General features: G+C 47.5%; 1 protein-coding gene across 1 annotated transcript; it reads left to right on the top strand.

Moving 5' to 3' along the window:
- Nucleotides 1-33,131: 33,131 nt before the first annotated feature.
- On the top strand, nt 33,132-54,938 carry LOC125444882 (serine protease 27-like). The gene is made up of 6 exons (XM_048517632.1): nt 33,132-33,335; nt 49,215-49,241; nt 50,412-50,574; nt 51,575-51,846; nt 53,165-53,334; nt 54,315-54,938. The coding sequence occupies exons 1-6, from the start codon at nt 33,188-33,190 to the stop codon at nt 54,606-54,608; spliced, it is 1,074 nt and encodes a 357-aa protein (XP_048373589.1). The 5' UTR covers nt 33,132-33,187; the 3' UTR covers nt 54,609-54,938.
- Nucleotides 54,939-55,539: the final 601 nt, after the last annotated feature.

Genomic DNA, 55,539 nt, shown 5'->3' with positions numbered 1-55,539 from the left:
CCCCCACCCCCCCCCCCCCCCACCCCCCCCCCCCCCCACCCCCCCCCCCCCCCACCCCCCCCCCCCCCCACCCCCCCCCCCCCCCACCCCCCCCCCCCCCCACCCCCCCCCCCCCCCACCCCCCCCCCCCCCCACCCCCCCCCCCCCCCACCCCCCCCCCCCCCCACCCCCCCCCCCCCCCACCCCCCCCCCCCCCCACCCCCCCCCCCCCCCACCCCCCCCCCCCCCCACCCCCCCCCCCCCCCACCCCCCCCCCCCCCCACCCCCCCCCCCCCCCACCCCCCCCCCCCCCCACCCCCCCCCCCCCCCACCCCCCCCCCCCCCCACCCCCCCCCCCCCCCACCCCCCCCCCCCCCCACCCCCCCCCCCCCCCACCCCCCCCCCCCCCCACCCCCCCCCCCCCCCACCCCCCCCCCCCCCCACCCCCCCCCCCCCCCACCCCCCCCCCCCCCCACCCCCCCCCCCCCCCACCCCCCCCCCCCCCCACCCCCCCCCCCCCCCACCCCCCCCCCCCCCCACCCCCCCCCCCCCCCACCCCCCCCCCCCCCCACCCCCCCCCCCCCCCACCCCCCCCCCCCCCCACCCCCCCCCCCCCCCACCCCCCCCCCCCCCCACCCCCCCCCCCCCCCACCCCCCCCCCCCCCCACCCCCCCCCCCCCCCACCCCCCCCCCCCCCCACCCCCCCCCCCCCCCACCCCCCCCCCCCCCCACCCCCCCCCCCCCCCACCCCCCCCCCCCCCCACCCCCCCCCCCCCCCACCCCCCCCCCCCCCCACCCCCCCCCCCCCCCACCCCCCCCCCCCCCCACCCCCCCCCCCCCCCACCCCCCCCCCCCCCCACCCCCCCCCCCCCCCACCCCCCCCCCCCCCCACCCCCCCCCCCCCCCACCCCCCCCCCCCCCCACCCCCCCCCCCCCCCACCCCCCCCCCCCCCCACCCCCCCCCCCCCCCACCCCCCCCCCCCCCCACCCCCCCCCCCCCCCACCCCCCCCCCCCCCCACCCCCCCCCCCCCCCACCCCCCCCCCCCCCCACCCCCCCCCCCCCCCACCCCCCCCCCCCCCCACCCCCCCCCCCCCCCACCCCCCCCCCCCCCCACCCCCCCCCCCCCCCACCCCCCCCCCCCCCCACCCCCCCCCCCCCCCACCCCCCCCCCCCCCCACCCCCCCCCCCCCCCACCCCCCCCCCCCCCCACCCCCCCCCCCCCCCACCCCCCCCCCCCCCCACCCCCCCCCCCCCCCACCCCCCCCCCCCCCCACCCCCCCCCCCCCCCACCCCCCCCCCCCCCCACCCCCCCCCCCCCCCACCCCCCCCCCCCCCCACCCCCCCCCCCCCCCACCCCCCCCCCCCCCCACCCCCCCCCCCCCCCACCCCCCCCCCCCCCCACCCCCCCCCCCCCCCACCCCCCCCCCCCCCCACCCCCCCCCCCCCCCACCCCCCCCCCCCCCCACCCCCCCCCCCCCCCACCCCCCCCCCCCCCCACCCCCCCCCCCCCCCACCCCCCCCCCCCCCCACCCCCCCCCCCCCCCACCCCCCCCCCCCCCCACCCCCCCCCCCCCCCACCCCCCCCCCCCCCCACCCCCCCCCCCCCCCACCCCCCCCCCCCCCCACCCCCCCCCCCCCCCACCCCCCCCCCCCCCCACCCCCCCCCCCCCCCACCCCCCCCCCCCCCCACCCCCCCCCCCCCCCACCCCCCCCCCCCCCCACCCCCCCCCCCCCCCACCCCCCCCCCCCCCCACCCCCCCCCCCCCCCACCCCCCCCCCCCCCCACCCCCCCCCCCCCCCACCCCCCCCCCCCCCCACCCCCCCCCCCCCCCACCCCCCCCCCCCCCCACCCCCCCCCCCCCCCACCCCCCCCCCCCCCCACCCCCCCCCCCCCCCACCCCCCCCCCCCCCCACCCCCCCCCCCCCCCACCCCCCCCCCCCCCCACCCCCCCCCCCCCCCACCCCCCCCCCCCCCCACCCCCCCCCCCCCCCACCCCCCCCCCCCCCCACCCCCCCCCCCCCCCACCCCCCCCCCCCCCCACCCCCCCCCCCCCCCACCCCCCCCCCCCCCCACCCCCCCCCCCCCCCACCCCCCCCCCCCCCCACCCCCCCCCCCCCCCACCCCCCCCCCCCCCCACCCCCCCCCCCCCCCACCCCCCCCCCCCCCCACCCCCCCCCCCCCCCACCCCCCCCCCCCCCCACCCCCCCCCCCCCCCACCCCCCCCCCCCCCCACCCCCCCCCCCCCCCACCCCCCCCCCCCCCCACCCCCCCCCCCCCCCACCCCCCCCCCCCCCCACCCCCCCCCCCCCCCACCCCCCCCCCCCCCCACCCCCCCCCCCCCCCACCCCCCCCCCCCCCCACCCCCCCCCCCCCCCACCCCCCCCCCCCCCCACCCCCCCCCCCCCCCACCCCCCCCCCCCCCCACCCCCCCCCCCCCCCACCCCCCCCCCCCCCCACCCCCCCCCCCCCAGGGGCTCGAGGGAGAGGAGGAACCGGCCCCAACGGCTAAGTTGATTGCAGTTACATGATGGCACCCCAAATCTCCATGAATTTTTCTGACCCAGAGTTGGAAACCTTACATGTGGCAACGCCTCGCTCTGCCCCCCTTCCCCTCTCAGCTACTCCATGTTTTGCCTCTCAGGCTTTCTGTCTCCGGCTTCACCTCCCATTGGTACTCAGCCAGGCTGCTGGCGAATCGCTCACTGGCTGCCTAGGGAGGAAAGAACCCAGGAAGATAACTGATCCTGGGTTAGATGGAATGTTTCATTGGGAAAGTTCTGCTTTTTTTTTTTACAGGGGAAGGTATTCCACAGCCTCCCCAACAATATTTGGAGCCCACCCTGTACTTGACATACTTTGGTCACTGTTCTAAAAATAGACCATGACAGAAAGGCTGAAAGGTGAAATCAAACATTTTACAATCATTTGTGCATAGGAATTTGTTCATAGTTGTTTTTAGTCCGGCCCTCCAACAGTCTGAGGGACAGTGAACTGGCCCCCTGTTTAAAAAGTTTGGGGATCCCTGGGCTAGTGTAATAGAAGTAGATGTACCTGGAGCCAGGTGGTGGGTTTGTCTCTGTATTCCTGACCTTGAGTCGGTCTTGCATTCCTTTCTAAAGAGATCTGGGCAGTGTGGGATGGAGGTGTGGAATTGGGAGGGAGAAAGGCAAAGGGGTTTATATATATATATATACTTGGGTTGTTCCAGACAGTTCTTAGAACTGGGTTCTTTCCTCTGGCCAACCGATGTCTATCACTAAAGACTTCGATTCACTTTCTCATATCTTGCTCTATTGCCCAAAATATAACAACATCAGAGCTGATTTGGCTGTTGTATTACCGACAGTTCTCTCAGATAAAACAAAAGTGACCAAGTTATTGAACAATATCGAAATGTCTGAAGCTGTAGCCACATTTTTAATGCATTTTAATACATGATGTGCAATAGCGCTCTTTCTATTGTCATTTGATACATGTCGGTTTTTATGCCTAACAAAGGTTTTTGATTGATTGAATAGAGACTTCTAAACCCAGAGTTGCAGAGTCTGAATCGGTCCGTAGAACCGGGGCTTGACAATCGATTAAAGGTCACGTGTATTCACTAGGATTTAGTTAAATGAAAATTATCATGAAACAAAATGCACAGACGCAAAGATGGTTTGTAAGACGATCCTATTCAGGTGCCTTTTTTGTTATAATTAGCAGCTTGCAGGTTGGGCTGTTCCAATTTTCTAGCGATTGTCTTAACCTCCAAGAGGTGGCTGGAGATATCTCACTACTGCAACTGATCTCCAGATGATGAATAGCAGTTCACTTGAAGAAAATGGAAGGTGGATGTAGCATTATACCTCACTGAAGTCACTGGATTGGGCTGCCCATTACAGACGTCTCACTGGTATTCTCGGGGGTTCTTTCCACTAGTCCAGAGGTCTGCAACCTGCGGCTCTCCAGATGTCCAGACTACCATTCCCATCAGCCCCTGCCAGCATGGCCAATTGGCCATGGGCTGATGGGATTAAATTGTAGTCCATGAACATCGGAAGAGCTGCAAGTTGCAGACCCCTGCACTCAGGAATATATTTTTATGGGGGGGTTTGGGGATGGGGCCACACCCCCACCCACCCCTAGGGCATGGCCACGCCTCCCCAAGCCCTGCCCCTGGCCTAGCACTTACAAAAGCAGCTCTCCGAGGCTGGGAACGGCAGACTCCCCTGCCCTGCCCTGCCCTGCCCTGCCCTGCCCTGCCCTGCCCTGCCCTGCCCTGCCCTGCCCTGCCCTGCCCTGCCCCCCACCAGCTGGGCTCCCAGCCGGCAACCGGCAGCTCCTTCTGCCCTCCCCTCTGGGCAGGCTGCACTAGTCATAGAACTTAAGCCAAGCGTTAGCATTGGGAAGTGGTGGAAATTTTCCTTCTTCACACTGAAGCTAGGTGAGTATGGATTTGGCCTTCAGCTGGAATGTGAGGATTATTCATGCTGACACATCTCTTGTATACATGTGTCTTTTGACCACAAGTGATAACAGATACATGAAGTCCTGTCAGATCACAGCCCACATGAATGCAATGCAAACCTTCGCAACCCAGCCAAGGAAAATTGGCCTAGTAAATACCTCTCGGAAATCCTGTGGCAGAAAACAAGAGATTCAGCCTGTCAGTCACATTAGAAGCAAACACAGGTATGATATGAAAACAAGGAAATACACACGGTGGGGGAGATCTAACTTTTTTGTTAAATCAAACATAGAGATTCTGTTTTTGTGGCACATTCATCGTGTTAGATAAGGTTCCGAAATAGCATAATTGACATCTGATGGGAAGCTACCGTCATGTGATATGACTCCTCACAGACATTGACAAAGAGGAAAAACAACATTACAAAAGAGCCGGTAAAAAAACTCACCAAAAATTTGTAACATCATCCACAATTTCCTCCATACAATAACCGCTTGCCACACTCCGATCTCTTTCAGCTGGGCTGTTTACTCTATTTTGATGTCTGTTGGAGAACAGACACCCCCCCCCCCCAATTTCAGACAAGCAGGCTCTTTAAACCACTGCCATTTCTGATGGTGAATCATTTCTTTTTCATTCTGAAATCTTAAAGGATTTTTGTCATGTTTTACATGAAAGTTTGTTCCAGGAACACTTTCCTTGAGTTTTGGTTGCTCAAGTTTTGGTTGGTTTTGTCAGGTTTTACATGAAAGTTTGTTCCAGGAACACTTTTCTTGAGTTTTGGTTGCTCAAGTTTTGGTTGGTTTTGTCAGGTTTTACATGAAAGTTTGTTCCAGGAACACTTTTCTTGAGTTTTGGGCTCATTCCGCACATGCAGAATAATGCACTTTCAAACTGCTTTCAGTGCTCTTTGAAACTGTGCGGAATAGCAAAATCCACTTGCAAACAGTTGTGAAAGTGGTTTGAAAACGCATTATTTTGCGTTTGCGGAAGGGGCCTTGGTTGCCTTTCTGGAAAATGACAGTTAACAATTTGAACAGTTTGCAGTGCTTTGTAAAGAACCACTTTACCTTTTCCCACTCATTTCAACGCTTAACTTTTTTTTGTAATAAAAGGAAAGCTGTTTTTTTTCCTGAAATGTTCCAAAAAAATCACAGAGCCTGTCTGCTCTTACTGCTGTCAAATCCTTTTGTGAGGGTGGGGGACTGAAAACAATGTTGTTGGTGAGTGGAGGAGTTGACTCTTCTCCCTACGCTTTCCCCCCACATTGTGTAAGAAGTTAAGTTTTTCTCCTTTGTTTTGAAGACTGGAAATAACCCTGACTAGAAGAAAAATGGCTACAAAAAAGATTTAGGCTCATTCCGCACACGCAGAATAATGCACTTTCAAGCTGCTTTCTGTGCTCTTTGAAGCTGTGTGGAATAGCAAAATCCACTTGCAAACAGTTGTGAAAGTGGTTTGAAAACGCATTATTTTGCGTGTGCGGAAGGGGCCTTAGATAGCAAAGTGTGGGCAGAGGGAGGGAGAAAAATCAACTGTCTACCCATGATACCTTTTAAATATCTTTCTACTTTAAAAGAGATTAGGCAGGACTGAAAGGTAAATACAATCCTTGAGGCACAAGATTGTTTATTTATTTATTTGTTTAATTTATACTTTACATTTGTATCCCGCCAATCTCTCGAGGGACTCGAAGCGCCTTTACAGATCAATACATAATGAAACACAATAATATATAAACAATACAAAAATATAAACATTATAACCAGTTAAAACCAGTTCATTACAAGATGGTGTAAAATCTGCCTAACAACATAAGGTAGCAGGCGTGCGGGTCATACCTGTGCCAGGTTAGTCTGCTCCTTAACAAGGGATATGACAATTTTTAGTCCTTTTTAGTTGACTGAAACAAGCAGGTAAAGTTTGGTATCACTAACTTCCTCTTCAGGGTCTGAAGTTTCTGGCCAGCTCATACTATGGTCAGAGGTTTAATGACTGGGTATAGGGTGAGGAGTATCACCTGCTTCATCTGGCAAGCAGGTTCCCTCCACCCCCCCACCCCCCAACTGTGGCTTGTGCAAAGATCTGGTGCAACAGGAGAGAGAAGGGAAATCGTGGGTGTCTTCGGCTTGGTTGTGACAAAAAGCCCTTAGGACAGGGAAAATGGGCTTGAGTAATTAGAGGTATTCGTGATAGCAGAAGAATGAAGATTTGCAGGGAATAATCCTGCCCTCTACTGGGCAGCATGAGGATGACATGTACCATTGCATGTTTTTGCGCATGCCCTTTCCTTGTTTGTATTCAAGCTAACAGAGGAGAAAGGGACCACTGTTTAATTCACACATACCCCTTCTTCCGAGGAGTTGTAAGCATCTTTTCCATCCTCACAAAAACACTGTGAAGTGTGTTTTGCTGAGAGACAGTGACTGGCCCAAGGGGTCTGGGGCTGGATCTCTATCCTTGCCCTCTAATTTAATATTAACTCGGTGAAGAATTTTTGGGAGTTGAATACAAATTTTCACTGGTTGATTTTTTCATTGGGTCAGTCCAGACATCTGCATTGATGCTCTGCTAAGTGCCTGTTGTGGGTTTTCGGGCTGTGTGGCTGTGGTTTGGTAGTTTTGGCTCTGAATGTTTTGCCCGCATCTATGGCTGGCATCTTCAGCTGGCATGTCATAGTAACATGTGCCAGGGAGAGAAGCACATCTCTCCATACTGCGCCTCTGAAGATGCCAGCCTAGAAGCGGGCAAAATGTCAGGAGTAAAAACTACCAGACTGTGACCACACAGCCTGGAAAACCCACAACAGTTAGTTGATTCTGGCCATGAGAACCTTTGGTGATTCTACCAAGGTTGTGTATGTGATAGCTTGTCGAAAATGCCCCTCAGGTGTCTGTGCTGAGCAGACAGTCAGGCGTTTGTGAAAACAATTTAACAGAAATGTAACATAAAGAAAAAACGTTCCAAAAAGCCTGCGGGTGAACATTTTAACCTCCCCCCCCCTTGGCATCAGACTCGTCAGAGTCACGATCCACAGATTGATGAGTTTGGGTGGATATGTCAAATGTGACATGAAGGAACAATATTTGATTCAGAAATATGACTGGTTCATCCATAGCCTTAATAGGGATTAAGGGTTTCTCTTCAAACCATGACAACTGCAAGGAACATTGTTTTTCCACCCTTGACATCTGCACATAATCCTAATAGATGAATGTCTCTTTAAGAATTCTTGTATAAACATTCTGGCATATGACCTCCTTGGCTTGCAGCTCACCGTTCCACTACGGTCTGTATATAACATTATTTTTTTTTTGTCTTAAAGCTAGGGCTTTGTATTCAGTTTGCTTTGTAAGCCTCAAGACATTACCCGCACGATGTTGAAGGATGTGACCTCTCCAAAGGGAAGCTATAGAAGGGTATCCAGCTCACAGCCTGCAATGAGCTCAGATACACCTTGCTTCTTTGATCTTAAACCTTGCTTTTTAATCTGATCCTTTATTCACTTTCACTGACGTTATGTTATCCTCCAAAGAATCCTGGGAATTTTAGTCAGAGTTCTGAAACTTCTACCTATTCCCTTTGTCAAGCTACAGTCTTGCCTGGAGGAAATCAGGAGACGTGCCAGGAGGAGATCAAAAGATATGCCCGCCATCTTGTAGCAGAGCTTTAGTGTGGGAAGTCTGGCAGTTCCTCATTGGGTTGTCCATTGATCGCTGGCCCATGTGAGATGGAACTTACCCTTCCTGCTTCTCGTTTGCAAGTGTTCTTAGGGTCTACATCTCAAAATTGATCTCTACCATTGCAAGTTCGGCACCCACCTCAACAGCAGAGTCAGGGCTCTCCTCCAAGCAGATCAAAACAGCTAGGTGCTGGAGATCAGCAGCATATAAGGCCGTGGTGGCGAACCTTTGGCACTCCAGATGTTATGGACTACAATTCCCATCAGCCCCTGCCAGCATGGCCAATTGGCCATGCTGGGAAGGGCTGATGGGAATTGTAGTCCATAACATCTGGAGTGCCAAAGGTTCGCCACCACTGATATAAGGCATACTTCTGGCCTGATCTTGCATACTATCGTGTTTCTCCTGTTAGTTTTTCCAGGTCATAGAATTATAGAATCATAGTGTTGAAAGAGACCCCAGGGGCCATCAAGTCCAACCCCTTGCAATGCAGGAACACACAATCCAAGCACTCCTGACAGATGGTCATCCAGCCTCTATTTAAAAACCTCCAAAGAAGGAGACTCCACCACACTCCGAGGTAGTGCATTCCACTGTCGAACAGCCCTTACCAGAGGTGGGATCCAGCAGGTTCTCACAGGTTCCCGAGAATAGGTTACTAATTATTTGTGTGTGCCGAGAGGGGGTTACTCATTGGTGATTTTGCCACGTGATTTTTGCCTTAGTTACGCCCCTGCTCTCAGCAGTAGCGTGCAGAACTTGAAGCAGTCTAGCAGGAGGTGAATCGGTGTGCGTGGCAGCCTGCGTCTGCATGCATTCATTTCTTGCCCAAGGACTGGCGCAGCAGCTGCGTCCTTGCCACAGCCCCGCCCAGGAATGCCCCACCCCCAGAATGCCCGGCCACACCCCATCGTGCCCAGCCCCGCCCCATTGGTGCTATGCCACAGTTTGAATCCCACCACCATGGGAACCTGTTACTAAATTTTTTGGATCCCACTACTGGCCCTTACTGTCATGAAATTTTTCCTGATGTTTAGGTGGAATCTCTTTTCCTTCCCCTTGAACCCATGACTCCTGGTCCTAGTCTCTGGAGCAGCAGGAAACAAGTTTGCTCCCTCACCAACATGACAACCCATCAAATGTCTAAACATGGCTAAAATATAAAATGTTTATCTAAACATGGCTATCATGTCACCTCTTAACCTCTTAACCCCAACCTTCTCCTCCATGAAGGAGGATACTGATCACTTGGAATAGAGTCGCCTTCTGAGCCAGCTTGTATGCAGCATCTTCCACGCCACTTAGGGGACATGGGACTTCAACTCCAGGCTTTAGTGCCCTTAACCTCAGTAGCCAAACTTCTTGTTATGTCTGCACTCATTTCTGCTATCCCTCCAACTAATGCGGCAGCTGTTTTTCATTAATGCCCTTCTTATCTGCCGGCACTATGAGCCAGAACAGTGTAGCGGCTGAAGTATCCAGCTAGAATACGTGAGGTCCAGGATAATTTTAAGGTATTTATTTACATGCTACCTTTCTCACTGAGATTCAAGGTGGATCACGCAGTGTTTATTTAGATGTCTCATCCCATTGCTTGCAATGTAATAAGACCAGAAATACAGAAATCTAAAACAAAGCATAAAGTATTAGACATGATATGTTACACAATGCTGCTAATGGTGTTACATAAGCAGCGAACAATACATTGAGAGCAGGATAGTACATGCAGAAAACAGGTAATACGTACTATACACAATGGTATAGTCTACAATTCCATTTTATTTACAAAAGGCCTTCCGGAACTATCCTTTTACAATTCAGCCCTGTTACCTTTCTAGAAATACCCTCCTGAAGAATTCTACTTTGTACAGTGGCAGGAGCTCTATGCTAATGTCTGTGCCCACTGTGCTGCACAAAAGGACATGGATTCTGGCACTGGGCCAACATCTTGATGTTGGGCGCCAAGTGGATGTATGGCAGCCAAACCCGGAAGCTGGTCCTTGTGATAGTGGACCTCCATCGCAACTACCAGTACTGGCATTGTGGGGCAGGCCCAGAGGTGGGATCCAGCAGGTTCTCACAGGTTCCCGAGAGTAGGTTACTAATTATTTGTGTGTGCCGAGAGGGGGTTACTCATTGGTGATTTTGCCACGTGACTTTTGCCTTAGTTACACCCCTCCTCTCAGCAGTAGTGCGCAGAACTTGAAGCAGTCTAGCAGGAGGTGCACCGGCGTGCCTGGCAGCCTGCGTGCATTTCCCGCCCAAGAACTGGCGCAGTGGCTGCGTCCTTGCCACAGCCCTGCCCAGGAATGCCCTGCCCCTGGAATGCCTGGCCACACCCCCGTCGTGCCCCGGTGAGCCCCATTGGCGCTACGCCACAGTTTGAATCCCACCACCATGGGAACCTGTTACTAAAATTTTTGGATCCCACCACTGGGCAGGCCTTTCCAGGGGCTTTCTAGTATTCTTTCATGCCAGAACTGCCCCCTCCCAGAGGTGCAGACTTGCACCACAGAAAAGTGTGGCGTTAAGTCACTCTGTGCAATGGGTTTTGAGTTCCTTTGAGTCTCTTTACGGGAGAGAAAGGCATGTATGTGTATTAATCCAAACCCCCCCCCCCCCCGCCCCCAAGCGGCAGTTACAGCATAACATGCCACTGCTTTGGATCCCATTAGAGTATAGTGGGGTATGGATATCTAAAATAAATAAATAAATGGATCCCATGAAAAATATGGGGCTTTCACAGGAATTCCTGAATGGCGAACAAGGTATCACTTGGAATACAGACCCTGAGAAGCAAGGATAGAGCTTCCATTTCTTTAATTCAGTTGTGCAAGGAATGGAACCCTCTTCTTGTACATATGGCCCCTAAACCCTGCCCCAGATAACCAGACCGTGAAAACATTTCACACTAATGGACTATTGTCACATAATCAATGCTCAGTGCATAACAGCAAATCAGAAACTGATAGGTGCCGCACCCCCAAATCATTCTGTAATTTGAATTGATGTTATGCAGCTAGAACCCAGAAATTATGCAACTGCTATCTAGGCTCTTGGCCATAGCAAAGTCGCATAAGGTCAAAAATGGGAATGCAATGTTACTTACTGCTGCCATCTGGTGGAGAGGAGGAGGATGAGCAGGGGAAAATAAAAAGCCTACCTGTGGTTATATGTAGTAATTGCACTGTTGTTCTGATGAATGGAAGAAGAAGAGGAGGAGGAGGGGTTTGGATTTATGCCCCACCTTTCTCTCCTGTAAGGAGACTCAAGGTGACTTATAAGCGCCTTTCCCTTCCTGTCCCCTCAACAGTCACCTTGTGAGGTAGGTGGGGCTGAGAGAGTTCTGAGGGAACTGTGACTAGCCCAAGGTCACCCATCAGGAATGTAGCAGTGTGGAAACACATCTGGTTCTCCGGATAAGCCTCTGCCACTCAGGTGGAGGAGTGGGGAATCAAACCCGGTTCTCCAGATTAGAATCCGCCTGCTCTTAACCACTTCACCACGCAGCACAGCCAGAAGAAAGGAAGTAGGAGAGGCGAGCATCTTTTGTGCTGGATTTCTATTAGCAATGACTAAAAAAGAATAAAGAAATGTGAAACAGCATCTTTCACAGCATCTGGTTTACACATTGCAGGCAAATGAGGTGGGAATGAGATGGCAGAACCATTGGTGTGCTAATACAGACCTTGCCTCCAGATGCCCTTTTTACTCAATGTCAGAAGCCTTCCCCCAGGATCCAAACAAAGGAGCCCTGGGATTGGATCTGATGAGCATTTCTGCTGGTGGAAAAGGAAGCAGTCCTCCTTAACCCGCTGCCACCCCTGATCAAAAAGGTATGCTGAGACTCATGGGACTTGCATGGACAAAAGTCAAGGGGGAGTGAAGGCTGAACAAGGAAAGGGATTGCAAAGTTGAGTGAAAAATTGGTCTCGCTTCCAGCACTGCCCCCCCTCCCCGCGCCCATATATCACATTTATATCTTGGTGGTGGAGGATTTGCGGCTTCATCCTTCCCATATAGCATAGGTGTCAAACTTGCGGCCCTCCAGATGTTAAGGACTACAGTTCCCGTCATCCCCTGCCAGCATCATGCTGGCAGGGGATGATGGGAACTGTATTCCGTAACTTCTGGAGGGCCGCAAGTTTGACACCTGTGCCATATAGCCTCCCAAATGACCCCTCTAAATGACTTGACACCTGGAACTCTTGCCAATCCCAAAGCAGGAGCGAGAGCGACTGAACTTATGCCTTTTCTTTTAGTCTTTTGACACACCATTTGTCTTGCTTATCTTTTCTCGATGGGTGATAGTTCATTGCTGCGCCGTGGGGGCTTGGCCATGTTTCAAAGTTCACATCTGCATATTGTGATAAATTCATCTTCGGGGGCAATTTGAGGCAAAGGGTGTGAACTCAAGAATCTTGGTCCGATTCCCAACTGGTGAAAGGGTACAAAACTTGAAGCTCTTCTCCTGTATGCTGCCTGCCGTTCAAGCCGTTGTTTGGTGTCTTCAGCTTCAAAATGGACAGACATGTAACTCTGTCCATCTTCAGAGTTGGTTTCAGTTTAAAGAGGGGAAAGGGAGTCATTTCCACATGGCACAATCACACCGGGGTACAACCAGGATCATACAATATCCAGGCTATTTTATCCCAGTTTCTGCCTCCGCACGGCTCCCCGCTTCTTCCCAGGAGCTAAGGTAGGACCGGGAAGTAATACTCCAGTTTGTTCTGTGCAGCCCGGGTCTTTTGTATTTACCCCACAAGCATATCCACGCATTCATGTACATCCCTGAGGTTTTTATGGTGGGAGGAAGTAGCGAGGCGGGAAAAAGAACCTAAAAGCAGCACATATATTTTGCAGCGCAAGTCATAAAATATTGCACAGTGGAGCTCCATGTATGCATCCTGTTCCATGCAAATGCTTCCTTCTTGCTGGTGCAGTTGGAGCTCAGTCCAACAGCTGTGAGTTTACTTGCAATGGAGAAACAGCCCCGTCTTGTTTTAGGTGGTTTGAATATGAAAAAGACGGAGGGAGTGGGAGGAAGTGGCGAGGTGGGAAAATATACCAATCTTCTCCAGTGGTGTTTGCATGGCAGCAGGGTCACCCTGGAATCTCTGAAAAGAATTGCCAGTTTGGCAATTTTTGAATATCCCAGGGTAAGGGAAATATTGCGGGGCAGCACTGGAGCAGGCCTGTGTCAGTACCAGGAGCTGTGCGGAATTCATGGCTGCACTGGGATATTTTTCTCGCTCACCCCGGAATATTTTGACTGTGCAGAAACGGCCAGGAAGACATTTTTTAACGTGTTCAAAAAAGGTGTAGTATGGATGATCATCTGGAGGGGTACAATACAGGTAAACCAGGAACAAATTGTAGAATTCATAATTAAAAGGTGATAGTGATGGTGTGGAGAGAACTATGTGATTCAAGTGCCTGGATTTCCCAGGTCAAGTGTACCTTGACAATGATTTTATTATCAACTTGGGATAGATACTGTTAGCTTACATTTTAACTTCTGTCTGGGAGTGTCAACATTTTGGTATTCTTCTGTGCTTGACGCTTACAGAAAATCGTCCATGCCCAGTGAAAGAAATCACATGGGACTATTCCGCACAAGTTCTTGAAAATGTTTGCAGAATGTTTGCAAAATGTTTTCAATCTCCCCTTTGGCCGCACTCAACCCCTCGAAATAATTCATGGCTGCCATTTGCTGTTTTTTTCTGTGTTTTAAAAAATTCTCCATGGAATTAATGCTTCGATTCTTCACTGCCTTTTGGTGCAATTCCCCATAGCTCATGTAATTGTAGCTTTGAAAATTTAACCTCCCAAATAATAAAAATAAAAATAAAAAGAAATGATGCAAATAATCAGGTGAGAAGGAACAGAAAGAGCTCAGAGATGCAGGGAGGAAGTTTGTGGATGGCAGAGAGGAGTGGAAAACATATTTAATAGATCGCACAGCCATGAAAACTTTTCAAAAACGTTTTAGGCTAAAATATCGTTATAAAAGAGGATGCACATAAAACATTTCCTGGCTGGAAATAAAAAGTTTTCAGACTGCTTTGGGAAAAAATGCAGAATTCCACGGAGGAAACATTTTATTTCCCACCTGAAAGCAATTTATTTTGATTGTGTGAAAAGGCCCACCTTTTTTCCCCTAGTGCTTTTGACTCTTTTTGGCCACGTGGGGGCAGTGATTCTAACAGGAATTCATGAGTATATTTGATGTCTTGTCTCCACATGTCCCTCAGGTGGAAAGTCTCTTCTCATTTCACTGTCCATTTGTTGAAAACTATCACTGCAACATCTGGATCTGATTTCTACTGACAGCTAAGGAAACAACAGTGGGTAAGTAAAATGGACCATGATGCCCCTGGCATGCACAGACATTTTTTTGCAGAATAGATTTATCACATTTTTACTCACCTCTTCCACCGAGGAGTTCAGGACAGTACCTGATCCTGCTGGTGCATTCTCACAACAATCCCGTAAGGTAGCTAGGAGAGTGGCTGTTGTGGGTTTTCTGGGTTGTGTAGTCCTGGGCCCCTTCTGCAAATTCAGGATAATGCACTTTCAGTCCACTTTCATAATTGTTTGCAAGTGGATTTTGCTATTTTGCACAGTAAAACCGAGCTGCAAAGTGCAATGAAAGGGGATTAAAAGTGCATTATTTTGCATGTGCAGAAATGGCCCTGATCTGGTAAGTTTGGCTCCTAACATTTTGCCTTCATCTATGAATGGCACCTTCAAGGACATGTTACGTTAAGATGCATTTCAAGAAACAGGCCTCCGTATTTCTTTAGGCACAATCATAGCTGTAAAGAAGATTGAGTTTTAGAAAGTGCTTAAGAAAGAGCAGAAATTACTCGTGAGGGTCTGGAATTCTGAAACGCCTCCCTGTTTTCAACACCCCCTATCAAAATGTCAACAAACATAGGATGGCTTGAGTGCTGATTTCTATATCATTCCTCAAAATGAAATCTGGCTGCAGGGGACTACAAGATTTTATTAATTCACTGTCAGAGAGGCTGTGAACTCCTGTCAATATGGAGCATCTCATTTTTTTAGAAGTTTTTTAGAAGTTTTTTAGAAGTTTTTAATAAGTTTTTAGAAGTTTTAGAAGTTTTAGAAGTCAACAAAGGATACTCTTGAAATTCTCAACTGCAGAATTCCTCTGCCAAATGTGACCTGTCCAGTTGTTGGAATGGCGCAATAGAACGGACCCAACGATGCTTTTCATTGGTCCACTCAATTCCACCACTCACAAAATGAGTAGAAATGCAGCGGAAGTGGAGGCACGTGCGAACAAAACGCTCCGTTGTGGCTGCTCTGCCGCAAATGTAAGCTAGTATTTGCTCATGTATTCCAGCTTATTTTCATAATCATAAGCTCTAGAAACGTGTTCCTTTTCTGCCCCTCCAAAAGCTGAGGCTGTCAGGATTGCCAAATTCTGCACCAAGCACCCATTTCCTCAGTGGTGTACATATGGGAGCTTCACTGCCTCTGCCGTCCTCCTGAATCTACTTCATGTTAACCCAAGTCACGGCATGTACGGGGGTTGAGCAAGATGCCAATTAGGATGGGCGGCCATCGCCTACCTTGCAGACGCTTAGCATAGAATTCTTTGAAATACACTGTGGTTTGCCCATTGGGTGGAACGACACATGACGAGTTCTATGACTGGTTCTTCCCCTGAGGCCTTTAAAAGAAAAACTATGTACAAAAATCTTTAATGGGACTGAATTTGGGAAGGGAGAGAAAAAACAAGACCATTTAAGCCTTTCTTTCCTTGTCAGTTTCTGGAATTTTTTTTTCCTCATGGAAATTGGTTTGGCTTCCTCTCTCCTCATCTGCAAGTCAGAATTCTAATCTCGCCCAAGTGATATTTGACTTTTCCTCAATATGGCCATTGCTACCGGCTGCCATTTTATTTGGTTGGTGTCCTTTGGTTGTGTGGAATCTTTAAACAAATCTTCTGTTTTTTTTCCTGATGTGCTATCATTTCTAGCTTTTATACCTCATATTATTAAAAGAGTGCCCATGGAGGATTACAACACAGAAGTACCACCTAATGAAAATGCCATGATTAAAAGCAAGATAACGAAAGGAAAGAAAACAGAGCAAAGTGAAACAGCAACAGTTGAAGACAGTCTGAAGACCATCCTGATCCAAAACGTCAAAATAAATAACGTTGGTGAAACTCCTCCTTGTGGTTTGGATTGTGATGTAGTTGTAAGAAGTTTGTGGGATTTTGGGATTTAAGATTAAGTCATTTAGGCCCCAATCCAGTTGACTGGGGAGCAAAACAGCTTGTGGGAGTGGGGGAGCAACATGCTGGTGTAACCTCAGCTTGTGGGTTCTGTGGGGCAGAACTTGGAATGAGTTTGCAACAACAAATTTTTAAAAACAAAATGGTTTACTTTCTTAACATATAACATCAACATTTAACATCTCATTTCAAGGTCCTGTTCAGGTTGCAATTTCAAGTCCTTATATTTACAGTCTACTGATACTGCCAAGTCCAATTCTTCTTTGCAAGTGGGTTGGCTCCTGAAGACTCCAAGGGATTGATGAACAGGATTCAACATGATGAAGGTTTCCAGGAGAACTCTCACCCATTACAACCACAAAAAGAAACCCTGAAACAATAAACTCCAACATTTACAACATAGCAAAAATAAACAACTACCTTCCCAGTAGTTCCCAACAACATTGCAGTTACCTTAACAAGGTGTTAAGGGCTTATACAAATCAAGTTCCCAGTCTGGTAGCCTTGTCTCCTGCCGCAGCCTCTTGCTGCTTTGAGTCTCCACCCCTTACTGGGTCAACCCATTCTGAGCATGGGGGTTACACTGGCACGTTTGCCCACCCCACTGATGTTAGGGGCACCTATGTTGGCAGAGAGAGCAAAGACACTGGCATGGAATTCCCACACAGCTCCATGGTGCTCAAACCTGGAAGTGCCCATTGCCCAGGAGTTATGCCCAGAGCACACTAGTGCACAGGGGGTCAGGTTGGGGGCATTCCTGGGGTGCAGCCCACTTTAGCCCGCTTCCACTGGGGTTTTAGCCTGCGAATGCCCCCCTCAGCAGCTGCAGACCTACGTCAACAGAAAGTATGGTATAAGTCTTTTTCTGCAGTGGGGCTGTTTTGGGCTGCAGGGGGCGGGGTTCAGTTCCCCCCTTCCCATGCCGCCCAAAGCCCACATTGTCCTCAGCTGCCATGGAACTCCCCTCACATCTGGATTGGGTAGTCATCATCTATGTTTCAAATTGTTTTAGGCATGTTTTATTATTTTATGCCACACTGAGCACACAAGGACAGCATGTAAACCAAATATTATTATTATTATTATTATTATTATTATTATTATTATTATTATTGTTGTTGTTGTTGTTGTTGTTGTTGTTGTTGTTGTTGTTGTTGTTGTTGTTGTTGATGATGATGATGATGATGATGATGATGATGATGATGATGATGATGATGATGATGATGATGATGATGATGATATCCCAAAAACCCTAGGGCAGCACTTGAAACATCTTTGAATTGACAAAATTAACATTGGTCAAATTCAGAAGGCAGCCCTGCTGGGATCCACATGAATGTTTTCACTACATAACGTATTAAGACATTAACTTCCTGAGGTCCCTCTGGGTGAGGCTCCGGAATTAGAGCATGAAGGCCAATATAACCAGGCTTAAAGATCTGGAGCAGCCATGCTAAAATCTACAATAATAATAATAATAACAACAATAAAATACAATAAATAATAATAAAACCCTAACCCCCCATCTAAAAAACATTAGTAGTCTGCTATTCTTGGGAAAAGTTTATTTTGATGGTTAGTAGTTTTTATGATCCTGTAAGGACAGAAAAGTTGGCAAATCAATTGTATCAAAATTATATAACATCTTTTCTCGCTTTGGTTTTCTCCCTGACAGGTGGGAGATTGGAGGATCTGTAACTTGTTTAGTTACTGAGTGCCATTCCTAGTGCCGGAAGGTAGAACTAGACATCCCTTCATACCAAAGTCCAGACTTAGCAGGGAGCCGTCTTCCTCTCAGAGACAAAAGTGTCACTCCCGAGGCCAGAGATGGAAGAGGAAGCGTCTGGGCACTCTTCCAACGCGCCTGGACTCAAATCTGCGAGAAACTGCTTCTGTAAGCACCTTGTGCTGCATTTTATTACTCTGGATTTACGTCGGTATTTTAAACTCCCGCAAGCCGTTTTGCTGGCCAAGTTCTAGTCAAAAAAAACAGAATCAGATAGACACAAATCTTTTCAAGGTGGAAAGGTTGAGCAGACTAATATCTGGGAAGAACAGATTAGCGACACGGGATACTGAGGATTTTGAAAGCCACGAGTGGTAAGCTTTTCAGGAGATCTGGAAGACCAACTGTTTCCGCCTGCTCTCCGTCCGCACTGAGATTCCCACAACTTCTTGCGGTGTCGACAACTCACCTCTCCTACGTCTCGCAAGTGACAACTACCTTGCAAAACTTTGCAGCTTTGTATAAGCTCAATTAAGGGGTTAATTACTTGATGGCCAGCCCGCCTCACGGACTCCTCCTGGATTCTGAATCTAGATTGCCTCTGATGGCCTGTTCAAGCTACACTAGTGACTCTGGATTGTCAAGAAATCTGAAATTGGCCTTGACCTGGAACTGAGGGTAAAGCCCTTGGAGTTCCACAAATTATTTGGAACCATGTTGACAAGCCAGAGTCACACTAGTCTTGTTTAGCTTGTGAGCTGGATGAGAGGAGGGACTTCAGGATGGCTGCAGGCAACAGTGTCTATGGAGGTGCTCTACCCAGAAGAGCAGAAGAGTTTGGATTTATACCCCGCCTTTCTTTCCTGTAAGGAGACTCAAGGTGGCTTACAAGCTCCTTTCCCTTCCTCTCCCCACAACAGACACCTTGTGAGGTAGGTGGGGGTCAGAGAGTTCTGAGAGAACTGTGACTAGCCCAAGGTCACCCAGCAGGAATGTAGGAGTGCAGAAACACATCTGGTTCACCAGATAAGCCTCCGCCACTCAGGTGGAGGAGTGGGGAATCAAACCCGGTTCTCCAGATTAGAATCCACCTGCTCTTAACCTCTCTCAATGGTGGGGAAGGAGTTTAGCTCTGCCTTCAAAATGATAGTGCTAAGCAGTGGTGGGGTCCAAAAATTTTAGTAACAGGTTCCCATGGTGGTGGGATTCAAACTGTGGTGTAGCGCCAATGGGGCTGGGCGGGGCACGACGGGGGTGTGGCCGGGCATTCTGGGGGTGGGGCGTTCCTGGGCAGGGCTGTGGCAAGGACGCAGCCGCTGCGCCGGTCCTTGGGCGGGAAACGAATGCACGCAGGTGCAGGCTGCCACGCACGCCGGTGCACCTCCTGCTAGACTGCTTCAAGTTCTGTGCGCTACTGCTGAGAGGAGGGGCGTAACTAAGGCAAAAATCACGTGGCAAAATCACCCATTAGTAACCCCCTCTCGGCATACACAAATAATTAGTAACCTACTCTCGGGAACCTGTGAGAACCTGCTGGATCCCACCTCTGGTGCTAAGTGACACATCACAGGGGCGATGCACCTATTTACAGTGCACACAGAGTTTTAGTACACCCGAACAGACCACTGGGATTTTTAAGGGTTCTCATTCATTCACACTGCAGCTGGAGATACATCGTAAATATGTGTGTTGCTCCTGTTTACACAACATGGGTACTATATGTTTTGGAAGGATCATGGGCAGCATGTGCCCTCACACTACACTTGGTTGGTAGGTTCCAGATATGCAGGATTATAATGTCTGGAAAAAAGTTATAATGTCTGAAAAAAAGCAGTAATTAATTCTTCAATTCATTTCTTGAAAGTCCCTCCTCGAAATGGTAAGAATCCCACCCTGCAACAAAGACTGACTATGGTTCTTGGTTCATTTCCACATGGGTGGAACAGATGTGACCAAAGAATCTCATGTACTACTCAACTGAATGAAGACAATGGCATTTCTTTCTTTTGCGCTTCTATTGAAAGCAGATGTTTTTCTGACCAGTTGAGCACCTTCAGGGCTTCCTTGTAAAGGGTCTGGGATCTTGGAAACCCTCCCCTGGTTGCAATTTGTATACATCCTGTTTAAGTGTGGAAATGTTGTCTCGTTCTTATAATGAGGTGTTTGCTGTTCCCTATTTCTTTTTGGAAGTGCTTTCGTGGTGAGCCAACAAGGACCGAGCCTCGGGTTTCTAACAGGTTGATGGGAAGGGAGCTTTCTTGTTTGCTCCAAGTGCCCTGTACATATTCTTGTCTGAGAGTTGCTCCCCACCCCGCCAGACTCGAGTCCGTGAAGATCTGTAGTCTCTCTTGGTGAAGGTAGCATCTTCCCTTTTTGGTGTTTTAGGCTTGCTTTTGGCAAGTCCACCATTTTAGGCTGTCTCTGACCTGTGGGGTTACAGACCAGCTTTTCTGGTCTTTTTTTTAATATGATATCCAGCTGGAAGCGCCTACAGAAATAGCTGGAGGAGGCTTCGGCATGCAGGCGCGCCTACTGGATTGAGGTCTTATGACCGAAATGAATAGGCCTAGTAAACCTGTCAGGCTGTAGCAGTGCTTGGATGGGGAGGCTGTTAAGGATTTTGGCTGTCGCTGCCTTTCACCTCGGAATTTTGAGTGGGCTTCTTTTTTTTCCCCGTGGGACGAAGCCAAGGAGGTGTTTTTGGTGGTATCTATTGTCGCCCCTAAGTGTTCTAATCTTTGTTTTGGGAAGAGGGAACTTTTTTCTACATTTATCAGGAACCCGTATTCCTGTAGTGTCATTTGTACTCTGGTGATTTCTTGTAGACCTTTTTGTCTGTTTGGTGACCTTACCAAGAGGTCGTCTAGATAGGGGTGAATGTGAATCCCCTCCTCCCTGAGTTGAATGATGGGGCCCAGAAGGATCTTCGAGAATGTCCTGGGTGCTGTGGCCAAACCAAACGGCAACGCCCTGAATTGGAAGTGGGCGTCCCCTACCGTGAACCTGAGGAATTTTCTTCTGTTAATGCGCTGAAATTCGATGGGGACATAGCGCGTAGGTATGCTTCCCTCAGGTCCAATGATGTAAGGAATTCCCCGGGTCTCAGGGCTAGTGTTATGGAGCGGAGGGATTCCATTTTGAATTTTGGCAGTCGAATGAACTGGTTGACAAAACGGAGGTTTAGCACTGCCCTGCAGTCCCCGTTCTGTTTTGGAACTGTAAAAAAGTGAGAATAAGTCCCTGAGGACCTCTCTCCAGGGAGTGGACAGGCTCCACCGCTTTGGATTTCCAGTAGGTGTGTGATCATGCGTGTATGGCTTTTTTTGGCTTTTGTGACGTTCTTGGACAGTGGGGAGGGGACAAAAGAGCCGGTGCGGGAAACTTTAAGAATTCTATTACATAGCCCGTTTTTATCACACCTCTTTTTGTCCATTGGTCTATATGTGGACCTTTGCCATGCCGGTTGGAAGCTGCAAGTCGGCTCCCCCCAATTTGGAATTTCTCGATAGTCATTGTTTGGTTTTGTCTGTTTTGAAATTCTTCCCTTGCTTTTGGAAAGGCCGGAAGGAATCTTCTGCCCTGAAAAGGAATTTTGGTTCTTGCCATGAACTGGCGCATTGGTAAAACTCCCTGTGGAACCTGGGGATGCCGCCTCTTTTGCGATCTAAATGTGGTGCGTGCAAGACTCCCTGTGTGGTCATTGTAAAGCTGCTCTGGACGGACTGACTTGAGGCATAGCCTTCTTGGTCTCTTTAGTTTGAATAAGGGACTTGTTCCCAAATCTTTTCTGGAATACCTGTTCACCGCTCATAGTATGCAATATGCTGCTACTTCGCATTTCTTGGATTGTATATCTGCTTCGCCATGGGCATGTAGCGTGAAATTTCATGTGTTACGCCTTTGCCACTCATATTGGAGGCCATGGTCCTAGCCACTCATAGCTGCATGGCTACGTCGAGCGTGGCATCAGCTATAAAAAGCGCTTTGGCAATAAGTACCCTCTCTAGGCCTTCCCCTGATGGCCCGGGTATTCTCTGCACCTGGGATCATGTTCTAGGATCCTTTTGGTCCAGGCCATGAGAGGCTCTAGCAACCGTGGAGGCTGGTGTGAGGTGCTCTTTAATGGCTGCTGCCAGCCAATCATCATGAGATCTCCCAATGCCGCCTCCCGATCTCCCTATCGAGGGTCCTTGATGTTGCTTTCCCCTTCATGCTACCAGTGCTCCCCGAAAGTGTAAAGACAGCCACTGGGGCTTCCACCTGAGGGGAACCTTTCTGAGCATAGTATGGAACTGCTGTGGTAACAGGTAGACTTTTGTGGCTGGAGGGGAGCCCCTTCCTGCCTGGTGGGAGTTGAGCCACTCCCGCCAAGGAATGCGCTTAACAAAAGATATTCAGGGACTGGGAAAAACTTTTGTCCTTCTGAGTCTTGGGGAAACCACACCGTGTTTCCTTTGGGGAAGCCCTTAACAGGTTTTGTGGCACTTGAAGGTTTGTCAGGGTTGGGCGGTTCCTCTGCGTCTGCCTGGTCGTGGAGGTCCAAAGCAGAGACTGTTTTGTTGATTAGGAGTTGAATGTCCTCCTGTTTGAAGAACTATGGGGATTGATCCGTTTTTTCTATGATAGGTTCCTCAGAGTCTGAGAACCTAGCACATTCCTCCTCCCCCTCCCCCTCTAAGTCCTCCTCTTCTTCCTCTTGGAATGCAAGAGGATCTCTATATTGGGAAACAGCAGACGCCCCGGCAGAGCAAGTTAGGGCTCTGGTAGGTGGCGTTGGGGCTTTGGCTGCTGCAGCCCGCTGCTCCCTGGCATCTAGGATTTTTTCGATTTGGGCCGTTAGCATTTGCGCGAACGCGTCAGGGGGAGCCCTTTGCCATAAGGCCAGGTCGTCTGGGGCAGCCTGATTTTGCGCAGGAGCGCCCGGCGGCTCCGCGTCGCTCTCTTCCCCGCTGCTACTTTGGGGCCCCGGTACCTGCATTAACTGTGTCGTCTGTTCCTCGATGATTTCCGACGAAGGATTTGGCAGGGGGTCGACACAGCACTCCAAATCCCTACTGGGGTGGGAGGAACTGGTCTGGGAGCCGCCAAGCATGGCCGCGCCCTGGTAAGGCGTCGAGCTCCCCGGCAGCTTTTTCTTGGATTTTTTGGGTGCCGGGCTACCATGGTTGCCTATGGAATTGGAACACCACTTAGACCAGCGGTTCTCAACCTGTGGGTCAGTTATAAACCCTTTGGGGAGTCAAACGAATACCCTTTCTACCGGGGTCGCCTCCAAGGGCGCTCTCTCAAGAGGTGCACCCAGTCTTCCTCCTATCCATCGCGCAAAAGGGATAAAAGTTAGGGTTGGGGGTCACCACAACATGAGGAACTGTATTAAAGGGTCGCGGCATTAGGAAGGTTGAGAACCACGGACTTAGGCATACTGAGTTACCTCTCTTCCAATCCATTTGATTTGATTCTTTCCTCAACATCTGATGAGGGATCCCGCCCCCACTATCCCATCTTTGCTCCAACCTGCTGCAGTGTAACCTCCTACCCTTCATTTTCCTCTCAGAATGAGTGACAGAACTCAGGTCGTCCTGACTTGTACCCTGTCAGCACTAGACCCCACATCTCTTGGAAGAGATAAATATATTATCTCCCGCATTTCTAACAGCTGTGTAATAATCTTGAGGCTGTTAATTCTCGGAGCTGCGTAACAACAGTAACCATGTTTGCTGAGCACCTTCGAAGTGTTTTATGAAGATAAGCGAGGGTGTGGCGTGCCTCATTAACGAAAGAAGCGATTATTATCTTCATGTTGCAGATGGAAAAATGAGGCATTCAAAGGCACTGGGCTTGCCTGGAGTCAAATTATGTGTCAGAGACAGACTTCTGGTTCTTAAAGGAACTTTCCCAAGCTACTGCAAACGCATCAGCCCTATGCACACTTACTTGGGAGACAACTCCAGTGAACTCAGCAGGGAGTTGGTTGTGAATTAGGATTAATTTGTGCCCACATGAAATTTGTGAATGGGGTTATGGCAGGATAGCATGCCGGGTATCAGCTCTTTTTGTGAATGATAGCCCTGGAGTTATACTTGAATGGCATAAAGCTCTGAAATGTCTACACACCATGGAACCTGAAGGACAGCTTGCTCTTCTGTATGTTCCTGTACTGCTCTACTTCTTTCCTTTGAGGTGAGACAAACTGGAAGCAGTGAGTTTCTGGTTGTGGCACCCCAAACGTAGAGTACTTTCCCCAGAGCTCCTTGCTTGTTATTGACTTTGTTGACTTTTCAGTGCCAGGTGAAGATGTAGTTTTCCCAGGTCATTGATGGTCGATTTCCCACTGAGGATTAGATGCATGCTCGTCACACAAAATATCCAGGTTTCCAGCAGAACTCCCCACTGCACCAGCGCCAAACACGCATTCATCCCGTTTCTGGCTTGCCCCCCCCGCATGTTCCCCCCCCGCATGTGTTATTTTAGAACCTGGAAGAAAGTAGACCTTTTCAAAAAATGTGTGGGCAATCTGGAGCGGTGGGGAAGTTGTGGGGGTGAATCGGGAAGCTGCAGTGGGGATGCTGAAACCGTGGTCAAAAGGTCCTGTTTTTTTCCAAACTGGTTAGTATCTACATTCATTTTTCTGGTGGGGAATCAACCGATGACCCCCTACTCTTCCTTTGCCTTAATGTATTCCTGTTGGATTCCTGATATGTTTTATGGTGACCCCAATGGGGTGGTCAAGGTAAGAGACTAACGGAGGTAGATTGCCTGCTTCTGCATAGTGACCCTGGACTTCCTTGGCGGTCTCCCTTCCAAGTACTAACCAGAGTTGACCCTACTTAGCTTCTGAGATCTGACAAGGTTAGGCCAGCCTGGGAGTTATCCAGGCCAGGCTCTGATTTTATACAACTTGTCTATTTATCGGATTTTGCAGTACCTTCTGTTTTAGCATTAACTTATAATGCTGTTTTAATGCTGTCTGCTGTTTTGCTGCATTTTAAATAGTACTAGTTTGAAGCCCTCTTTAAAACAAAATGTAAGCACTTTGTACTGACTTGGATCTGAACTCTTGAAACATACTGTGGTTGGCATGTTTTCTTCCCTAGTTTTCAGGGCGGTGAACTGCTCCAATACTCTAAATCTTTAAGAGGCAGGGACACACCATTTCCAAGAAATAAAACCAACTAGACCAATGATGCTAGTTATCTTGCTCTGGACAGCTTTACATGTTCATACCTGGTCATTTGTCTGATTCTTTGATGTTGTGAACCGTGATTAGATTCAAGGAATGATGTAGGTGAGTCCAAACCCTATACACAGGAGAGCCTATATGCTGGCTAGATTTAACATCATGCCACTCCGCTACATAGAGGAAGACTTAAAGGTCTTCCAAGCGCCAAGAGGTTTTGTCCCTGTAGCATAGGACAGCTGGATTCCATCCCACACATTCTCCTGAACTGCTTATTATACCAAGAACTCCGATCCAGTTTGTTATCCCAAGTTATAGACTCCGTGATTGATTATACTGAATCAGATAAAGTAGTCATGCTTTTAAATTGTCAGGATTTTCATTGTTGCTTTATAGTGGCAAAGTTTTTGTCAGAAGTTTGTAAGCTGAATGTATGACAAATGCGAAGTCTTTTACTTTTCACCTTTTTAACTGGAATTGTATTTCATACTATCGTGTTATATGCCAATAAAAGCTTATTGAAATTGATGTAGGTGAGTCAAAGCCTGGTAGCAGGTTTGGTTAATTTCACTCCACTGTTTGGTTAATTTCACTCCACTGTTTGGTTAATTTCACTCAACTGTTCTCAAAAGCAGGGATGTGAAATTGACCAGGTTTTTGTTAAAAGTCCAGGTCCAGGAAGACTCCGCTATGCAAAAAAAAAAAAAAAAGGAAGGCACCGTCTTCAAGCTTTACAATAAAATGTATCTGGAAAAAAACGAAAAGCTCATAACATACTAGGGGCGACACTGCAGGGAGCCTCGCTTGCATTTGCCTCTGTGTAAATGGGTCTGCGTGTGCCAAACTGAGCAGACTCTTCCATCTGGTGAAGCAGAAACAGCACTAAAGCTGAATAAGACTTGGGAAAAACAATAAAATCAGTAGCATAGTTTTAAAAGTGTACACTGCGTGCCATGGGCATATGTGGGAGAAAAGTAATCATTTATCACGAGCGCTATCACAGGAAAAATCTAAACATTGCACATGATATATTATTGTGATGACATTTGCAGCTGACACTTGGCTAGCAATAAAACTGCTAGAATAAGGGGGAAAACAGCTTCAGTTTTCCCGGTAATGACATTTTGTACTTTGAATACTGAGGAAATGCATTAGAAGCCTTACTTTGCAGAAAAGAGCTGGATTGCAGTTAAATAATGGCTGGATTTTTTGTTTGCACTGATTTTTGTTGTTTGCACTTGGATCCTGTTGGGTGCTACTATTCCACTGAGCAAATTTGACTCATTAATTAAAATATTCATACCCCAACTTTCCTTTTGGCTGAAGTCTGAAGCCTTCCTCCATTTTAAGGAGCCTCCATCTATCTGAAGCACTTCTTCTTTTGAAAGAAGAGCCGCTTCTGAACTTGAAGGAGAACTCTCAAGGGATGGAAGATTAGTTCTTAAAGGAAAATGGTTAAATGGGATTCCTCCCTCCATCCTTCCATATATTACGTGGTATGGCTGTTCATCTGCTACGGGGTTCTGTGCATGTGAGCTGCTCTTTAGTGGCTCATTGAGCTGCAGCACACCAGAGCCAAATATGGCTCTTAAAAAAAGAAAACGAAAAATTTTAAGTAAAGTTCCAAGGTCAAATGCTATAAGTAATTTACCATAATGCGTTAGAAGGGAATGAAGTAAAGGAGCAGTTTTTCTTTTCATTTTAAATTTAATTTAAAATTTTTCTGTGTATTTATTTGTTTTTTTCAATTTCATTCTTTTTTCTTTCTAGTTTTTATTTGTTTATTTTATTTTCATCACTTCCAGTACCCTGCCCATTCCCATAGGGCTCAGGGCGGCCTACAAACACACACACACACAAAAATTAAAAATACATTTAAAACACAATAAATTTGATAAATACAATGTACTAAAAGAACAACCTGGTACAATGGTGCCAAATACTCTGACTCTTGCCCATGGGAGGCCAACTGTGATGGAAGCTAACCTGGCTGGCTTGGAAATGCCTGGAAGGATAGCTTTGTCTTGCAGGCCCTGTGGAATTGATTCAAATCCCACAGAACCCTGATCTCATTAGGCACAAGGTTGGGGCCAGGACAGTAAAAGCCCTGGCCCTTGTAGAAGCCAGTCAGATGTCCTTGGGGCCAGGGATCACCAGACGATTCGCCTTGGATGAACGGAGGGGCCTAAGAGCAGCAGTGGCGTAGGAGCAGCAGTGGCGTAGGAGGTTAAGAGCTCGTGTATCTAATCTGGAGGAACCGGGTTTGATTCCCAGCTCTGCTGCCTGAGCTGTGGAGACTTATCTGGGGAATTCAGATTAGCCTGTACACTCCCACACACGCCAGCTGGGTGACCTTGGGCTAGTCACAGCTTCTCGGAGCTCTCTCAGCCCCACCTACCTCACAGGGTGTTTGTTGTGAGGGGGGAAGGGCAAGGAGATTGTAAGTCCCCTTGAGTCTCCTGCAGGAGAGAAAAGGGGGGATATAAATCCAAAACTCTTCTCTCTCTCTTCTCTCTAAGAGGCCAATACGGGGAGATGTGGTCCCGAAGGTATGTGTGTAAATGGGACTGAATGCCCTTCAAGAGATGCTGTACAGGAAGACTAATAATAAAGATGAACAGTTATGAGGAATCTGAGTGTGAACTATGCAAAGATGTATGCTAGTGCACTAACGCAACGGTGCAGGGTGCTCCCATGTATATCTGTTATGTATTGCAAATTCTGTGTGTGCCACATCCTAATAAATTGCTTGCAACAGTAAGTGTCTGGGCTGTAGATACTTTATGGCTTATTAATTGACATGTCAATCGACATGACATGTCATTAATTGACATGTCAATAAGCAGTATATGTTCAGTTATGGGCTTTCTTATATTGGTCCCTTATGGATGTCTTGCACTACAATTTTGATGCAGCTTGGCTTTTTATTTATAGAAGACTCTCCTTTATTGGGATAATGCTTGTGGGCAAAATAGCCTGCATGCTTTCTTCTTCTGTTTTGAAAAATTATACAAACATTTATACCACCATAAGCCACAATATAAAAGAGAGCCCGCTAAACACTTCCAGAATACAAACCTAAGAAGTCAGCAATTAAAGAGAACATCTAGATCAGATTTCATTTTAAAAGACAGCATAATAATTAAGAACATTAAAAAATTGATTTCGGTTGGGTTAGCTGCCAAAATGCAGGAAAGGTTTCCAAGCTGTCAGATATGAAGGCTTTAAACAAACTCCTCTTCAGGTAGAAGCATTCAATTCAAAATTCCACACAAGCTTATGCTTAAAAACAAAGGCTCATTCCGCACACGCAGAATAATGCACTTTCAAGCTGCTTTCAGGGCTCTTTGAAGCTGTGCGGAATGGCAAAAACAGTTGTGAAAGCAGCTTGAAAGTGCATTATTTTGCGTGTGCGGAATGAGCCTAACAAATAAAAAAAATCCTCCCAAGATACCTTACCATCTCTAGCTGGTATCTCTATTCCTGTATCTTAGAATTTCACATCTACTATGACGGAATCAATAGCCTGCACCTTCTAAAAGTCTCAACTTTCCTAAATGAATAATGGTTTCCTTTGTGGAAGTGAAAGTTAGGAAAGACCAAACTGGCAAAATTTAGACAAGGACGCCTTGATGATCTAGACCAGTGGTGGCGAACCTATGGTACGGGTGCCAGAGGTGGCACTCAGAGCCTTCTCTGTGGGCACGCATGCACAGAGTTCGTTATGTGGGGGGGGGGCAGAAAATCGCCTACCCCCCACACATCTAGGCTGCCTGGGCTGCTGGGCACGACATGTAGGTAACCCTGTTAAGTGCTGTTGAACCCCGCTGATTTTCATGGGAAGAACTAAAGCACAATCCTTTACCTGGGAGTAAGCTCGGTTGCTAGCAATGGGCTTGCTTCTAAACCCTCCTAGGGTTGTGATTCACCCATTCGAAGTGTTGCATGATTGCTTCAAAGCAAAGCCATTGACTACCACCAAGCTTACTCCCAAGTAATGCACGCCTTGTTTTTTCTAAACTAAAACCTCAGTATTCAGGTTAAATTGCTGTGTTGGCACCTTGCGATAGATAAGTGGGTTTTGGGTTGCAGTTTGGGCACTCGGTCTCGAAAAGGTTCACCATCACTGATCTAGACTGAAATGGCTAATGTTTTGATATTTGACGCCTTCCTGAGGTTACAAATGCTACCCTGAGGACCCTGGAGGAAGGATAGGCTATAACTGTGAGACATTAATCTTACCAAATGTCTATAATATTACATCCATCTCTTTTCAGATTGATCATCCAGAAGCCTGGACTGGTGCTGACTCTTTAGCTCAACGATTTTTGTCCTTCTATTCTGGTTAGCACAACACTTTATTTAAAAGGCTTGAACTCAGAAGGATGGAATTGGAGGGAGGAAACCACTCCGATACTTCTTGAGGTGGTATGGGGAAGAGAATGCAATGTGATGTCCAAAATGGGAGGAGGCTGGTCCAGTCAGGACCGTGGGTGTGACATAGAAAGAGACTCTGAAATGTTGGGAAGGTTAACAGAAAGCAATATTTGGATGTACACCTTCTGGGTATCAATGGAACGTTCTTACTGTACTTAGGAGAAAGGTTCTTAGGACTGATGGACCTGTCCTCTGTTTGTGGGGGAAAAAACCCAAACCAAGGCCCCTTCTGCACACGCAAAATAATGCGTTTTCAAACCACTTTCACAACTGTTTGCATGTGGATTTTGCTATTCCACACAGCTTCAAAGAGCACTGAAAGCAGTTTGAAAGTGCATTATTCTGCATGTGCGGAATGAGCCAAAAAAAGGAGAAATGGGTGGAATACATGATTTACTTGCAGAAGAGCCCAAGATCAACCCCTGGATTTTCCAGTTAAATTATGTTGGACAGCAGGTTTGGGAAAAACCTGACTGAGACTGGGGGGTTACTAGAGTCCAAAATACAGGTATTCAGTATGGGGAAGGGGCTTCATACACCCAAGAAAACCTGCCAGGGAACACTCAAAGCTCAGCAGTGGGGTAGATACCTTGATGCAGATGATTGCAAGTGAAAATAAGGCGCTGCTAAAAGAGATCTGGGGTAATCGAAGAGGGAGAGATGCTTCTGTGTGTGAAACCCCAAAGAGAACTCCTGTTTTCCGAGTGAGTCTCTCAGATCATCTCAAGCGTTTTGTCAAGCTGGTAGGCCATACTTGGCAACTGAGGGTGGTTACCTAACAGGGGGACTGTCAGATTGTCTTCCTACCATGCCACAGAGAGCCTTTTGTTTCACTTGGCAGGAATGGGATTTGAGAAGACAAAGACTTGTCAGATAGTGCTCTCTTCAGTTGTTAATTCCATCAAGACTGATCCCTGCTATTCAATATCCAACCTCATTTCCTATGGGATCAACTCTTTGTTTAAGGGAGAAGAAAATCTCATGGTTCTTCCATTCATGTCCCAACTAGAGTTGCAAAAACCACAGATAGATAGACACACCTGCATGCACACTATAGACAGGCATATTAATTAGAATATTGCAATAACCAAACCGATACATGATAACAAAACCATAGCACCGAATGATCGTTGGCAGGCAGACTTGGGGAACAAAGGTTGCTCATAATAATGGTTCCCTCACATGCTTCAACGTTCTTAGTAGATCTCACAGGTGAAAATAAGGCACTGATCTATCTTAATAGAGGTAGGATGGTCAACTCTAATCCCATCAGAATGTAAAATGCCACAAAGAGAAGAGAAGAGTTTTGGGTTTATACCCCACTTTCCTCAATAGTAACGCATCTCAAAGCAGCTTCCTTCCTTCCTTCCTTCCTTCCTTCCTTCCTTCCTTCCTTCCTTCCTTCCTTCCTTCCTTCCTTCCTTCCTTCCTTCCTTCCTTCCTTCCTTCCTTCCTTCCTTCCTTCCCAACAGACACATTGTGAGGTCGGTGGAGCTGAGAGAGTTCTGAAGAACTATGATTTGTCCAAAGTCACTCAGCAGGTTTCATAAGGAAGAGTAGGGAAACAAAATCAGTTCACCAGGTAAGAGTCCACCACTCATGTGGAAAAGCGGGGAATCAAACTCGATTCTCCAGATTAGAGTCCACCACCATTGAATTCTAGAGCAAGGCAAATGGGCAGAACTACAGTATATGAACATGAATCATGATACAACTGTAAGGCTATCAAAGTGGGAAAAAAGAAACAAGGATAGCATGGAATCCCTTCAGCTTTTCTGCTGATGGTGAAGAGTTCATCCAGAAAAGCTATGATGTTGATCATAGAATTAGGGCTGTAGTAAGGAGGGAAAATGGGTGTGATTGAATGAAAAAGCTGGTTGGATCCCTCCCATAGTTTTTGCCTCATGTCAAATTAAATATGATGGGCAGTGCCCATATAAGAACATAAGAACATAAGAACTAGCCTGCTGGATCAGACCAGAGTCCATCTAGTCCAGCACTCTGCTACTCGCAGTGGCCCACCAGGTGCCTTTGGGAGCTCACGTGCAGGATGTGAAAGCAATGGCCTTCTGCTGCTGCTGCTCCTGAGCACCTGGTCTGCTAAGGCATTTGCAATCTCAGATCAAGGAGGATCAAGATATATTTATGTTGTGTCTTCCCATTTGTATTCACACAGGATGTATGAGGGACACACTAGAAAATAGAACAAACAGGTTAGGAGAACCAAGCACTGCCCCCTTGCTCAGTGCTGGTTGACAAGAATATTTCTCCATTCCATTTGTCCCTTTTTATATGGGGACAATGTAAGGAGTGGTCATCCCATTTCTTCCCTCATCAAAGAGGAATGGTCATCCCATTTCTTCCCTCACAACCACCTTGTGAGTTAGGTTAGGCTGGAAGAGAGAAATCACCCCAAAGCTACCATGGGCCATGCTGGGATTTAAACTCATGCAACTACACCATGCTAGTTCTCATCTAGGTCACTTCATTTCTGATTTTTTTGAGCTAGGAATGACAAAAATGTGATATATTGAGGAAAGTATGAAAATGAGATTTCTGCAACCTATTAGGTATCTCATACAACAGTAGACTTCTAACTAAACCAAAGGGACCATTTCCCCCCTTACTTTGTATGATCATATTTCTCCGTTTTAAGAGCTTGAAAGGGGTTGCTGAGTATCTTAATTATATAAAAGAGGTAAACTTTTATATGTTGACAAAATGGATCTGCTGCTGACCTTTCATCTTGACATTATTTGGGCTTTTCTATGTGTGTGTGTTGGAATTAGATCTCCTGAATCTCCTATATAGGGACCTTATTTGTTGGTTAATTTTAATACATTCCTTGTCAAACCAAGAATTATTTGAACTTCTTGTATCTCCTCTGGGATGTTCTTATGTGTGTGTGGTAGTTCTATTCGATTCTTTCCCCATGCTTTACTACAGTCTCATGGCAAGTTACAATAACAAACAACAGTAACATCCCACAACAGTAAAATCACAATAAAATCCCATCCAAAAATCTCAAAAACAATCTAAAATCCACCCACAAAAAAGGGAAGGGTGCATCAAAGCTGACACAAAGTGCCTACCTCTCCCAAGAGTCATGCTTTGGGTAAGTAGTCCTTTCTGCTTGATATCTGCCCATGCTTTGCATGGGTACCATTTCTTCATTAGGGACTAGCACATTCCCGGGATGCAGGAACACATCTGGAAAACTCCAACTGTCTTAGGCTGTAGCAACTGGTTTTCCACTTGGCTGTCAGACGCTATGCTCACAATCTAGAACATCTGCCAAACCGGTTGGGCGACATTTTGTCCGCCCTTCTCACGGTTGAGTATTAAAGCATCAGAGCCTCATAGAGAAGTGAGCCCTGTCACCCAGAGGGCATCCCTCTTGTCGCTGTTCCCTCTCTGGGAAGGATTAATTGATGGCAGAAGATCTCAGTGGGTTCCAAAAATGAGAATCATGGTACAGAAGCAAGGGGCAACCAAATGTGGACTAGCAGAAGTTCTGCTACTGTTGGCTGTCTTGTTGATAGGAAGAGGGACTTGTACTTATCATTATGGATATAATCCTTGTGAAGAGGAAGAAGCACTCAGCAGAGGTAAGGTTTTGGAGGGAAGCAATTACTCCACATTTGGAGGTGAGTGAGATCTCGTACGTTAGAAGGATCTGCTGTGGAAGCCAACATAGTATAGGAGTATAGGAGTATAGGAGTTGGGATACAGTCTATAAGACAGGGGATCAGTTTCCACCATATCATGACGCTCCTTGGATAATTTTTGGCCTACTGCTCCACTTAAACTATATCATGGGGTTGTTATGAAGATAATCAGTGAAAGAGGAGAAAGCCACAGATGCCACACAGAACTTCTTGGAGGATGGGTGACCAAAACCATGTGTGGGATTTCTGAATTATCGTAACCAGTGCTGAGCGAAGTGGACTATAGATCTAAGAACCAGGAATTCCTGAGGTTTCCAGGGACAAGATAGTCATGCTTACTGAAGGCAGGTTAATTATCTGTTTCCATGCTCCCGGTTTTTATGGGCAAGTCAGAGCAATTAAATTATTTTTTACCTTTCCAGTGAAGTAGGAGTAAAGTTTAATGTTTGTGACTTCTAGTACCTTGAATGATGACGACTCTAGATTAATGAGTATAGTATGACTTATTTTCCATGTGTGGCATAGAAAGGGTGGAAGTGGAACCACAGAAATAAACAACAGGAGAGAGGATTCTAGTTTCTTATCTCGTCTGTAGGCTTGTGATGCCTAACAAATGCAGAGTGGGAGGAGTAGGGCAGTCAGTCAGATCTGTGGTGCTTCTCTCTCTGCAGAAAGAAATTAATTGGGTTGAAGAGCCTAATCCAGATGATTTCTCAGGGGGAGCAGCTTAAATATTGGAACTCAAAGGAGGGAAACGATAGTCAGGGTTCCTGGGCTTGAGCATCCTTGAGATTCAAGGAAGGATTTGGAGTATTAGAAGCTTGAAGCAAGTTGGAAGCCAGAAATCTGGCATTATTTATTTACTTCAATTATACCTCATTTTTCTCCCTGGGTCTTTCCCCACTTACCTTAAGCCCCGCCAGGGGCGTATCTAGGCAAACTGGAGCCCTGGGCAAAACCTGAGTTTGATGCCCCCCCCGCCCCATGGGTGGCCAACCTCTCCCACGGTAACCAAACAATGATTTTTTCCACCAGGTTGTTTCAAAGTCACCATCACATTATAGAACATGCCCCAACTCACAAATCTGAGCACAGCAGAAATATTTTTTAAAACATTTTCAAAATGCTCTTGAAATGTTTTATTACTGCTATGAAAACATTTTATGGTGTTGTATCCAATCCTCCCAATTGGGGAAAACAGCATCACTTTCAATGTTATTTAAACAGGGGACCCCAGATTCTCCCTTTAAGGTGGATTTAAAAGGAGAATCTGGGGTCCCTAGTTTAAACAAGTGATGCTGGAATCCACCCCCAAACAGCATTATTTTCAATGGTGTTTAAACTAGGGAGCCCAGATTCTCATTTTAAATCCACCTTAAAGGGAGAATCTGGGGTACCCAGTTTAAACAACATTGAAAGTGATGCTCTTTTGTGGGTGGATTCTCCCCCACCCTGAAACAGCATCACTTTCAATGTTTAAACCAGGGACCTCAGATTCTCCCTTTAAATCTATGCCGAACGGGATGGATTTAATAATAATGATAATAACCTTTATTAGGCATTGAGAGAATAAAAGAAAGAAAGAAAACAAGCATTGGCAGGAAGGGAGTGGATTTAAAAAGAGAATCTGGGGAAATTTAGGGGATGCCTGCTGTCAGGGGTGAAATTATTAAGATAGCAGCACCAAAATTTCAGAGTATCTTCGTGAGACCCTACTGATGATACCACCCAGGTTTGGTGAAGTTTGGTTCAGGGGGTCCAAAGTTATGGACCCTCAAAGGTGTAGCCCTCATCTCCTATTAGCTCCCATTGGAAACAATGGAGGATGGGAGCACTCCCTTTGGGAGTCCATAACTTTGGACTCCCAGAACCAAACCTCACCAAACTTGTGGGGTAGCATAAGGACAGTCTCCTGATGATACGCTGAAATTTTGGTGCTGCTAACCTAAAAAATGCGCCCCCTGCAGGCCAAAAATGGAAAAAACACTGAAAATACAAAAAATCCCACAAACGAACCTACGCCCCCCCACAAGGCTGCGCCCAGGGCAACTGCCCACTTTGCCCAATGGGAGGAACGCCTCTGAGCCCCGCGCTACTCTCTTCAAGTAGTGTGGGGTCCTTGGGCACTCCCCATGACAGGGGCGGCCACAGCGAAGCCGCCCCGATGCTGCCGCGGTCACGCCCCCTCAGCGCGCGGCATCCCTGGCGCTGGAGAAAACGGCGCCTGTTGATGACTCTGCGCAGAGCGCGGGGTTGTGGGGACACCCAGGCGCGCATCAGGGATGCCGTGCGCTGAGAGCAGCGCTCGGCATAGGGGGGATCGCTTCGAGTGGGGAAAGGCCCCCTGATTGGGGACCAAAGTGGCTAAAGATATTCACTGCTTCTCCATTGAGGTAGGTCAGGCTGACTGGCCCGTGGGTCTCCAACAAAGCTTTCACGGTACAGCAGGGATTTAAACTTGGGATGCCTAGGTCCTGTTGCTATGACACCCTTACCACAAAACCACACTAGCTTCTGTACCAAGCTGGTTCTATATCACTGGGCTGGATAGATGCTTGCTATCTATTACATTTCATCCTGTTCTCCCTCCAAGGAGCTCATAGTTGTGCATGTGGTTCCTCACAACAATCCTGAGAGTTGGTTACAACACAAAATAATGACTTTTCATGATTTCCTAGTGTGTTCCATGATTAAGGAGGGGTTTAAACCCAAGCTTCGCTAGTCCACCTGGCATGCTAACCGCACTGTTGGCACAGACCTCTTACCTGAGAGATTTTATGTGAAGAGACTAAGGATTGAACCGGAAACATTTCCCATTTGAAGTATATGCTGCTCCACTGATGCATGACCCCAAAACTCAGGCACGCTGCCTATTTGAGAATTTAGTTAAAATTAGGGGCTTCTTCACACCCATAGGCCCATACTTGATTTGTCTGTTCTTTAATTATTGTTCGTTTGATGACTGACAGCTAAGTGGGAGGGGTCCAGCCGGCTGGTTTGCTCAATCTTGCCCAATTTTCCTTTCATCACATCCCCATTCCACCCAATTGCCGCCCCGCCGCCCCGTCCGTGTGAGGGTTTTGTTATTCCCAGCATGGCCTTTTTGGGTGGTCATAAAGGAGCTCTCCCCGCTTTCTCACCTGTGGAAAAGTTGGCTGGATCCTTGTCAGAGGGTGAACTAACTCCGTTTAACTGTGCTAGGTAGATCTGGCATTGGCATTTATTTCTTTATTTCATTTTTAATAGTTTCTGCCTAAATAGGAAACATCTTACCGTATTACCAATGGTTAGAATTCTTTCTCTCTCTCTTTTTTTCGTTTTTGCTGACAAGTCTCAGCTGACTTAATGGCAACTCCTATGCCTGGTTTCTTTTTAATATTTACACTTTTATCCCATCCCCTTTATGTTCCCATACTTTTTGGTGCTTCCCATTTTCTTCTTCCAGTAGAATCTTTTAGTTATATATATCTACAGTTGTAATATATTTCATCTGTGTCATGCCCCTGGTATTCTTTGGATATCTCCCATCCCAATACTTGCCAGGGTCAAGGCTGGCCCTTTCTCCACTTACCCTTTTCCGAGGGTTGCTGCGCGCAATCCCTCTGCGCCGGGTCATCCAAAGGCGCCCTTTGAAAGAGCGCCAGGAATGCCTCGCGCTGAGGGGCGTGACAGCAGCAGCGTCGGGGCGGCTGCGCTGTCGCCGCCCCTCTCAGTGGGGAGTGCCGAGGGACCCCGCGCTACTCTCCTCGAGTAGCGTGGGTCTTAAAGTAAGTGGGGAAAGGGCCGCTGAGAGCGTGTTACTAGCCCAAGGTCACCCATCCACGGCAGAGCGGGGGTTTGAACCCGGGCTTCCTAGATGCTAGCTTGACACCTTAACCACTACACCACAGTGGCTCTTTCGGCAAATCGAAAAGGCAAAACACAAATCTACCACAGAACTGCTGCTACTAGTAAGAAGGTCAATAAGAGATAATATGTACCATCCAGGCTCAAACAACCGCTTCAAAAGCAAATACCTCCCATTGGAGTGAAGTAGTTTGCGAGGAGCAGGACAAAAACTGGCAGAGCGCAGTCCGATTGATTACTGTTATTATTACATTGAGAGTCCTTATCTCTATTCTGCTTAACAGCCTTGAAGGTTTTTAATGAGCTCGGAACTTATCTAGATTCCGACTAGCTTTGCTTCATTGCTTGTTTTGTATAATTAATTGTACCATTGTGTATATATCATTGTTACTTACAAGTAAAAACTACTTCAATGGGAGGTATTTGCTTTTGAAGCAGTTGTTTCAGCTTGGATGGTACATATTGGGGCTTTCCGCACTACAGAAGGGAGCTAAGGTCGACTCAGTTCCCTTCAGTGGGGGGAGATTCCAGGCTGTCCGCACAGCAACTGAGTTGGCCCCCTGGAACCAAGCTAAGTGGGCGGGATCATCTTGGTGCCTGTTTCGCACCTTGATCTTGATTGGAGCTTGTGTTACCACGGGAAATGGGAGCATTCTTTTTTTTTACAGTTTTTACAGTTTACAGTTACATGCCCCCCACGACTCTCCCATTCTGCGCATGCCACAAAAGCGGCTCCTGATTGGTTGAACGGATGAGGTGTCGTTTCTATGCGTCCGCACTTCGAAGCTTCGAAGCGGTATCGACCTTGTTCCAGCAGAAAGGTGCAGTTCATAACTGCGACAGGGATGTCGCAGTTCTGAGGGGTGGGGGAACTGAGACAAAACAACGTTGAGCTCAGTTGCAGTGCGGATACACTGAGGTGAACCTAGATAGAAACCAGTACAACTCTGTCAGTGCGGAAAGCCCCATTATCTCTTATTGACCTTGTGGTTGTGTACCTTCCCTTTTTGCTCACTATGGTGCTATTAGTAAGGAGGTAATGGTGCAGTTCTGTGACTATTCAGTGACCTCTGCTCCACTTCCTCCTGACCTTTGCTCTGGTAAAGAGGTAGCTTGAATGCTGGTTGTCTCTTCCTGGCCACCCCACAACTCATGCTTCAGAAGCAAATGGGAAGCCATTATCAATGGAAGAATGCTTGAGTGATAATGGTATTGAGATTAATGCAAGGGCCAGCCAGTCTGAACTGCTAAGAACATTAGAAGTCAAGTGTACTGAAAAGATCTTAGCAAATTGTTTTGTGTGAAAAGGTTTCTCATCCTCAGAGGCCCTAAAGTTTAGTTAGCTCAGATAATGAACATATGGGTACACTTGGGCCCCTTCCAGACACACGAGACGACTCAGGTTCGACTCGTGTCGGCGGAGTCGTACCTCAACTCGAGTCCTCCCGTTCCTCCGCACAGCAGCCGACTCGTGTCTCCGGAGCTGAGCTCAGAGGGTGGGATCACCTCCCTGCGCTGCGTTCTGATTGGTTGCTGAGTCCCCCGTTCTGCGCATGCTTTTCGCGCCACCACGAGTCTCCCCTTCTGCGCATGGACGAAATACTTAGCTGTGATTGGCTACATGGCAGAGTCGAGTCGACGGAGATTCTGCACTCCGTCGGCTTCGGCTCGAGCGCAACCCGAGTCCGCCAGTCGACTCAACTCCCCAGTAGAGTCGAGAAATTCAATGGCGAGAGGGAGGTGAGTCGAGTCAGACACGAGTCCGACGCTACGTCTGTGCGGAGGACTCAGGTCTGACTCAAGTCAATCTAAGGTCGACTCCGACAATGCGGAAGGGCCCTTGGTCCACCCAGCCAGCCTGAGCATGCTGGATGTAGTCACTAGGCAGGGCAAGTTGCATCAATTGTCTCAGTTCCCCACCAGAAGTGTAGCCAGAAGTGACATCTACTGTGTTGCAGAATTCTCTAGAATTCACCCCAAACACAATAGTTTTAACAGTAGAGTTATGAGTGAATCCCAGAGAGTCTCACAACATGGTGACCTCACTTCCATTTACACATTTGGAAGTGGCATTGAGATGCTAATGTATGCTATTTGGGTAAGTCCCACGGTCCCCAGTTACCTGGCAAGTCTAACTGCCCTGGACATACTGCTGCCGCTACAAGCATCCAGGTAGCCCCAGTTGCCCAGGATACAGCTGCTGTAGCAAACCTGCTCATCCTGATTTTCCTCTTCCATGGCGGGGACAGGGTGAACAGGGTCCTTTTCTGGAGCATTTTTGTTTCCTAGTCTGTCCTGGGAAGCTCCTTCTAGCACACCTTTATACAGTGAGCTTCATTATCTGTACTAGGAATAGCATCTATATTGCCACAGGTGGTGTCATACAGGAAAAATTTCACATGTCAGACAAATTTCACCCAGCAGGTTTACAATCAAAAGAGACAAGCTTTTGGGCCACAGACAGGCCCCTTCTGCATATGCAGAATAATGCATTTTCCATCCACTTTCGATGAACTTTGCAGCTGGATTTTACTGTGCGGAATAGCAAAATCCACTCGCAAACAAGTGTGAAAGTGGATTGAAAGAGCATTATTTTGCATGTGTGGAAGGGGCCACAGAAAGAACAGCATTCAGATTAAATTTTCTGCTAGGAGAGAAAATGTGGCAATTTCTACTCACTCCGTCCTCCTGCAGCAAGCCCAGAGGTGGGATCCAGCAGGTTCTCACCAGTTCCCGAGAGTGGGTTACTAATTATTTGTGTGTGCCGAGAGGGGGTTACTAATTGGGTCCGCTTTTCCATCTCCACGCCCTCGCCTCCCCAAGGGGCATACTGCCTTTGAACGTGAAGGTTCCATATAGCAATTGCGACTAATAATGTAACTCCCTGAACCGGGTTAATCCCTTTCAGGTACTGCAATTCATTGATTCTCAGCCTTTTGTACCTTTTATCTCACCAGTCTCTATCAAAGAACCTGTGTGTTTCACCATTGCTGTGTTCAGATTTGTGAGTTGGGGCATTTTCTATAATGGGATGATGATTTAGAAATGACCTGGTGCAAAAAAAATTTTTTGGGATCGTGGTGGGGTGGCTGCCCATGGGGGGGGGGCATCCAACTCAGGTTTTGCCCAGGGCTCAGGTTTGCCTAGGTACGTCTCTGCCCCCTTTGCTGAGGGGGGGGGGATGGCGAGGGAACCTGTTACTAAAATTTTTGGATCCCACCACTGAGCAAGCCCAAGATTTGCTGCTCATAAATTGCTGCGAGTCCCCTGTACCCCAGAAGCAGCACTTTGGGGACATATGGGGGCTGCAATGGGGAGGGGACACAATCTTCCACTACAGAAGGGCTTTCTATGAGTGGTCTGGATCCAACCTGACATCTTTTCAAAAGAACTTGGCATGTAAACGAAAGGAGGAAATCTTGAATCGAACAAAGTATCTATAACTGAAGTTCATTGTTCATGACTGCTCCCCTCCCAGTAATCACTGGTGGCCTTAACTGGTGACTTGCCACGGCTGAGGGGCGGTGATATTTTGTGGGAAGAAAGGCATGAGAGTATTCCGGGAATGTTATATGCCATCCAAATGATTATGGGATAAGAGTGTTCAGGGCTGCTTGATTTACGCTGAAATAGCAGTCTGGGCGGTGTGACAGATAGGATTAATAGTCTACGGAGCGCATTGTTTGGGGTGTGTGCAATCTAGGGTGGGGAGCACATCATGTGTGAATATTTGAGGGGGCGAGATATACAGAATGGAAATGACTTCCCAGCGAAATTTTGGAGAACTGAATGGTTACAGAAGAGATTCTGGGACTGAGTGGTGTGCCAACTTTTTGTGAGGTTAGATTTTTAAAATTTTTTTGCGGTAATAATTGCCCTTTTAGGAATGTGAAAACCTTTACAAAGCAACCCCACCTCCTGCTTTTTTTGCTGGTTTGCATTGGTTTGCAGCCGTTGTTCCTTGCTTGCGCTGAGGTAGCGGGAGGAAAGAAAAAACTCCATTATCAGAACAAAAACTCATTTGCTTTAAGTTCAAGTGAATCAGGTTTGGGTTGTCAGAGATCCCTTGGCCCACTACCTAAAACCAACTCCCAACATCACATAAAAGCTAATCACATGACTTGCTTGGTCCCTTGGACCTCTTTGTGGGGAGAAACCAGAGATCCAGTCAATGTATCCCTTTAATCAGTGGAGGGATCCAAAAATTTTAGTAACAGGTTCCCATGGTGGTGGGATTCAAACTGTGGCGTAGCGCCAATGGGGCTGGGCGGGGCACGACAGGGGCGTGGGCGAGCATTCCGGGGGGGCATTCCTGGGTGAGGCTGTGGCAAGGACGCAGCCGCTGCGCCGGTCCTTGGGCGGGAAACGAATGCACGCAGGTGCAGGCTGCCACGCACGCCGGTGCACCTCCTGCTAGACTCCTTCAAGTTCTGCGTGCTACTGCTGAGAGGAGGGGTGTAACTAAGGCAAAAATCACGTGGCAAAATCACCAATTAGTAACCCCCTCTCGGCACACACCAATAATTAGTAACCTACTCTCGGGAACCTGTGAGAACCTGCTGGATCCCACCTCTGCCTTTAATCCCTCCTTCATGGTCCAGATGTGGTAAAGTGGTGAGAGATTTTGGGTTCAAATTCCCATTCAACCATGAGGCTCCCTTGTAACCTTGGACTGGCCACTTTCTTTCAAGGTAGCCTGAGGATAAAATTGGGGAGAGAGTCATGTACGCCTTTGTGAACATTTTGGACAAAGAGTGGGAGAAAAATGGAATAGCCGAGCAAGCTGGTTGTTCAAAACTGTACGCCCATTCTGAGGGAGCATTGCCGTGTTTTCCTTGGCAACAGACTGTATTCCTTCTTTCCCTTGACGCTTGATAGACACACACACCTTTTCGTAAGCCGGTTGCAAATATTGCTAAAAAGGGAGAAGAGAACTTGCTTCACGGGAGGAGAATATGTTTACGAAACATGTTCCTCTCCCAGCTCAGCCCTATTTAAGAAGTGTTCCCCAGGAGCAGTTGTATGTTTGTACAATGGATGCCCCACACGATAAAGTTAACCTTCATGACTTCTCTCAATGAATTCTGGGAGTTGTAGTTAGGTGAGGCTGCTGTGAGAGATTCCCTAGCCTCCTTCACATAAGGACAACCTATGATAATTTTATCTTTAGGGAGAGGACAATTAGTTAGGCAGAAATAATCATTTGGCAGAAAAATCCTTTGACATATATTTATTAGGCTGATGTCTAAGTAGTTCGTTTGACGTAGGCATGCCTGTCACGAAACCAGCAAGCAATATCTGAGAGAGACACACTTTTCAGTTGACAAATGGATGTCGATTAAGTGGATTACCTTTTTGCAAATTGCATTTGCTACTTCCTCTGTGTTCATTACCTTGCTACTCTGTAGCAGGCGGTTCCACAACTCAGCGAGGCTTGATTGACAGGTTGCTTTTGTTATCATGTGATTTGGGCGAGTGGTTTTTAATGAATTCCAAAGGATGGGTATAATGAAGACAACGTCTTGACACTAATTGAACTAATGAATATGACATGCCAAGATGATTGCACTAGACAAATTAGCTGTTACGCTCAATCCCATCTGACATAACTGTACTGACATTTCGGAAGATTCTCCTTTGCTTGGAATTAGTCAAAACGCTTTTGCTCGTGGTCATTTGAGCCTTTTCAAACCTTTGCACCCTGTACCCTTTTCTTGATTTGATCTGCTCCCTCCCACGTTCCAGTCTGTTCTGCCAGGGAAAACATGCAGGTAACACTCCCCCCCCTTTCAAGTGCAGGTATATGTGCAGGTATAAGTAAAACACCACACAAAAAGAATCTTGGTATGAACCTACGTGCAAGATTGCTTTTTTGCAATGTTTGGTCAATGTTGGGAACAGGAGAAAGAGTTACAGATGAGCCAAAGTAACTGAAAATTGCTTCACCTTGCAGTTTCAGAATTAATTTTTTGAAAATTTCTTAAACCTGATTCACACAGTGAATGAGATGAGTGAATAGACCATAGCACTTTAAACTGAAGGTGATGAATCCCAGCTTTGAATGTTCCTTCACATCAAAAAAAATCACAAACATGTCCTGTTTTCAACTGTCACAGGAGGGAAGATATGTAGAACAGTTATCTTGTCTTCCTCCTCCTGAGTTGCTACCATTTTCAAGACTACCCTGGCTGAATTTTACTTTGGCTGATGTCACAAGGGTGGCACTCTAGAGGTATATAACCTTTCAAACTTTCTGTCATCCAGGGTTTTTGCCAGTAGCTTGTGAATCACTGGCAGTAATCCTGGCTTTGGATGTGGCCACATGCCTCGCCCTTTCCAAGGACAGCCTTTACCCTGCGGTTTTGTTGCTGGTTGAGAAACAACTAATCTCTCCGAGGAATACACCTCCCTTCTTCCTACCGTCCCGTGCAGCAACAATTAAAAACACACGCAAATAGGGCTGAGTGTGTATGGAGAAAGCTGGCAACAGCTGGCAAATGGGAGAAAGAAAATCTATAGCCTTTTTCATCGCCTTTCCCCTTATAGCTCCACAGCAAAAGGGTATAGAGAATTGCTTTTTTTAAAAAAAGAAAGGGGTGAATTCAGAGAATCTGGTAGACTGATTGTTATATGTCATAGATTGAGCAAGATGTAACTGGGGGTGATAAGTTGAAATTGATTATATAACTTAAGCCAAATGTATTATTATTGTTCCAGAAATAAGGAAAGAAATATGGTACTATTTTACTGCAAGAGATAGGAGGAGAGAGATTATATTACAGTACTTTGACTGGGGTGGTGGTGTGTGCTCTGAGATGCCCTGCTCTTGAATGTACCAACCAAAACATTTAATACTAGGCTCTGGCATTATCTTTCTTTCACAATCTTAAAATAGGATGTGGTAACAAAATTGATGGGTAGCAAGAAGGGTGGTACCACATTTACCCAGAAGAAAGAAAAACAACCTTCAAAAGGTTATACAAAAGTTGATTGCTGTACATAGTCATAGCTTATATGTCCATTTAAAATGGTTGCCTTTCTTTCTCAATGGCACATATGGAGGAAAATCTAGTCATCCTTTCATGTAAATGGTCAGAATATGTATAAAATAAGAGAAATGGAAAGCGAGGATTATGGCCATTTTTTTGCATAAATCCCTCATTTGTCACCTCCTCGAAAATGCTTCCTTGCTGCCATTTTGTGGTCATTCCGGGTTTTTTTTAAAACAGATCTGTAGATCTGATGCTACGAAACTGCAAAGCCTCATGCTGCGATTCTCTAGGGGTTGTGTCTATGTGGATCCGACCCCCCAGAATTAAAAAAAAAACTGATGAAAATACAGCGTGAGATGCCTGGCATTAGCTCAGAAAATCGTACCAATGAGGAAGTCTGGGGACTGCAGAGCAGCGTGGGAAACGTTTTAAAGAGATCCACACAGCAAGTTAAAATGGTTCCACAAAAAGCAAAACACACAAACAAAAAACGTTTCCATGAAACCGTTTTCAAAAAACAATCACCTGGGAACAGCATGCAAATAAAATGTTTTCAGGCAGGAAATAAAACGTTCTGGGCAGAGGTGGGATCCAGCAGGTTCTCACAGGTTCCCGAGAGTAGGTTACTAATTATTTGTGTGTGCCGAGAGCGGGTTACTAATTGGTGGTTTTGCCACATGATTTTTGCCTTAGTTATGCCCCTCCTCTCAGCAGTAGCGTGCAGAACTTGAAGCAGTCTAGCAAGAGGTGCACCGGCGTGCGTGGCAGCCTGCGCCTTGCGTGCATTCGTTTCCCGCCCAAGGACTGGCGCAGCGGCTGCGTCCTTGCCACACCCCCGCCCCCCGAATGCTCGGCCACGCCCCTGTCGTGCCCCGCCGAGCCGTTCATTGGCTTTACATGCCATTAAAGCTTGAATCCCACCACCATGGGAACCTGTTACTAAAATTTTTGGATCCCACCACTGGTTCTGGGTTAAAACCCATGCGTAACTCCACAAAGGAAGTGTATTATTTCCTGCCTGAAAACATTTTGTTTTTATTTGTGCAGAAAGGGCCTATATTGCAGTATACCATTAAGCTGTTTCGACCACACGACCTTGAACATCTATCTGGATTTTTCAGGAGAAATTTGGGATTGAGATCATAATGTTTCTGTCAGTTCCTGGCCATGAACTTTTGCCAGGAAAAAAAACCCCTCGACTGGTTGCCTCAGGCATTCGCTCTGAAATGTATTTGTCAGGTTTCTTTGTACTTGGGGGAATCTTGTTGAAACTTGGTTTTATTTATGGATTTCACTCCATATCGAATTGCTTGTCAAATGTGATTCTTGCGAGCCTTTAGGGCAGCTAATGACATAATATAAAAACATCGGTGAAAAGTGTGTGCAAAAAATAACCCGTCATTACGGCTACAAAGAAAAACAGGTCAGCTACAAAATGTTATGAAAATATGCCCATCGTAAGTCAGCTCATCAATTACTCAAATAGCATTTTTACTAGCCTATTTTAAATGAAAACAGCTTTCCAGAAGTAATGCTTAGTGTGGAGGCCCTGACTGTCAGTTATCTGACATGTGAGATCTGTGAGATCAACTTTCCCGATGTCTTTGTATGTACTTTAAAGCAAATAGGCTGGATCGTGCTACTCAATTCTTCTCTCCTTACCTCAGTCCTTGTCATTCGTGGCTTTTGTCCAGGTGGGTCCCGTGATGCCTAATATCGTTTTTTGGCTGGTCCTTTCCACCCACAGAAAAGCTGGTTGGATACAACCCAATGCTTTGGTCTGAATAGTCCTTTTGGAATGTAAGTGCATTAAAAAAAACCCTTTCCCCTGTGCCAAACCCTGGCCCCTTCCGCACACGCAAAATAATGCGTTTTCAAACCACTTTCACAACTGTTTGCAAGTGGATCTTGCTATTCCGCACAGCTTCAAAGAGCACTGAAAACAGTTTGAAAGTGCATTATTCTGCATGTGTGGAATGAGCCCCTCATTTTACCATGTTAGTACTGGACTTAGATTTCATTTTTCCCCCTAAAAACAGGTATTTACTATAGGTATCTTATTAACAAATCAAATTACGTTTTCAACATTTGGTTTGCATTTGAAAAAACCTTCTCGATTTGTGTACACTGTGCTGGCCAATAAAGGAAGAGGCACACCTGGAATGGCCAGCAGTCTTCCATGAATTTCAAAAGCCAACCACATTTCCAGTGTGTTATAGTCAATATGATAATGGTTCATTACTAATTAAGGTTCTAACTCTGGCTTGGAAAATTCCTAGAGTGGTGTCTGGAGTGGGTGAAGTTTGGAGAGAGGAAGGTGCTCAGCAGGAATGAAGTACCATAGAGTCATCTCTCGGAAGCTGCTATTTCCTCCAGGGAAACTGATCTCTGTGGTCTGGAGTCCTGGTGTCATTCTAGGGGCCCTTCCGCATTGTCGGAGTCGACCTTAGATTGATTTGAGTCCTACCCGAGTCCTCCGCACAGACGTAGTGTCGGACTCGTGTCTGACTCGACTCACCTCCCTCTCGCCATTGAATTTCTCGACTCTACTGGGGAGTTGAGTCGACTGGCGGACTCGGGTTGCGCTCGAGCCGAAGCCGACGGAGTGTGGAATCTCTGTCACTCGACTCTGCCATGTAGCCAATCACAGCTAAGTATTTCGCCCATGCGCAGAAGGGGAGACTCGTGGCGGCGCAAAAAGCTTTGGGCATGCACAGAACGGGGGACTCAGCAACCAATCGGAACGCAGCACAGGGAGGTGGTCCCGGCCTCTGAGCTCCGCTCTGGAGACACAAGTTGGCTGCTGTGCGGAGGAATGGGAGGACTCAAGTTGAGGTACGACTCCGCTGACACGAGTCGAACCTGAGTGGCCTCGTGTGTCCGGAAGGGGCCTAGGAGAACTTCAGGCCTAGAGTGGCCAGTTGGTGGGTGGCATTGTGAGGTAGGGCACAGTTGAAGTAGTGGCATGACATCACTTCTGAAGTGATATCCCTGGAAGCCTTATCCAGGAGGGTTGGTAAGTCTGTTCCTAAAGCATACTTGATCTTGGAATTTATGAATGAATGGAGCAGTTTCATAGTTGCGGGACAGTGACTGAAAATGCCTATTAAAACATCTCGGACAGCACATTATTGGTTGAGTCACCTGACTGTATATGTTTCCTGTACGGAGATCATTTTCATGCAGGAAAATATGTAGTCCATCCGACTGCAGTGAAAGTGATGATTTTCTTTTTCGTGTGAGTGGATGAATCAGAAGACTGTAGATATATCTTTGGGGCATAAAACATGAAGCATTTTCTTGTTACCCACAATAGCCATAATTAAATTTTACAGAGCATGGAATGAGATAGATTACCGTTTGGATTATGTCAGAGATTAATTTACAGGTGACATAAAATTAAAAGCAGCAATTCTGGTCGGCTTGGAATGGATTACTTTGTGTCCAATACGCATAATTAGAGATGGTTTGATTGCAATGGGTAGATTGTGCTGAAGGTAAAAATAAGTTCGAATCAAGCATGCTGCATTAAAAATGAGACATCTATCCCGTGCTAGAATAATACACAATTTATAAGCAAACTTTAAATACCTCTTTACGAGAAGGTAAAGAGAATTATTCTGGTTAATGTGTTATTTTCTCGAGGAGAGAAAACGAAGGGAAATATCTAAATCTCAACAGGAAACGTTCTAGAATTCCAAAAAGACATCTCCACTGAAGACAGTGCAGTCCAAAGAACCCCTCTGAGTAAGCCCTGCTGGAGAAACTGAAGCATGATTCTGAGCAGACCTTCTCAAGAGTCCTTCCAACAAGATACAAATGTCTATTGCTAGTTTTATCAAAGTGCTGCTAACATCTAATGCTCCTACTTCTAATGCTCCTACAGATCTTTAACCAGAGAAGAACTATCTACGTTTGCTTCCCTTTTCACTTAACATTCAGCAGCAAACTCAGATAAATGAAACCTGTATCAGAAACGTCTTCAACGTGATTCGAACGTTAATGCTCCTATAAATGTTTTGTTCAGATCATAAAACAAATTTGAATGTTTTCCTTAATGAGAGGAACCCCCAGGTTCTTAGAGGCTCACAATGGTAGATTGTCTCTTTCTCACAATACTAGAACCAGGGGGCATTCATTGAAAATGCTGGGGGGAAGAATTAGGACTAATAAAAGGAAACACTTCTTCACACAACGTGTGATTGGTGTTTGGAATATGCTGCCACAGGAGGTGGTGATGGCCACTAACCTGGATAGCTTTAAAAAGGGCTTGGACAGATTTATGGAGAAGTCGATCTATGGCTACCAATCTTGATCTTCCTTGATCTGAGATTGCAAATGCCTTAGCAGACCAGGTGCTCAGGTGCAGCAGCAGTAGAAGGCCCTTGCTTTCACATCCTGCATGTGAGCTCCCAAAGGCACCTGGTGGGCCACTGCAAGTAGCAGAGTGCTGGACTAGATGGACTCTGGTCTGATCCAGCAGGCTAGTTCTTGTGTTCTTGTGTTCTTGTGATTTTGCACAGGCCAAATAAAATGGGTGTAGGACATTGTATAAACCATTTTGAGGGTATGGGACTTCACACAGGTCCTGATCCCAAAATGAGTTCGACCTGTTTGATTGCCCTCAACCCAGGACTTTCGAAATTGCTAAACCAGCCATCCTTCTGCACAATCCCAGGTTGGAGTCACTCCCACCTGAACAAAACAGGCTTCACTCATTCACTTTAAGTTCTGCGCCATCCACTGCCAAGGAGAATCTGCCTGCCTACCATTCTGTGTAGGCCACCCAGCAGGTTGTGAGCAGGTTCTCTGAGCACCCGACAGTGTACAAAGTCTCCCAAATGCATTTTCTCTCCATGGGATTGACACAGGTGCATCTGATTTAAACCAAATCGATAATAATGCAGCGATGAAGCAATGACAATGGATAAAGATAGATTATGGATTTAAGTGGGACTGATTCTTCCTGTTTTCATTGCAGGCAATCCAGTGATTCGTTCCAAGCAAGGTGAGTTTTCATTTGACCCAAGCAGCTCTTAAAGTCGATCATCTCCAGTTTGGACTCACTAATATGTTTCCTACTGCTTGCGTCTTTCTTACTTAAAGCACCTCTTCTCCCAAGCAAAGAGTCAGTCCCAGCTTGCGTCTAAGTCACTGGAGCAGGAAATAATGTAAAAGACCCCCCTTAACCCCATGAGACATTACCTTTGGGCCTGTAGTGAGCAGCCATTTGGACATAGCTGTCTTCTCAAAGGGCCAAACTAAGAATGGCAGCAAACTTGTGGCCCTCATGAGTTGGCCTTGACTATTTTAAGCAGAGGTGGGATCCAGCAGGTTCTCACAGGTTCCCGAGAATAGGTTACTAATTATTTGTGTGTGCTGAGAGGGGGTTACTAAATTGGTGATTTTGCCACGTGATTTTTGCCTTAGTTACGCCCCTCCTCTCAGCAGTAGTGCGCAGAACTTGGAGCAGTCTAGCAGGAGGTGCACCGACGTGCATGGCAGCCTGCGCCTTGCGTGCATTCGTTTCCCGCCCAAGGACCGGTGCGCAGGGGCTGCTTCCTTGCCACAGCCCTGCCCAGGAATGCCCCGCTCCCGGAATGCCCGGCCACGCCCCTGTCGTGCCCCACCCAGCCCCATTGGCGCTATGCCACAGTTTGAATCCCACCACCATGGGAACCTGTTACCTAAAATTTTTGGATCCCACCACTGATTTTAAGGTAATTTTCAGATGCCACAAGGGCCCAGTCCTGATCAGCTCTGTGGTGCAGACAGCTCCACCACACCTGTTCCAGTGCCAAAACAGCCATGTATATGTGGTGTGTGTGTGTGTGAAGAACTCCACGCCACAGGTTAAATCAGGATTGGATCCTCACAGCAGTTTAAAATCACTTCAAAATAACAACCACAAACTTGTAGGTGCTGTGAGTTTACTGTCATATTTAATTTTGCCCACAGAAGGATGCTTGGCTTTGGATTTCCAAATATTTTGTAATTGTCCTCTCCACAGTAGCCATTTTATGATGTCCACTAATTTCTCTCAAAATTTGGAAACCATCCATTGGAAAATGCTGCCAAATATTCCCTGCCCCTTACAGCCGACGATGCACCCTGAAACAAAATGCAGATAGTATACTGTGTGAAGTTTAATCCCTCTCTGTTTCTCGCGTTTTTATAGTATGTGGGCGACCCACTGCCCTCAACAGGAATGTGGGGGGTGAAGACTCTGTGGCAGGCGAATGGCCGTGGCAGGTCAGCTTGATGAAGATGGGCAAGCATGTCTGTGGGGGGGCCCTGATCTCCAATGACTGGATTGTAACAGCAGCACACTGTTTTCAACAGTGAGTATTTCTAAAGGAGCAAAAGAGGAGCTGGGAATGAGAAGCAGAAAGGTCTTAAAAATTACCATTTCCTGCTTAAAGAGCACAAGTGCCAATTAAACCTCTCTTTATTATTTCTATACTCTGTTGAGTTTTACTGCATTTTTATGTGACCGCTTTCTGCAGCTTTGCAGTGCATAGTATCAGACAGCAGTATACTCAGTTTCAGACACTAACCAGTTGCTGTAGTCAGTCACATCTCAAGGACACCCCAAGGCAGATGGTCTGGAATGTGGTTCTTGGGCTTCATTGGTTTAAGCTTACTAAATGGTCCCAGCGGTCTCAAAGCAGGTGATTCTCACTGGGAATGGGAACATGGCGCTGGTCTCCTAGCTCTGGTCTCTTGTTGCTGCTTGGTGGAGCTGCAGAATCATAAGGGGAGGAAAGTATTGAGTTCACACAATGTGGCAGGTCCCCTTTTGTTTGTTTGCTGGGCAGTGATCCAGAACCCCCCCCCATCTGCCCCCAGGTCAGGAAATTCCTAGAGTGTTGCATGACATTGTGAGGTCACTTGGCCAGACGTGATGTAGCATCTCATGATTTTAATGTTACAGTCTCTGCCTCCTAGTGCCCCCAGGGGTTACAACCAGAGGTGGGATCCAACCAGTTCTCACCACTTCTCTAGAAGTGGTTACTAATTTTTTCTGAGTGCCGAGAAGGGGTTACTAAAGCAACCTCCCTGCCCAATAGGAACTGGAGGTGCGTGTATGCGGTGCACCACTGTTTGAATCCCACCACCATTGGAACCTGTTATTAAAAATTTTGGATCCCCCCACTGGTTGCAACACAATATAATTACTTTGCCGAATTCCATTGCCGAATTCAAGTTTTCTTCTTGCGGACATTTCAGCTTTTGCTCCTGGTAACACTTTGTGGTGGAACAGGCCTTAATTCCATCTAACCCACCGCAGAATATCCTAGCGCTGTTTCTCATTGCATTTTTTTGTTCACCCATCTGCAGGAACAGCAGTCCATCTCAATTCAACGTGTTGTTGGGAGCCAACAAACTGGAGAACTCCTGGCCTCACAAGCTCTCTATTGGGGTTGGAGAAATCTTCCGAAACCCCCGGTATGCAGGAGAAGCCACGAGTGGAGACATCGCCTTGGTGCGGTTGGCCCAGCCAGTCAGGTTCACTGACTACATCATACCAATATGCCTGCCTGCAGCCAATGTGCACTTTCCCCCAGGCATGAAATGCTGGGTCACGGGCTGGGGAGATATCAGTGAAGGACGTAAGTATGGGGAAATGGACCAATGAGTATGCAATGCTCTTCCTATCCCAGCCCTTCCTGTTTTCTTTTCCTTGGCTCAGGTTCCACTTTAAAAATTTTTTGGTTAAAATTTAGTTCATGTGAGTGGCTGACACCTTTGATTCTGCCCCTTTGCTGGAGTGTCTGTCAGTTTCATTTCTGCTTGGGTGAGTTCTAAACAAAATCACAACCATCTAAGCCCAGTGACTTCAATGGTTGCTGCTCTGGCCTATACTGTTTATCTTCTTCTTGGTCATTGGCATAGTCATATGTATGGGAGGCATCTGTTGAGGACCACAGCTTGGCAGAGGAGCTGTGGCCAACCAGAGATGTCTGGCTTTATCTACTAACACCAAGAATGCACAATGGCCCCAGAGTTTCTTCAGTGTCAGAAACAAGACTGGCACAAATCTCCTATTTCATGTGGGGAAAAGCAGCTAGAAGTGTGACCCCTTTCCCCTGTTTATTCTATTCATGCTAGTGCTGATGGGGCATACTTTTAGGAATACCAGCCTCCAGGTTATGCTTTGCGAGCCCCTGGAATTATGCCTCATCTCCAGACTACAGAGATCAGGCCCCCTGGAGAAAAAGGATGCTTTGGAATCTGGACTCCATGGCCTTGTACACCACTGAGGTTCCCATCCTCGGTCGGCACCATCCCCAAATCTCCAGATGTTTCCCAACCTAGCTCTGGCAACCATGCCCGCTCTATCCCCTGCCAGAAGCCAGAGGGAACGTGACAACCCTACCCTGTTTCCCCGAATATAAGACAGTGTCTTATATTATTTTTTGCTCCCAAAGATGCTCTATGTCTTATTTTCAGGGGATGTCTTATTTTTCTGTGTTCTGTTCGTCGGGCATGCTTCCAAACAAAAACTTTGCTATGTCTTACTTTCGGGGGATGCCTTATATTTCGCACTTCAGCAAAACCTCTACTATGTCTTATTTTTCGGGGATGCCTTATATTAGGGGAAACAGGGTACTAGGTAGGCATGTGGTAAAATATTTAAGCAAACAACAGCAGAAGGACAGGGAAATAGAGACATTGCTCAGACTCTTTGAGGATGAGGCTTTATAAGACCTGATAAACAGGGATTAGTCCTTGGGATAACCTGACAGAATATTGTCATGTGGCAAGGCCATACGGTAGCCTATGTAGCATCCTTGAAACACAGAGCTAGTGAAAAAGATCAGGTCAAGCCAGAGTCAGCCTGCTGGGAGCCCCATTTTGAGACTCACATGTATCCACCACCCAATGCTTTAACTGGCCTGCCCACTGCTTTGTGTTTCCCCATTGCAGAAGATCTACCAGCTCCAAAGAAGCTCCAAAAACTCCAGGTGCCCATAATAGACACCCAGACCTGCAGGAGACTGTACAGCATTGACACAGGCGATAATATGCCCCCCAAATCCATCCAGGACGACATGATGTGTGCTGGGTATGCTGAGGGCATGAGAGACACATGCAAGGTAAAGGATTGCTTTCCTCAAGGCCCATCTTCCCTAGCAATCTCTGTTTCCCTCCCAGATCACGTGGATGAGGTGTCTTTCACCTACTGTACATAGTCCTCTGAAATTCTTGGCCAAGGGTCGCTGCCACCACCTGAAAACACTTGTGAATGGTATCATGGGGCGTTTCCCCACTCACTCCGATCCCCCCTATGCTGCACGCTGCTCTCAGCGCGTGGCATCCCTGGTGCGTGCCCGGGCGTCCCCACGACCCCACGCTCTGTGCAGGGTCATCAAAAGGCGCCGTTTTCTCCAGCGCCAGGGCTGTCGCCGCCCCTGTTGTGGGGAGGGCCCCGGGACCCCGTGCTACTTGAGGAGAGTAGCGCGGGGCTTAAGGTAAGTGGGGAAAGGCCCATGGTTGCTAGGGCTACATTAGTTTCTAGGGCATGCTGTTTCTTCAAGGTCTTTTCGAGCTCTTAAAATATCCCAGTGAGTTAGGGGTGCCATTTAAGGAAATGTGTACACGCTGTGAGAGCCTTTTCTTTTCTGGGTATTAAATGGCTCTCTGAAACATTCTTATTTCTCAGCCCGTTGGCTCTTAACTGCACAATAATTAGATTACTAATGGCAACATGACCGCACGGTCCTAGCATGATTGGTGATTTGAAATACATCTAAAATCCAGTAATAAAAGTGAGCTACAATTACAGACAGAAGAGAATGAGTCATTAATGATACACCTCACCAAACCAGCTATATTCACTCCTTTTCCAATGAGCATTGGTCTTTCCTTCAGAATTGCAGACAGCTCTAGTGACTATGTTTGCTCTCGCTCCCCCAAGGATCATATTGATGGGATGGGAATCTCCACCGAGAGGCCAAGCAACGGGCAACAGATTCCCCTTGCTTCTATAGGGAGAAATAGTTTACAGTACCCACAGGTCTAATTTTCTTCAACTAGGGTTCCAAGCTTCTCACAAACGTCTTTTGTGTCTCTGTAGGGTGATTCCGGTGGCCCATTGATGTGCAGGATGAACAAAGTGTGGCTCTTGGCTGGAATTGTGAGCTGGGGGGAAGGTTGTGCTGAGAGGAACCGCCCCGGTGTGTACATCCGCCTGACTTCCTACCAGGGGTGGATTCGTTGGCATATCCCAGATATGGAGTTCATCCAGCCTAGTCAGGGTCACATCAAGGTCAAGAACATAGGCGCTGGTAGAACCGATGGGATGGGACCGACTTTCTTTGTCACTGCTCTTCTGCTGGCAGTGTGGACCCTTAATCGGATCTTGGCATAGGATCCGAGGAAAGAAGAAGCCACAGGTGGACATACGGTGTGGGGTTCTCCATCTTCTCACCTTCTTCCCATTTCCCAGTCATTTCTTGGTTCCTCAGCCCAGAATTCTTGTGTTGGGCCCTCCTTTACCTAGAGAATGTGTTTGCAGAAGGTGATACGAACACAGTGGACATAAATAGTTTGGCAGTGATAATGTCTTCGTGCCTACTCCTTGTCAGGTGTACCAGGGCACATTTTCTTTGACCAGTCTACTAATTTTCTGTTTCTCTCATCCAGTGTTCCATCTAGTCTAGCATTTTAACACAGTGGCCAGCCAGTTGCCTAGGTGACCTACCACTGAACATAGAGACCAAGATTCCCCTCTGCTGTTACCTTCTAGCACTGGGTTTCAGAGCTTTTCTGTCTCTGAACATGAAGGTTGATGGGTCTTTCTTCCATGAATGTTTCTAGCTATCCATGCTCATGACTGCTGCCTTCACTGATAGTGAATTCTACAATTTAATTACTCATAGAACAAAAGCCTAAAGGAACTGTTTAACCATTTTCCTTCCTGTCATGTTTGACAAATCCTTTTCCATCATCCTTCGCTATCCTGTGGTTTTCTCTCCACAGGAGAAAAGATATGAAATGTGCCGGGAGGCATTATGGGAGATGGATGGTTATGTATTTTTAGGAGGGTTAGGGTGAGGGATGAGAATTGTTTTTAAAGTAGTTTTTATGATGGTTTTAGGATTGTTTATGGTGTTTTATGATTGTACCCTACCCAGGGACTTCAGTGATGGGTGGGAAATAAGTATGCAGATAATAAACAAACAAACAAACAAATAAATAAATAAATAAATACGTCTAATATAGAACATGGCCAAATCTTTGGATTCTTAGATCCAAAGATTAGAGGCATGCATAAGATAGAACAGATCTTTCCACAAACT

This window comes from Sphaerodactylus townsendi, linkage group LG15 (assembly GCF_021028975.2).
Source record: "Sphaerodactylus townsendi isolate TG3544 linkage group LG15, MPM_Stown_v2.3, whole genome shotgun sequence".
In the NCBI taxonomy this organism is placed as follows: domain Eukaryota; kingdom Metazoa; phylum Chordata; class Lepidosauria; order Squamata; family Sphaerodactylidae; genus Sphaerodactylus; species Sphaerodactylus townsendi.
This window is presented reverse-complemented; position numbering and strand designations above follow the sequence as displayed.

What these genes read in the sequence shown, in the direction of transcription:
- LOC125444882 (XM_048517632.1), top strand. Translation starts at nt 33,188, where the DNA reads ATGAGAATCATGGTACAGAAGCAAGGGGCAACCAAATGTGGACTAGCA. An exon ending in GCAGCACACTGTTTTCAACA is followed by an intron (nt 50,575 to 51,574) that starts GTGAGTATTTCT and finishes ACCCATCTGCAG; the next exon opens with GAACAGCAGTCCATCTCAAT. An exon ending in GGGAGATATCAGTGAAGGAC is followed by an intron (nt 51,847 to 53,164) that starts GTAAGTATGGGG and finishes TCCCCATTGCAG; the next exon opens with AAGATCTACCAGCTCCAAAG.